Genomic DNA, 72,089 nt, shown 5'->3' on the forward strand with positions numbered 1-72,089 from the left:
AGGAGGCGATTAACCCATAGCGAGGGCCTTTTTTTTTTTTTTTTTTTTTTTTGGGTAACAAGTTAGCGAGGCCTTTGCCATGGGGGTCTACGGCTTTTTCTCCATTGATGCCATGGCAACATCAAACAAAGACCGCCACGACCGATTGGCCTGGCTAGCAGACCGGTCGAACTCGTCGACTCAAGAACTAGATAGCTTGCCAATTTGCCGTCCGATCCAATTCTAAAAATCTTGGAGGGGCAGGGTGACGCGTCATGCGCCATTCATGATGTCATGATGCTTCAAGAAGAATAGATCTACATAGCGTTTCTTTTTCAAATATTTACGTTGAGACCTATCCTTTCACCAGTATCTGGAGTGAATTGATTGATTGAAAAAACAAATCACAGCCATCCAGTGTAATTGTAATATGAATGGCTTAAATAAAAACTTATAAGATACTAAGGCACGTATAATGACCTTGAACTTCCAAGTATATATATTGTTCGACCTAGCCTACACTATTCAGCACACAAACAAAATAAGGGGAAAACAACAGTAACAACAAAAGCAACAGGGAGTGACTAATGCAAGTGCTCAATTTTCAAACGTAAAAGTAGCAGAGTTTGAAAATCCTAAAATCCCTTAGAGTCTATTTAGATGATTGGGCCCATAGTCTCATAGACTTCATAGGCTAAGCCAATGCCACCATCCAAATCAGATTAGGCTTGGGTATATTCAACAAAATCCAGAATGCCTCTAGCATAGGCTAGCTCGAAATACATAATATCTCAAATCTTTTTGTCACATCTCAAACCTGTCACTTAGGTCAATCACCTGACACAACCGCATAAATCCTAGGGCAAGCCCTAGAGATCATGCAAGGCTTATAAGATGATTTTATCGTTCAAACTCTATGATCAAACCCATCTAATATTATACATCTTGCAACTCTGAAAGAAAAGAAAAACTTGGGGTTGTGAGCTTTGCAATCCGATAAAAATCCAATCACACTTACATTAATATAATAACACAATTCAAAATAATGAACGAGCAATTTCAAAGAAAAATCATAAGTCATAAATCTCATATCAGACATCTAATATAACTCAATAGTTATACAAACATATATTACAAATCATATACTACTACAAATCTATCGTAATTGTCATCAGTAGGTTCATGTAACTTACAATTCACATTTCATTAACACGATCCAAGTTAATAGTTTTTTTTCAATTTTGGACTAAATATCTTCACACTTTGGCCTATGATGGGCAAACTATAAACCACACTTCGGCCCATGATGATAAATCAAAATATCCATACTTCAACTCACAATGGCAAACCAAGATTTCTGTACTTCAATCCACGATGGCTAATCAAAATATCTATGCTTCATCTCATGGTGGCAAATCAGAATGTCCATGCTTCGATCCAAAATATCTTGATTTGGTTATGAATAGTAATTTAAGTTGTCACGTTCAACTCATTACCAACAATCCACATCATAACTAGTCCAAATCCTCTTATACGGTCAATATACTATTCAATAATTTTGTATTATATTTTTTGTTCAGTTTTAAACATTTGATATTTTATTCTCAGCAATCAAAATGATCACCATATAATATAAATATAATAAGAAATCATATATTCAACATGAAACCAAAAATCATCATATATAAGACAAAAAAATCATATATATGAGCGATCATATAAAGAATCCTCACTTCTACTAGTTTTTGACTCATGTATAATGATCAATCAACTCCTTGACCCCTTCTTATGCAAATAGTTGTACCTCTATATACTGAGAATCAAATATAAAAATTATAGATGATTATAGATATATAGTAAAAAAATGACTATAACATTATAGGTCCAGTACCCCTCTCAAGGTCAATTGGTTGATCTAAATTTACCTAAACATCTAGACCCTTTATTGGTCTATATAGATTTCTAGAAAGAAAAATTCATAAAGAGAGAGAAATAATTTAGAGAAAGAAAGTTATAGAGAGAGAAATTAAAGAGAGAAAATGGAGAGAGAAACTAATTAGAAAAGCAAGTGAAGAGAGGGAGGGAGAGAAAAAATCTCTCCTTTTCTTTTTCTTTTTCTTTTTCTTTTTTTTTTTCTTTCTTAATTTTCTTTCTTATTTATGTTTCTTTCTTTCTTCTTTTTCTTCTCCTTTTCTTTCTCTTGTTTTTTGTTTCTTCTTCATGGAAAACAAGAGAAGGGGGACTCTATGCCAGTCACCTCCCATGATGGTGACCCATGGTGGTAGTGGCCCGACGGCTCCGATAATGACCCTTTGGTGAAGACCATGGCGGCAGCGACGACCACAATGACCAGTGGTGGATAAAGAAAAAAATAAGTAAAATGGAGCCCAAAGTAAGAGACTCTCTTATGCTAGAACTAGCAACCAATTGGTGGTAATCAGGCCATCAACGATGGCCAAGAGACCCAAAGATATGGATGGAAGAGAGGTAAGGGTTGATTACCTTGTTCTAGTGAGGGAATCAACGGCGACCCATCGAGAGATCTTGCCAGAAAATCAACGAAAATCCCATGTGTGTTTTGACGGTGGATTGATCAAGGATGTGGGGCAATGCTTAAAGAGAATAGGTCACATTCTTTTTATAGGGAGCATCTTAGGGTATCATCGAAATCCGACAAGCCCTAGGATTTCCTTTCCATCAAACTCGAAAGAGAAGGTGGACTTTTCCATCGAGAGTCATTCTCTTCCACCTCATATACCTATCATGTGAGGTTCTAAAAATTATTTTTCTATCTACTTTAAAAATTGTGGGAACAAAAACTAAGTCTTGACATTCTCGTCCCTTAAAATAATTTCATCCTCGAAATTAGCATACTATAGAGTAGAAATATTAAGTATACAAAATTCTTATCTTATCATCGAGCTCTTAAATATTCAAGTCTCCTATAAGAATATCCTCTAAATTAGAACTAATATTTTCAATCAAATTTAGATGACTTAACCATCATACTTTCGTCGTGCACTTTTATTTAAACTAACCAAAGTTATCTAAGTTCACTAAATAACTTCCGACTAAGAGACCATTCTATACTAAAAATTAAAAAGATCCAAAATGACTCAAGACTAGGTCGGGCCAACTAATCTTATCTTGAGACACAAAAGATTCAACCTTCTATTACTCCACCCTAACTATACTCATTTCTTATCATGTTCCTTCGCAACCTTAAACTTATGCTCTAATAACACTTTTGTCACACCCCAAAACTATCACCTAGGTTGACCATGTACTTGACATGGCTGCATGAATCCTAGGGCAAGCCCTAGAGATCATGTAAAGCCTATAAGATGACTTTAGTGCTCGAACTCCATGCTCAAATCCATTTAATGCTGTGTCCGACTTTGAATGGGAAGAAAGAATTTGGGTTGACTTTTACAATCTAGTAAGAATCCTATCACACTTACATCAATATAATAATATAATTTAAAATAATAAGTAAGCAATATCAAAGAGAAATTATATGTGACAAAATCTTATATTAGGTACACAATATAACTCAACAATTATATAAGCATACGTCAGAAATTATATACTATTGCAAATCTATCGTAATTATAATCAATAGGTTCATGTGACTTACAATTCACATTTCATTAATATGATCCAAATTAATAGTTATCTATCAGTTTTAGAAGCTAATCATGGTCATGCTTTGGCTCATTATTGACAAACCATAAATTATACTTCAGTCCATAGTAGTGACAAATCAAAATATTTATGCTTCAATCAATATTGATAAACCAAGATATCTATACTTCAATCTGTGGTGGTAAACCAGAATATTCATGCTCTGGCCCACGATGGCAAACCAAGGCATCATGATTTGGCCCATGACTAGCAACCTAAGGTGTCATAATTCAGCCCCTATTCAGCAATATTCTATATATTCTACACATAGCTAGTCCAAATCTTCTTATACAATCAAAACACTATTTCTTGCTCAATTCAAAGCACTCAATATTTTATTCTCAGCAACCAAAATAGTCAACATACGATACAAATATAATAAGGAATCATATATTTGATGTGAAACTAGAAATCGTCATGCATAACACAAAAAAATCATATATATAAATGATCATGTAAAAGAATTCTTATCGCTATTAGTTTTCAACTCAAATACAATGACCAATCAACTCCTTGACTCCTTATACAGACAGCTGCATCTCCATATAATCATGATCAAACAAAAAAATCATGGATGATAATAGAGAGTAAAAAAAATAATCATAACATTATAGATCCAGGACCCTTCTAGGATCAATTAATTAATCTACATCTATCTAGATATCTAGACTCTCTACTAGTCCATAGGATTTGTAGAGAGAAATTCATAAAGAGAGAGAAAAATAATCTATAGAGAGAAAGATATAGAAAGAGAAAGTAGAGAGAGAAACTAAAGAAAGTAAGTGAAGAAAGGAAAGAGAAAGAGATGGAAGAGAGAGAAACTCTCTCTCTCTTTTACTTTTCTTTTTCTTTCTTGCACTTCTTTTTTATTTTTCTTTCTTTCTGCTTCTTTTTCTTCTCATTCTCTTTCTCTTGTTTCCTGTTTTTTCTTTGTGGAGAATAAGGGAAGGGGGACTTTATGCTGGCCACCTCCCATGGTGGCGAACCATAGTGGAAGTGGCCCAGCAGCTCTAGCAGTGAGCCCTGAGTGAAGATCATGGCAGCAATAACGACCACGGTGACTAACGGTGGATGAAGGAAAGAATAAGCAAAATGGAGCCTGAAATATGGGACACTTTCATGGCTAGAATCAGTGACCAACTTGTGACAATCAAACCATCAACAATGGCTAAGAGATCTGGAGATATAGATGGAAGAGAGGTAGGGGCTGATTATCTTGTTCTGGTGAGGGAATCAATGGTAGCCCATCAAAAGATCTCAATGAAAATTTAAGGGAAATCCCATGTGTTTTGACGGCGGATTGATCAAGGATGAGGGGCAATACCTAAAGGAAAGAGGTGGCATTCTTTTTATTGGGAACATCTTAGGGTATCACCGAAATCCGATGAGCCCTAGGATTTTCTTTTCTAATTTGAACAAAACTCAGGTTCTTACACTTTTTTTCTCCTAATGGAATTCGGGCAGCTCACTTCAGTGGCATTCTTGGCTTTTGTAAATATAACCTAGCTAGTCTAATTTGGATAGTTGTTTGGTTTATTCGATTTTGGATCCATCCAGCTAGAGGGATCCTTATTTGAATTGTCCTATCTTAAATAAATTATAATTCTGAATTCCAATTACATAACCCAGTACGTTGTCGAGTCATGTTCTGACTAGTGATCCGGCACCTATTCACTTGCATTCAGAATTGGACGAATTTTTTTTGTTGTTGTTTTTTTTTTTTTTTTTTGATGTAAAGGGTTTGTTGTTTTTTGTTTTTTTGTTTTTTGTTGCAAATGTCAAATAGGATTAGATGCCCGCTGACTTTGGCGTGCCACCTTTGAGTTTGCAACCCATCATTTTGCTGGCCTTACAGTCTGTACCCTTTATTCGGTGTCTAGCTGATCTGAATCTGCTAGTTTTAGTGGACGTTACTGTCCCACAACTGCTCCCAATTCAACCACCGAAGATGGAAAAGGAGTACATAAGGCAAAAGAGGATTTAGACCTTCTAAATTTCAGATTAGTGAACTCAATATTAATTTTTAAATTATTCTGTCCATTTCTATAATTTCCTTTTTCACTGCCGGTCTTTGTGTTATCTGAAGTAGATACGTGGCCGGTCTGATGCTAGAACTTCAACAATATGATTAAATATTAATCACATCTACCCAAAACTAACTACATTTTGGAGAATGCCACCATGTATGACATGTTGAGGGAACCAGCATATACGCAAGTAATGGGTCCTATGGTTCTTTCCCAATGTCCTGTAACTGATGTCTCTTCCTGGGAGACATGGGCGGTTCAATTTTAGATTGTTTTAGTATTAGAAATTTTTGGTGGGCCGTATTGAGAACATCAAAAAGAATCTAACCAAAAAACCTATGCATAATTAAGTTTGGTGAACCCAAAAAAAAATTACATATATTCAGGAGAAGCACTTGTCCATAACTCTTTACTTTTGTTGGCTATTAATCCACTTTAACTATTCCAATCTCTCCTCATTGACTTTTTTCACATAAAGTATCTGTCTCTCTCTCTCTGTGGATGGTTGTAATTGACACGTAACAGTGAACTGGCAAAATATACTAAAACTGAAAATAATTTAAACTTAATCATGCTGATAAGTACTCAAAAGTCCTCTTATATAGTTGCAAACCAACTTAACAGGCAACAGACTCTCCCTCCCTCTCTCTCTCTCTCTCTCTCTCTCTCTCCCCCTACCTCTTCATGACCTTCTTCAAGATGATATCCGAGTCCCAACAAACTTCTCTGCAACTCCCTACCTTCGACGTCTCTCAACCCTTGCTACCATCCATTCTCTCCTCTCTCTCCCAAGCATGCAGGGAATGGGGCTTCTTCCACATCACCAACCATGGCATCTCCAGAGACCTCTATAACAGAATCCACACTCTCTCCAACCATGTCTTCAACCTCCCTTTAGATACCAAACTTAGAATAGGACCCTCATCCGTCATCAAGACTTATACTCCTCATTTCATAGCTTCCCCCTTCTTTGAAAGCCTCCGAATTTCTGGTCCCAACTACTTCACCTCAGCGAAGGGGTCAGGTGATGCCATCTTTGAACCACCTAATGTTGAATTCTGGTAAATATATTAACTTGTTTATTCTACCATCATAATGATATGTTCCATGACTTGTTATACGTGCATATTCTTCATGTGAGGTTGCTCTGTCTTGCAGTAACGTATTGCAGGAATATGGGGACAAGATGGTAGATTTATCGAAGAGAATAATGATGATGGTCTTGAAGTGTTTAGGTGAAGGCTTTGAAACCAAGTACAACGGATCCGAGTTCAGTGCATGTCATGGATATTTAAGGATAAACAACTACACTCCTCCTCTTGAGAGCAGCTTAGAAGAGGTCGAAGGGCTCGGAATGCACACAGACATGAGCTGCATAACAATTTTGTATCAAGATGAGATTGGTGGGCTTCAAGTAAGATCGAAGGAAGGGGAATGGATGGACATAATGCCGAGGGAGGGGACGCTGGTGGTGAACATTGGAGACCTTTTGCAAGCTTGGAGCAATGGGCGTCTAAGATCATCAGAGCATCGAGTCATTCTGAAGCAGCCTGTCAACCGCTTCTCTCTGGCCTTCTTTTGGTGCTTCGAGGATGAGAAGATGGTATCAGCTCCCAAAGATGTGGTGGGGGAAGGGAAGCAAAGGGTCTACAAACCATTCATTTGCCGAGATTATGTTAAATTTCGGGAGAACAGCGAGAAAGGCAGGTTTGATAAGGTTCAGTACACAGTGGACAACTTTGCTGCGGCTGGAACTGCAGATTCTGAAAAGGCTGCGTTCATGTGATCCATAAACATATATATCATCTGAGGAAATGTTCTGTAATCTGATTGTGTACTTCTTGTTATCAGTATAGTTGCTGGGGATGTATCGCTGAAATTTTCTGAAATAATATATAGAATTTGACAAGATTTATATTAGCCTTTTGCTTGAAATGTTTACCTGGCTGAACAACCAAGTTAAACTAGTCTTCAAAAAAAAAAAATAAGGTTAAATTGAATAACATTGAAGCTACAATGTAACCCTCTTGTTAATATTTACTTGTTAATAAAATGGGTGGCCCTTACCTCCCTGTTTCTCCAGAAAAAAAAAAAGGAAAAAAGGTTAAACTAGTCTTCCAGAGAAATAGCAGGTGTCCAAGGTTCTTGGTTCCAAATAGTTTGTTTACTTATTTAATATTTGATGCAACAATACAATTTTTTATTGCAAATTGAGTACAAGTACAATGTAAGAGCTTTATCTTAAAAATTTGATCTGGTCCATGAATCACAGACGTGGCAGCTACGGTTTCAATCATACTATTGGTTTCGTCAGTTGCTCTTACTCTTCCATATATAATTATCAACATGGAAGTAGATCAAGGAAATTCGGAAAAATTGCTGTATTTAATATTTTTTTAATTTTCATGGACTGTGGTGGTTATTTTCAAATTAGGCCTACTTTGTCCATTAGCTCTTAGACAAAACCAACCTGTGGAGGTACTTGGTTTAGATTCAACCACTCTGATTCTCCAAAACACTGCTTGTGAGTAATATTATTGAGCTTGTCTGGGCTGGTTCGAGATTTGTCGTTAGTGGCCCGATCATCTTGGTGGGACCGGCAAACAGCTGATTTGGCCAATGGGATCCTGACATGTGCCGATTGGCTGACTGGCATCTCAGGCTGGCTTGGGAGACAAACATGTATATAGTCTATGCCTATTTGATGGGGTGCCTAAAATTGCTTCACTTGAGAATGAAGATGGTAGAAGCCAATATCATATAAAGCAAGAAAGCCACGGGTTCTACATTGATGGCAATGAAGACTTCCACTGCTCCAAAACATAGAATTAAATATATGCTTAGAGGAAGTTAAGCCCCAGATAAATGTCCGAAGGCCAATGCAACTTGTCTCATCTACTTGTTTCAGATTAATGTTCAATATATGCAAGGAGCCAAACCAAGGAAAATTCTATGGTCAGGGCCTCACTTCCCGGAAGCGAGTTGGTGATATGATTCTCTCACTACAACTAGAAGTGTTTCACGAGGCATTAAGAATGGTTAACAAATGAGTGGTTGGTTAGTTGATAACTAATAGGTGTCCTGTTGGTCAAAGTTTTTGGCATCCTTTCATATTGAAGGCATGCAAGTTGAGGCATCCTTTCACAATTGAAGGCGTGCAAGTTGAATTCTTTTGGGAGGCCATGTGTGGAGCAGGCATGCATGGATGAGGCCCCTGGCTTAGCATATTGGCAAGGTTGTTGGCTACTTTCAGTTCATAGGACCAAGAAACCAGGAAGTTTGTCAACTGGGTACTAGAGCTTTGAAGTTGAAGAGCTGTTTGTTTGCCAACTTTTATTAAAAATAGGTTTACACAACCTAAACTAGGTGAGTTTTATTTAGATGCTTGTGTGCTTAATGGTTGGTTTTTTTTTTCTTTTTCTTTTCCTTTTTTATCTGAATATGCATGGGGGAAGTAAGAACTTCCCCTGGATTTATTTCAGGAGAAGATATTTACAGAATAGTTTTGCAGAGAACAGACAAATAGGACTCCATCTGAAAATATGCAAAAGATTTAACGGCCCAGTTACTTGGGCCTGTAGCCCAGACGGCCCAACAAAAAAAAATAAAAATAAAAATAAAAATACAGTGGAGGAGGAAGACTCCTAGCTGGAGTCTTCTTCCTTCACGATTCCGGCAAAATCGGACTCAAAGAGTCCAGCTAGGGTAGGAAACCTCCACTATAAGATCCCCATCCTTCCTTTAGGAATTTACAACAAAAATTTTAAAGAAAATCAAGGGATTTGAGAGATTTTCTCAAGGATTACCGTGAGTGGTTGATCGGAAGAGAGGGAGGTCGTCGGAGCTAACTTTGGACGTCGGAGCAAGGTATTCTTCGTTCCCTATTGATCCTCCGATCATCGATGAACTTGGAAGCCGGCGAGGTGCCGGTTCGGATTCAAACAGGGATACCCTGTTTATGTTAATTTTTTTTTTCTTTTCCGCCGCCGGCAACAAGGATGGTGGCACTGCCACCGAGATGGTAGCTCGCCGCTGTCGAGTCTTTGCCGGAAAGGGTGGCCGGAGGTGGCTCACCTGGCCGAATGTGGGGGAGGCGCTTGGAAAGAGCGCGGGTTCCCTGTTTTTGACCATGTGGAAGAGAAGAAGAAGAAGCCTCTTCTCTCTTCTCTAAATAAAAAAAATAATATATAAATAAATATATATATATATATAATATAATTATATATATATATATATACATACATATACATATAAAATAAATAAAAATAATAAATAAAAATCAAATATATATATATATAATATAAGTATATATATACATACATATATATATATATAATAAAATAAAAAAAAAAAGAGGGGGACATGGGTAAGAGTCAGATAAACCTCAATATATATATATATTTTTAGGAAATTTATTGGTTAAATTAATTTGTCTTGTTTGATAGGAGAACAGTCCAACGACCTGGGGGACAACGAGTAGGGTTTGATTTTCAGACTATAAGGCTGTGAAATTGATTTCTCATTGATCGAGGTAAGAATCATTATACATGATCATCATCATATGTATATATTATTTTACTGTTAGTTTTGCATCGTTGGATTTGAGATCAATGAATTTATCATATGTAAAATGTTGATATTTACTTGTGTGGTTGAGAGCATGAATATGTTTTCATCAAAGCATATGATGGCATGATTATATAGTTATGACATGTTTATTTTGAGTACACTGCAAAATTTGAATTGATTAATGAAGTCAAATATTATAATTTCATGAAAAATAAAGAGAAAGAGAAATGTGGTTTGGACTGACCTTGTCATGTGGAATAGCTTGCCAGGAGCTTATGCCTGGGACAGCCCTCACAGGCTTATGTGTGGAAGAATATGATCTGAGAAAGATCATGAAGAATCTGATCCGAGAAAGATCATGAATGATTTGATCCGAGAAAGATCATGGCCACTTTGATCCGAGAAAGATCATAAATAGTTCGATCCGAGGAAGATCACAGAAATTGATCCGAATAAAAAGATCGTCGCATGATCCTGGTTAGTCCAAAGCCAAAAAAAAAAAGGAATAAAAGGCTGTCATTCCGAAGATATGAAAAATGAAACATATAATATGAAATTCAACAATGAATGAAGATTTCACCTGATGATGTATGATGATACACATGCATATTTGTGACGATATTCCAGTTATTATATACCTATGAGTTTTCTAAATTGTATTGGTTTTAGAAATATTAATTTTATCTACTGGTTTGATGTACATGTGCAGTGATTCTTACTGAGCTGGAGAAGCTCATATTTTCTTCTTATTTTTTTTCAGACTCACAGGATGCTTAGTTTGGGCGGTTTGGGCGAGAGCAAATAAGAGCAGAAGCCTTTAGTAGTTTAGTTAGTTTAAGTTTTCTGATACCAATGAATATTTGAATAAATTGTATTGAACAAAATTTACATTTGATTTAAAGTTTTGACTCGGTGGATTGATTTGGTATTTACTTGGTTATTTAATTTTTTTTTAAGTGTTAAATTAATAGGCCTTACATGATCCTAGGGTGCTGCTCTAGGGTTTGTGTGGCCATGTCACGTGCTTAACTCAGGTGCTGGATTTGGGGCATGACAGAGTGGTATCAGAGCCTAGGTTTAGGAATCCTAAGATTTATTTCAGAGAGAGTATATGGGTAGACTTTTAGATGGAAATTTACTAATATGAAATATTATTCTTAAATTCTTGACTAAAGTGAAACTGTGTAGGTTGACATGGCAAGAGGGACTGAGCGTGGGCGAAATCGGAAACCTACTCATTTTACGGATGGCTCTAATGCTTGGGAGCCAGCTACACCACAAGAAAATGCTCCACCCTCATCGGATGATGAAGCACCACAACAAGAACATCCTACAGAGCCTACAGAGGTCACTCCCGGGGAAGAAACTCCAGAAGAACCTGAAATTCAACTTGGGGAACAAATTACTGCAGCTCAGTTAATGCAAGTATTGGTTCAACAACAAGTGACTGCGAGGGAAGATATGAGGAGGATACTGGAGGTGCAACAGAGACAACAACAGCAGATCATACAACAAATATTTCAGGAGCGACAGTCCCAGCAGCAACAAGGAGTTGGAAATCAGTATGAACGTCAAATCAATTTATTAGACTTCAAAAAATATGCACCACCGGCATTCTCAGAGACTTCAGATCCTATGGAAGCTGAAAGCTGGCTAAAAATAATAGAGAAAGTTTTCCATGCTTTGAGATGTCCGCTGAAGATAAGGTCACTTTTGCCACGTTTATGTTACAAGGTGAGGCAGCCAATTGGTGGAAGATAGAAATTGAAAAGTTAGGACCAAATGATGTACCTTTTACATGGAAAGAATTTAGAAAGGTCTTCTACGAGAAGTATTTTCCCCAGAGCATCCGACTCCAGAAATTTTGAGAGTTTGATCGATTGGTTCAGGGCCACATGACAGTTGCTCAATATGCAGCCAAATTTGAAGAATTGTCAAGATATGCCCCTGCATTGATAGCTGAGGAAAATGTTCGAGCCAGAAAATTTGAGAATGGGTTAAGGGAGAGAATCCAACAACTGGTGACTGTTTTTGAGCTGCCCACTTATAAGGAAGTTGTCAACAAATGCTTAATAATAGAAAAAGGACTCAATGATGCTCAGGTAGCAAGAGAGAAAAGTATGAAGAAAAGGGGTCGAGTAATTGATTCTCAAAGTCAAAGTAGCAGAGCCTTCAAACCAAAGACCCCAAAATCAAGCCAGACTACCACTGAAGGTAAAGTACAATCTCAAGGGAGCCTTATATGTTATAGGTGTGGAGGACCTCATTTTAGACGAGATTGTACGTGGCCCGGGGGACAATGTTACAAATGTGGACGAGATGGTCATAAAGCAATTGTTTGCCGCAGTGGAGGAAGAGTACAGAGTCAGCAGATGCCTCAAAATTATCAGAATACCCCCGCAAATCGGGCACCTCAAGATGTACAAGGACAAGATGCGGGACAACAAAAATCAAAGACCCATGGACGAGTCTATGCACTTACACAACAGGATGCAAATGCTTCTAACTCAGTGGTGACAGGTATAATCAAAATTGCATCCAACAATGTCTATGCCCTATTTGATCCTGGAGCTACCCACTCTTTTATAGCAACTAATTTTATTAAGAAGACTAAAGAGATGTCTCCTACACCTTTAGAAAATAATCTCTGTGTCTGTACACCAAGTGGAGAGGTGATCTTGGTTAATTCAATTTGCAAAGATTGTGTACTAAGTATTGAGGATAGGGAGATGAAAGCAGACTTATTAGTCTTAGAGATGAAGGACTCTGATCTAATCTTGGGGATGGATTGGTTAGCAGCATATCATGCTACAGTTGACTGCTTCCAAAAGACATTAATGTTTTAATTTCCAGATCAGTCAGAGTTTAGTTTTAAGAGTACTAAACTCTTCTTTCACCAGAAGTTCATCTCAGCTATTCATGCTCAGAAATTTCTTAGAAAAGGATGTGAAGGATTTCTAGCCACTGTATTAGATACTCAGAATGAGAAACTCAAGTTAGAGGATATCCCTATTGTGAAAGAATTTTCTGATATTTTTCCAGATGACCTGCCTGGACTACCTCCTGATCAAGAGATTGAATTTTCTATTGACTTGATCTCTGGTACGAGTTCAGTTTCTAAAGTCCCTTATCGAATGGCTCCAGCAGAATTGAAGGAATTACAAAAGCAATTACAAGAGTTGTTGGATAAAGGATTCATTAGACCTAGTGTGTCACCTTGGAGAGCTCCAGTACTTTTTGTGAAGAAGAAAGATGGTAGCCTTCGGCTTTGCATAGACTATCGAGAATTAAACAAGGTAACAGTGCAAAACAAATATCCTTTACCACGAATCGATGATTTGTTTGATCAGTTGCAAGGGGCTCAGGTCTTCTCAAAAATTGATCTTCGTTCTGGCTACCATCAGTTGAAGATACAGCCTGGAGACATATCAAAAACAGCCTTTCGAACTAGATATGGGCATTATGAGTTTTTGGTCATGCCATTTGGTCTGACCAATGCACCGGCAGCCTTTATGGATCTTATGAATCGAGTGTTTGCATCATACTTGGATCGATTTGTAGTTGTATTTATTGATGACATTTTGATTTACTCGAAAAGCTCACTCGAGCATGAAGAACATTTGAGGATTGTATTACAAACTCTGAGGGAAAAGAAGCTGTATGCAAAGCTACAAAAATGTGAATTTTGGATGAACAGTGTTACTTTTCTCGGGCATGTCATCTCCAAGGAGGGTATCTCAGTTGACCCAAAGAAAGTGGAGGCAGTAGTTGACTGGAGCCGACCTACTAACGTATCAGAGATATGCAGCTTTTTGGGATTAGCTGGCTATTATCGAAGGTTTGTGGAAGGTTTCTCTAGTATTGCCATGCCTTTTCTCGTCTAATACAGAAACAAGTAAAGTTTGAATGGACAGACGAATGTGAGCAAAGCTTTCAAGAGTTAAAAAGATGATTGGTGACTGCTCCAATCTTAACCATTCCATCCGGGACAGAGGGTTTCACTATCTATAGCGATGCTTCTCGTAAAGGTCTCGATTGTGTTTTGATGCAAAAAGAAAAGGTGATAGCTTATGCCTCTCGACAATTGAAATCTTATGAGCGGAATTATCCTACTCATGACTTAGAATTAGCAGCTGTGGTCTTTGCTTTAAAAATATGGAGGCATTACTTATATGGAGAGCATTGCGAGATTTTCACGGATCATAAAAGCTTAAAATATATCTTTACTCAGAAGGAGTTAAATTTGAGACAAAGAAGGTGGCTGAAACTATTGAAGGACTATGACGTGACAATAAATTATCATCCCAGGAAGGTGAATGTTGTAGCCGATGCTCTAAGTAGAAAATTTTCTGGTGAAATGGCTGCTCTAATTACCTCACAAAAGCCTATATTGCTGGATTTGGAGAAATCAGGAATTGAAATACGACCACATAATTCTCAAGTTCAGCTTGCAAATCTTATACTACAGCCTACTTTGATTGAAAAGATTAAAGCAGCTCAAAAGGAGGATTCAGAGTTACAAAAGGTCATAGAGGCAGTGAAATCCGGTATACAGACAAAATTTTGGATGCATGAGGATGGGTCATTGAGATTTGATAACAGGCTATGTGTTCTCAAGATTTCAGGATTAAGGAACGAGATCCTAGAGGAGGCTCACTGTTCGACTTACACTATGCATCCTGGAAGCACAAAAATGTATCAAGATTTGAAAAGAAATTTTTGGTGGTCTGGTATGAAAAGGGATATTGCACAATTCGTAGCCCAATGTTTGGTATGTCAACAAGTAAAAGCTGAACATCAAAGACCAGCAGGACCATTGCAGTCTCTTCTTATTCCTCAGTGGAAATGGGAGCATATTACTATGGATTTTGTGACTGGATTACCTAAAATGCTTCGAAATAATAATGCTGTATGGGTAATTGTTGACCGATTGACGAAATCAACACATTTCTTACCCTTTCGGATTGATCTTTCCTTAGAAAGATTGGCAGGCTTGTATATAGAGCAAATAGTACGACTGCATGGAGTACTAGTTACTATTGTGTCAGATCGAGATAGTAGATTTATTTCTCAGTTTTGGAAGAGTCTTCATAAAGCTCTTGGAACCAAGTTAAATTTTAGTACAGCTTTTCATTCTCAAACTGACGGACAATCAGAACGAACTATACAGATCCTAGAGGATATGTTAAGGGCTTGTGTCATGGACTTAGACGGAGCATGGGATAATCACTTATCATTGGTTGAGTTTGCTTATAATAATAGTTATCAAGCAAGTATTCAGATGGCTCCTTTCGAGGTATTATATGAAAGAAAATATAGATCGCCCATTTGTTGGGATGAGGTGGGAGAAAGAAAACTGTTGGGACCAGAAATAGTGCAACAGACAGTGGAAAAAGTACACATGATCCAGGAATGACTTCGTACGGCTCAGAGCAGGCAAAAGAGTTATGCTGATAATAGAAGAAGGGAACTGAAATTTTAAGTTGGCGATCATGTTTTTCTGAAAGTTTCTCCTACTAAAGGTATCATGAGATTTGGAGTGCATGGTAAGTTGAGTCCAAAGTATATTGGTCCTTTTGAAATTTTAGACAGGATTGGAGAGGCTGCATATCGGTTAGCATTACCACCGGCTTTATTTGGTGTACATAATGTGTTTCATGTATCAATGTTGAGAAAGTATATTCCAGATCCAAGTCATGTGGTGAGTTATGAACCTTTGCATCTTCAGAAGGATCTAACTTATGAAGAATATCCAGTACGAATTATTGACAAGAAAGATCAGGTGTTACGACATCGAATTATTCCTTATGTGAAGGTCCAATGGAGCAATCATAGCGAGAGAGAGGCTACATAGGAACTCGAGACAGAAATGAAGATCAAGTATCCACAACTCTTTGCAAACTCAGGTATGTAAATTTTGAGGACGAAATTTTTTTAAGGGGAGGAGATTGTAACGGCCCAGTTACTTGGGCCTGTAGCCCAGACGGCCCAACAAAAAAAAAATAAAAATAAAAATACAGTGGAGGAGGAAGACTCCTAGCCGGAGTCTTCTTCCTTCACGATTCCGACAAAATCGGACTCAAAGAGTCTGGCTAGGGTAGGAAACCTCCACTATAAGATCCCCCATCCTTCCTTTAGGAATTTACAACAAAAATTTCAAAGAAAATCAAGGGATTTGAGAGATTTTCTCAAGGATTACCGTGGGTGGTTGATCGGAAGAGAGGGAGGTCGTCGGAGCTAACTTTGGACGTCGGAGCAAGGTATTCTTCATTCCCTATTGATCCTCCGATCGTCGGTGAACTTGGAAGCCGGCGAGGTGCCGGTTCGGGTTCAAACAGGGATACCCTGTTTATGTTAATTTTTTTTTCTTCTTTTCCGCTGCCGGCAACAAGGATGGTGGCACTGCCACCGAGATGGTAGCTCACCGCCGTCGAGTCTTTGCCGGAAAGGGTGGCCGGAGGTGGCTCACCTGGCCGGATGTGGGGGAGGCACTCGGAAAGAGCGCGGGTTTCCTGTTTTTGACCGTGTGGAAGAGAAGAAGAAGAAGCCTCTTCTCTCTTCTCTAAATAAAAAATAATAATAATATATAAATAAATATATATATATAATATAATTATATATATATACATACATATACATATAAAATAAATAAAAATAATAAATAAAAATCAAATATATATATATATAATATAAGTATATATATACATACATATATATATATAAAATAAAATAAAAAAAAAAGAGGGGGACATGGGTAAGAGTCAGATAAATCTCAATATATATATATATTTTTAGGAAATTTATTGGTTAAATTAATTTGTCTTGTTTGATAGGAGAACAGTCCAACGACCTGGGGGACAACGAGTAGGGTTTGATTTTCAGACTATAAGGCTGTGAAATTGATTTCTCATTGATCGAGGTAAGAATCATTATACATGATCATCATCACATATATATATTATTTTACTGTTAGTTTTGCATCGTTGGATTTGAGATCAATGAATTTATCATATGTAAAATGTTGATATTTACTTGTGTGGTTGCGAGCATGAATATGTTTTCATCAAAGCATATGATGGCATGATTATATAGTTATGACATGTTTATTTTGAGTACACTGCAAAATTTGAATTGATTAATGAAGTCAAATATTATAATTTCATGAAAAATAAAGAGAAAGAGAAATGTGGTTTGGACTGACCTTGTCATGTGGAATAGCTTGCCAGGAGCTTATGCCTGGGACAGCCCCCACAGGCTTATGTGTGGAAGAATATGATCCGAGAAAGATCATGAAGAATCTGATCCGAGAAAGATCATGAATGATTTGATCCGAAAAAGATCATGGTCACTTTGATCCGAGAAAGATCATAAATAGTTCGATCCGAGGAAGATCACAGAAATCGATCCGAATAAAAGATCGTCGCATGATCCTGGTTAGTCCAAAGCCAAAAAAAAAAAAAAAAGGAATAAAAGGCTGTCATTCCGAAGATATGAAAAATGAAACATATAATATGAAATTCAACAATGAATGAAGATTTCACCTGATGATGTATGATGATACATATGCATATTTGTGACGATATTCCAGTTATTATATACCTATGAGTTTTCTAAATTATATTGGTTTTAGAAATATTAATTTTATCTACTGGTTTGATGTACATGTGCAATGATTCTTACTGAGCTGGAGAAGCTCATATTTCCTTCTTATTTTTTTTCAGACTCACAGGATGCTTAGTTTGGGCGAGAGCAAATAAAAGCAGAAGCCTTTAGTAGTTTAGTTAGTTTAAGTTTTCTAATACCAATGAACATTTGAATAAATTGAATTGAACAAAGTTTACATTTGATTTAAAGTTTTGACTCGGTGGATTGATTTGGTATTTACTTGGTTATTTAAATTTTTTTTAAGTGTTAAATTAATAGGCCTTACATGATCCTAGGGTGCTGCTCTAGGGTTTGTGTGGCCATGTCACGTGCCCAACTCAGGTGCTGGATTTGGGGCGTAACAAAAGACCTTCGGTGCAAGAGAAGAAGAGAAAGGAAAGAGTTACAGGCAATAAAAAAAAAGAAAAAAAAGGCAAGGTCAGAAAATCCAGCTGCTGAGATTGAGCTTAAAGACTAAATTAAAAAACCATGAAAGAAACAGAATATTTAGGATCCCTGCTTAGGATAGAGTGATTGAAGATGCTAAGGATCCTTGCTTGGGAAAGAGTTACAAAGTTGCCTGCATGTTTGAGTGGATGAGGAGCCTTTTAGGAGGAATTGACTTTCACTTATTTTTTTTCCTTCAAGATACGATGTAACTATACTTCTAGATCCTTTGTAATCTCCATTATATATGTATATTATTCTTTTTTTTTTGGTAATATATATATTATTCTTTTCAATAAAGAACAAGTGGCTGCTTTCCCAACCTCCTTCAACCATCAAAAAAAAGATGATGCTAAACAATTTTAAGATGGTCTGGTTTCAACTTCTCGCTGCATAAGACTTCCCAAAGGGTAAAGGTAAGAAGAGCTTTATGTAACGTCGAGTTGATGGAACTTTTCTAATGTTGGAAAATACAAGAGTTGCGTCCCAACCAGATGTGCCTACACACTACCAATACTAATTGTTCCCATCCCTTTCTCAACTCCCTCTTAATTTTTCTTGCTCTCCATGATGTCCACAGGTCAGTGATATTCTTCGGCCAAGCAGCAATATTGAGGTAAAATTTAAAAAAGAATTAGGTGCCCTTAGCAAAATGACAACAAACAAGTAGATAGGAAATGGTTTCGGGTTTAGAACCACAGAATCGACAATTAAAGTTTGAGACCTAGCCTTTTTTAACCAAAACCTCACCAATGTTGAATCTATTCTTCAAAGCCGGCCACATGAATACTCTAATTTTTTCCGGCACCTCAGCTTTCCAAATTTTTTTGTAGTATGGCCAGAAGAGACCTCCTTGATTGATGAACTTATAGGAGTTAACTACAAAGCTCACATGGATTGTGAGCTTCCAGATAGGTCCATCTATTGATCTCGAATCAATAGTATGAAGAAAAGCATCCACTTGTACCGATTTTGAGTAGGTCAAAAGGACCAAAAAATTTAAGGGACCAGCTCCTTTTCTTCCAACTCCGTAGTGAAGCAATAGAGATATTTGTTCTAACTGATCTTGCATATATCTCTTGGAAAAGTAAAGCCAAAGGAATCGAGCCAATCTAAGTATCCTCCCAAAAGCGCACATTATCTCCATTGCCCAACTTATAAGCAATGCAATTCCAAAGGGCATTTAAATCCTTGCTATAATTGTCTTTCCAAATGGAGGAGAGGGAGGAGAAGGATTTCCTTACTTTAAACCCAAATTTTCTTCTAGAATAATAAGTACTTCTAATCTGACCAGCCCAACGTGCAGCATGACCTCCAATAAATTTCCAAGCCCATTTTGACAAAAGGGAGTAATTTTTTTTTTTTGATGGAAATGGAGGAAACCAAAAGGGAGTAATTTAAGTTGGTGAGATTTTTAATGCCAAGGCCATCCTCCTTTTTGAGTAAATTTTGGTTGCAATGGTGATACCATATCACCGTTGTAACAAACCAACTAACAATCGAAAATGGGTGAAATACAGAGGGTTAGTACAAGGTATTATCCACGAGAATCGATGAAATACACAGAAACCGATAAAATATAAAGATTTTTATTGATTTGTTATAGATTTAATATGGTATCACCATTGCAACGAATATTTTTTCCTTCTTTTTCTCCCTACAAACATTTTTCCAATTTACAAGGCTGATGAACCCGTTGATTGTCTCTTTGCTTTTCCATAAGAAGGATCTTCTCAATTGTTCAATTTTTTTAATAATCCACTGGAGAAGTTTAAATACGGCCACGAAATAGAAAGGTAAAGTTACAAGAACAGAATTAATCGAGGTAATTCTACCACACATTCTTAAAAGTTTAACCCATCCAAGAAGCCAGTCTGGAGTTTGATGGTTGGTTTTAAAACCAAAAATATGAGTACAATGAAGAAAAAGTCCCTCCCTCTTTAGGTAAAACATGTTTTGCATAGATTCGTGTCTTACGAGTATGATCAAAAATTCACATCCTTTTTTGGGATAATTATTACAATTCACATTACATCCTTGGCAAGAGTGAAAATACAAATAGTGATCAAAACCAAGTCATGTTATCAAGGATGCAGGGTATTGAAGGAAATATGGTTAACAGAAGAAGAAAACCACTGGAATTTTGTAGAGTCAATTGCCTCAATGGCTCTTCTAGTTAGGATGTCAAGTGGCTTATAGTCAATGCCACTTAATTCTGGAAGAGTGTTCTGTTGGTGATACCTTTCATAAGTAAATTCATGACATTAGTCACCAGGATGATGGAAGTCTTCCATTGTGGCCAACGTCGTTTAGCATACAGAGAGGTCCAGGCAAACAAGTTAATTATTTATCTTGAGCTGGATTTATAAGGGTAGTTTACACATGAGCAATGCTACAATAACTCAGAAAAATCACTCAAAAAAGTCAGTCCGGTGCCTTGGACCCATCACTTTGCTTCATTTAATGGCATATTCCGGGATGCCCATTCAAAAGGAGCAATAGCAATACATCAAGGATTTAAGTTCCAACAGAACGTCTTGCAGGACATCGGGACAGGTATCATCGCATGTATTGGGATAGTACTGCTAGTATCCCAATGGTTGGATCAGGACGTCTTAGAATATTTTCTATTCCAAATATCGAGATGAGGTGGGATAGCAGTGCCCCCTCCCGTCCGCCACCCCGCCCCAAAACGAAAACTGAGAGTTTTCCATCCCACGAGATTTAAAATCTTGCAATACACTGCACTAGCTGAGTGCAGTGATATTGAGTTAAACTTTTTCCTTTATATATATATAGGACACAGATCCTTCTACTCACCTGTAAGCTAGCCTTAGGGCTCGTTCCATCAAGCGAAACAAAGAGAAAGGAAGATTTAATCAGTAGATTGCCTTGCATGTCCATGAGCATCTAGAGACTTTAGCATCATACTGTAACTTACCGTAAGGATGTTACAGGTTGTGCTTGTATGTAAAAGGAATTTGAGTTCATTGATGGTCTGTGAGACCTTGCAATGAGCTTATTGATCATATGAGGAATACGAGTTACCCTAACATCATTTCCAGTAGCCTAACTGCTCAAATGCTAGTCGCCACAATTATAATTGATTTTCTGAGATTTTTTTCTTTCGAGAAACATGGTGGCTCTGATACAACTAGGCTTTGGATTACCTCATTCATATAAAAAAGGATGCCAACTTGCCGTCAATTGGAAAACTAAAGGTTGTTGCCATATTATCCCTCTCTTCTTTATTTTTTTCTGATTGAAATGGGAGAAGTAGTTCCACCTGATTTTATTGCTGCAGATATTTACAAGAGTGAATTACAACATTGGTTGTAATGGGAGATGGGGTTACAGAACTATCATTTGGTCAACCCAGAGCCTGGTTTATCCTTAGAGTTGGTCGAAGTCAAATAGAAGGTTACAGTGAGCAATTTAATTTTGCTAGTGTTAGTGAAAAGATTATTGCCATGTTATCCCTTTCTTTAAATCATGCTAGTGAAGACCGTAAACATCTATTTAATTATATAGAATTAGCAAAATTTAATAGTTTATATTACAAACAAAATCAGATGCACGTAAACATAGCTGCCTCAAAATTGATGTATAGATACAATGATGTCCTAATGACCATTAATGCACAAAAAATAAACTTAGCTTTTTATCATATGAGGGTATGAAGTGCTTTGTGTATATATTGGTGCGGATGAAACTTAGTTACACATGTTGTGAATCCGTTCCTCTTTACTGACCATGCACCGTCTACGTCTGATGTGAAACCTTAGACGGAGGAAAAATTGTTTCTGTTCATGGCCCATGGAGGCCACTTTTGTTTTGAGAAACCTGGATGATAATTTTAGTAAAGTTGTTGATTCTAAAATCAAAACTTCCATAATTTTATGAAACTAGCTATTAGGGAAAGACTTCCTATTGATTTTCATAAATCTAAGTGTCGCGGCTTCAAGTTCAAGGCTCGACAAATAAGGTATTGCCCATTCTGGCCCATGGGCCTCACAGTTTTATCCTTCAAAAGATGTTTCATATAGAAAATATGGTCCTTCCCTATATAAGTTAGAGCCTTCTTGACTTACAATACAACATAGTCCTTCAGTCAAGAAAAAATTTATGTATGAACAGGAGATGTCCTCTTTTTTATTTTTACCACAGCTTGTTTATGGGCGGAAGGAGCCCCATAGTTGCAAGGGTGATCCCTTTTTTAGACAATAGCCAAGAGTTCATGACGCAGACGTGAGGTATTGTTCACTCTGGCCCATAAGCCTTATGATTTTGCCCTTCAAAATGCATCTCATGGTTTTGTCCTTAACTCACAACTAATGTGGGACAAAAAATACCCTCTCTTCTACACTATCATATTGGGTATCTTAGAAAACGAGAAAAAAAAAAAGGATTGGAGAGACATGGGATTCCACTTTTTTCTCAAATGGGCCTTCAGGTCTTATTAACTGGGCTTTCAATGGACCCTCCCAAGTCTTACCTTACATCAGTTTCTCTCACCAAATAACAGATCTTCTAAAATGCATATTAGTAAAAACTTTTTCTATAAGATTATGATTTTCCATATATAGATTCTATGAAACAAATAACTGAATAGCACCTGATGGAAAAAAAAAAGGAGCTTGCTAATTTACAAGGAATGATTATGGCAAGCTACTTCCTCCATCTACATAAAAATGAGAACAAGATACTAGAAAGAACTTAAGCAGCTTAAGATATTGCTTGAAAGGGACCCAAAGAAACAAGTCTCAACAAGCTAGGCTGGCCTAACCCACCCAAAGAGCTCGACTGAAAAAATCTCTAAGCTTGGACTAGTCCTCTTTTATTCAGTTCAGGCCAATCTTTTGGTCCAAGATGGTTTCATTTCCAAGCAGGGCCGGTGTACACCTTTCTCAAATTGTCAAAAAGCCATAGCCAGCAATCCAATTCTTAAGATACGTAGGCTGATTATAGAGAAGGAATTCAGATAGCAGACTAGATCATGTGATAATATTAGATGAGATCTTTTTGTTGGAGAGGTTTTTTTTCATGCAGTCAATCTTTGACATCTCTTGTTGTTTCTTTGGATCATGTAAGAATTTGCAGTGCCCTGTTTTATGCCCTTGTTGATGTGGCAACACTTGGTTGCATAGAAGATGAGATTATTCAATACGGCTTTTAGAATTTTGAGAAGTGCTTATAATCGCATGCTATCATGTTAGTGCTTAGACTCATCCAAAGCGTTAGTACAACCAACAACAAATTCTTGAGTCATGTGCATGTTTGACATGGCAGAGGACAATCATAGGTCGCAAAATCTATGCAAGTTCGAGTGGAGGAAACCTTGGATTTTCACTATGCACACGGTTCCAATCTTCCATGCTTAATAATTAAGTTGCATTTTTTTTTTTTGTTTCAATGCCAAAGGAGGTGATGCTGGTGATGTGGATAATTTGAAGCATGCAGTCTTATTCTTGGACAATTTGGACGTACTCCGCAAGATTACCTCCAACTTTACAATCTTTTTGCTCAAATTCGCCGTGCATTTGTTTGAAAACTCATGTTTGCTGATCAAATACCGACCTCATGTCAAGGACACGAACACGGAGAATTGTTGGTGACATGGGAATTAATGGGGAAAGAAGATGATTAATGTCAATATATATCTGGGATCTTAAACAAGGAAATGCAAACCATACGATGACTGGCCTAACATTAACATTCTCTACACTCTCAGAAGGAGAACCCTTTCAAGTTTGATTCACCTTCTCTAGATAACAATTATGGAAGAAACTTCTGGAAACAGAATGGTAATATTACCCCTCGTGATCCACAAATTTGATATAGAGTCAGTTTCACCTGGTGATTCTATGATGAAGTTGATAAGAACTAAATATGCCAGTGGACCATACCAGAAAATTTGTGCTGTTAGAACGATATTTCCCATTGAACACAAGTTCCGCAAGTTCGTTTCATTTAATACAAATTGCAAGACAAATGTACATAAAGACCTGAATGGAATTTGTCAGTGACAAGGCACTGTGAAGTTTGAAGTGTGGACTACTTTGCAAGTCTTTTAGGTTGCACATGGAGTAGTTATTCCAGCCCATTCAAAGCCAGAGACAAGTTTGGAACCATACCACATGCAGATGACTATATGGCTAACCGTGAGCAATGAAGTAACAAATGGTAAACATGATCACGTCCAAATCATTGAGGAGAAGAGCAGAGAGTTGTTACCGATAAAATAGCAGGAAGAGATTGCATAAAGTCACTTACATGTTCACTAGAATATGGTCTCATGGCTCATCAGAATTTTAAATGAATTCTACAAGCTCAAGATTTCCAGGCAGTGATCATTGGTTGCTGGCCGGAGCAAACTATTCTCAACATTTACCTACTACTCTCTGAAGTACCCGCTTGATCATTCCTGGCGATGCTACAACTGAACCCCTAAACTGCAGTCAAGTTCCAAAGCAACAAAGCTAGTTAGTAGATGATAGAGAGAGAGAGGGAGAGAGAGAGAGAGGGAGAGAGAGAGAGAGCAATCCACAAGAATTATGATCAAGTGATCCAAACCTTTGCTTTTATTGTCACTGCAAGATTGTCATCAACAGTGGATGACTGCACAGAGAAAGGATCTAAATGGAGGTTGCTTGTCGCATCAACTATCTCAAGAAGCAAACACTCCCTCCATGGACAGTGCATCTCTATGAGAACCTCTTTCTCGATCACAGTAACCTTAACGTCAGCTGGACCATCCTTTGGCAGGACCCAATGATGTTCGACCTCTGCTTCATCCATATCACAAGCCTTCCTCTTGTTTACACTAGGCTTTCTGCCATTTGCAATCTCCTTGTTGCCATAATTGTCAGATGTCCTCTCTGATACATCAGGATGCTTCCTTGTTCCTCTAGCTTCAAACTCACCTAACTCTCTGCGAGATTCCAATTCCTCAACTTTTCTCTGAAGCTCTTTCAGATACTCTATCGTGTCACCAAGGATGGATGCTTTGTCAACCTGAGAGAAACAGTAGTCCTATGAAGAATTACAGTGATTCAACACTGCTTTCTTTAAGAAAAAAGATTTAACATTAAGATAGAAGTCTAATAGACACAAAAAAGAATGACCATCAGACAAATGGTTCCAAATTTCTCAAATAAATAAAAAAAGTTAAAAGAGAGAAAATAGATGACCAATAGTTCCAGTAAATAAAACATAACAGAACTCAGGGGTTCTTAACAATCTTTCTGAAATTCTGATACATATTAAAGTAAGAGGCTGTCACATTTCCTAAACTCAGGCCTAGAAATATGGCGAGCTATGCTAACAACTACCAAAAATTTTTCAAGTTACCGTCAATAATTAATTTTTCAAACAAGATTCTCCTTAATCTTCATACAAATGATGTGACAATGATTTTCATTTTGAAATCACACATAGTGACACACAATTGTTAGACTAACATAACATGTAATATATATTCTATGGAAGTACGTAATTCTCATTGCCATTTCCAATGGAAAACTTAAAACAACCCTTCCCAGATTCTCCAACGAAATGATTTTATGAGGCTGTGATTTTACATCAGCCAGCCATGAAAAAGATTGCAATGGCGCTGAGAGCTTAAAAGTACTGCAATTCCAGTTACCTTGCTAAGAGAAGGAACAAGTGATCTGAGAACAAGGAACTTCTCATTTAGCTTTTCTCTTCTCCTTCGCTCTGACAACACATGACTTGCATTGGCATCATCTCCTTCTACTTTCCAAACTTTGTTCCGAAGCCCATTTTCTTCTTGGGTTTTTAGTGGCTGGCCACCATGCATCCATGCAGTATCAACCAAAATCTTCTTCACCAGCTTCTGTGAAATGGTGGAGTGTGGTTTTGGAACGTTCATACTTCGCTTCCAAACCACAAAACTGGATTCATGAGAACCACAAGGAAAGCATTGTATTGATGCCAGCTGATTGGAGTTCCTTAGAATGGCAGCAATTGTCTTTGTATAGTGTGACTTCTCACCCTGAAGATCCAGTGAGATCAGCTTTGTAAAATCTCCATCTTGAAGGCTATCAAGGACATGATTCTTTATTCGCTCACCCATTGGAAAAGAAAGGACCCTTTGAGGATTCGCAAAGGACTGTGATATACAGTCGCTTGAATTTAAAGAACCATGTAAACCATTGCTGAACTCATCATCCATCAACTGCCCATTGTGTACTTGAGATGCACCATTCAGCCCCTCAATTCTAAAAGAATCATTAGCTTGCTGATTGGGACAACACTCATTTGAACTGTCATGAGGAGAATCTATGTCCGGTTCTTCACAGATATTTGCCTGCAATTCCTCGACCTGATCCTGGATTAGCTCATTTTCTCTGTCAGAGGCATAAGAATGACTACCAAAAGGGAAAGCCGTGGGGCCACCCTCCAAAGGGGCCTGACCATCAGCCACTAAGTTGTGTTCATCCAAAATCATCGTATCAACGATTTCACGTTCAAGATCAGGGCACAAGATATCTTCATCCTTTTCAGCCAATGGAGGACTGGATACAGACTGCTCAGAGCAAACAGGGATGGGCAACTCCCAGAATGAAGTAGTGACTTGCTGTATGAGAGTCGAATCCTCCAAAACCTTAAATGATTCAAAGAAGATTCACAACTCTTTAACATAATAAATGGTTTGATTTATATCCATGCATATGAATCATAATGAACTTACCGATTCAGTTGTACCCAGCTCTAGCACACCATCCATGAAGGGAATGCACACCACAGTCTGCAATTTAAGATGCAGAGTGGTAATAAACATGAATTCTATAGAATTTTAAAGTACCATTTTCCCTCATCATACAAAGAAGATTTTGAGATTCAAGATAAATTTGGCAATGGCAAAAGTTCGTAATTATCAAAAGAAATAATAAATATTAGATTAGTTTAATGTTGAATTTAAAGTATTTCATCAAAGGGGCAGCTCCTGGGCTATTCCATGATATTTTGTTTTCTGATATCTTTGGCTGTGTTCGTTCTAGATTTGTATGAATGCTTCGCTTTATCAAGAAAAAAAGGAAACTATAATATGCACTCATCCAACTAGTCATGATCAAACTGAGAAAAAAGAATCTTTGACTGACTCAATAAATTCTGTATGTGTCCAATGAAGGCATGTACATGTTATCTTGATTTGGAAGAGGGGGGTGAAGAAAAATATAGTCCATCATCCAAAAAAATTGAATGGCTAGTCTTGATTCAGTCCACATAGGAAACAAAAGGATTGGTTGTGTCCATTTTGGGAAATCTTGTTGTCCCCTTCTTTTGGCGATTATCTATTTTCATTTTGTTACTTATATCCATAATGTATACTTGAACAATTAAATCTGCTATATATAACAGTGCATAAAAAAATTCTCATTATAGAAACGTAGTGCACAATGAATTTAGGATATCAATATTTTGTTGTCTTCAAGTTTATCCATCCTTTCTTTCCTCAGAAACATGATGGCACAAACCTTCTACTTAGCTTCTATAAAAATTTAGAAATCACTTAGATGTGATATGATGCTCCTTGTGTAAACCAGAAGAAAGCCAGTGAGAAGAATTTTAAAATATGTTGTCCTGATTACTCTCGGTGGAGAGCTTGATTAGGAGTACTGCTACCCCTCCTCACTCCACTCCCCGTTCAGCCACCTGATTCTCTGTTGAAGCCGGATTGTTATGGTACACAGGGACATGGAAACATTTGGTGGTGGCACCATGTACCATAAAGCCAATCACCTACATCCACATAGGACTCGTGCACTGAGCAGGGACTGGAGCATGGAAGTATAGCATTTTTCCTTGAGCATTGTACTTATAACAATTCTGTTACAAAAAAGATACAAATTGAATACATGATAATGATGAAAATTCTGAACCAAAACTCAGAATAAATGAACTGCAGCTATCTATAAATTGATGAGATCAGATCTGGGTTTGAAAGTTAGAAGCTTGTTATTGTTTGATACTTTGATTTGACCAAACATGCCATCTCCAAGTAAAAAAATGATGTTTTACAGTGAGCTTGTGAGGGAGAGATTCAAATTGATTCAATTCCTGTCAGCACAATATCAGCAATATGAGCTTGAGTGGATATACAATGAATAATGAGAAGTTGTTCTTTATATACAATGAATAATGAGCAGCTTGTTCTTTGTCCCTTACCTAACAAATAAGTAGGTAATAAAGAAAATAATTATGACATAAATGGAACATTGATGCGGCAAAAATATATTTATAGGGATGGTAAGGTATCAAGGCTTGCTATTTCAAAGTAAAATTAGTAGCAGAATGAGTTACATTAAGAGCTGTCCTTAGAATATTATAGACATATCATGGTTTCTAGAACAACAGAAAATGACCATACCTGGATAGATGCACTCTGAGATGATGTGTGATGCAAACCCATCCAACGAACAGAAATTCACGTGTTGGTTGGGAGAGTAAGAGAATCAGCTCATATGTTAGTATTGACATAATAACAGCACTAAGACATCTGTAGAAGAAAAATAATCAAAGAATCCAACCTTCGCTAAAAGAGAGCGTGAGAAAATTTTACTATCTGCAAATTGAGCATTGCTCAACCAGATATCCTGATTGCTTGCAAAGGCTTTACCTGGCAAACTGGTCAGCAAATGAAAGAGAATAAATACTAACTTGAAAGGAAAACTTTGCTCAGATCAACAAGGAAGCATGGCAACAAGCAAGTGAAAACAGTTTCAGAGGATTCAAAAAATGGAGGCAAATATCATGTTGAAATTTTCATAGGTAGAACATTTCAGAGGATAAAAATAGCAACAACAGCAGCAGCATATTGTGCATCAAGTTATAAATGACTCAGAAGATAGTTTGACAAAATGGTGTAAGGAAAAAAAATATAAGCCTTCTAAAGTGAGAGGGGAGGGAGAGAGAGAGAGTGCATGAAAGATAGAGCTCAAATACTATTGATGCAAAATAGTACATGATAAGAAATCTATTTTTGAATCAATATCATTAATATGATAAACAATATGAAAATTGTCGCGAAATCAAAAATAAGATGTTTCATAGGTTAATGAACTTTGGATGCTTTAAATGGAAAAAAAGGTGATTTAATTTTGATCCATCTATGTTATAGGATGTGTAGATAATGAATAATCTATATGCTCCATCACATATTTTGCTCTTGGTTCTACAGCTATGCTTCATTTTGTACCTGCCCAATGCATAAGTAACATCCAAAACAATTGATTGTTGGTCCAAAGGGTATCGAGATCACTATGGATCTACAAAAGATAGACAATCATGTATTTTGCACCAATAGAAAGAGGAAATGAGGACTGTTTATGTTCAACCACATGGCAACTTGCAAAAATACTACATACAAGGGCTTCAAAATTTGAGCCATTTGAGTTTATATTCTTATAAATATGTGCTGCCAATTCGGTTATACCATTGGCTTCTTCTCTCTGTACATGCTTCAACAAAACATGTTCCAAGAGTTTCTCACATTCATGACAGTGTTCGACAATTATCATGATCCTTGAAGGATTGGATCTCTTATGCTAAAGTTTTCTGATTAAGCACCTTCAATTAGCTTGGTAGCACTGACTTTGAAGTTTGGGGAATGGCTTGACGCATAGCCCAGGTTGGTGAACCAGCCCTTAGGAGAGTATAGCCAAGATGACGCCACTAGGAGGAGCAACTTATACGGGGTCATGTAATACTACGTGAAATGATTAGCATCTTAATCAGCCATCGCAAATGAGAATGGATGTGGTCTCAACAATGAATCTATTATGATCTTTTTCTATTTTGAACAGCAAATGTTTCAGATGAATATATGATCAAACCACAGCCCAAAATGATCATGCTGTCAAAGGAAGAATTATGGGCCAAACTCAGATATAACTGGCAAAACTATGTATTATTCAATATTTCTTCAACGAACTGGAAAACCTCTACCAGTTAGATTGAAATCAGTGAAAAATGAAGGAAAAAATGACTTCAAGCATGATGATGAGAAAAGTTAGATTGAGGCTTTCAGAGGAAAAGTACCCTTGGCCTGGACTGAATGTGAAAGACATGCAAACCAGGTAATACCACTCTGTGTCTGTCAGATCTTCAGGTGATAGTGAGGCAAAAGGCCTTTTGGACTGCTGATTGCTGTCTCCTGCAGAAAGAGACTCGTACAGCTCTCTCAGTTGCTCACTTCTCTGTAGACCCATTTGATCAGCTTTAAACTCCGTTGGTTGAGTAGTCTTCCTTGTCTTTATATCACCATTATAGTACCCATCACTCCATGCTAAGACCCTACAAACCAACAAGATAAAGGAGATATAAAAATTAAAGACAACTTGAATCCATGTTTCAAAAAAAAAAAAAAGAAATGGTAATCCTATGAAAATGGCACCTTCATGGCACAGAGCATATGTCAAAAACATAAATAAAATACATGATCAAGATATAGAGATAACTCTACATGAAACAAAACCACAAGACAGAGATCTATCATGCTAATGCTAATAATCAAAAGCAGTATCATAGAAGGAGAACTATGGCATAGGCTTACTTATTTCTTGCATGTCAACTTGACTTACATGATCAAGATACAGAGACATCTCCATGTGAAACAAAGCCACAAGAAAGAGACCTATCAACTAATGCTGATAATCAAAAGAAGTATGCTACAAGGAGAAATATAGCATAGACTTATTCCTAGCATGTCAGCAGGACTACATTGTAAAAACTTCGTTTGATGCTCATTTAGAGACATCTGATGAATTCAGTCTATCTTAAGTGATAAGCATTAATATGGAGATGAGGCAGTGTACTTGGAAGTAAATAGGTAGAGAAATACACCATCTAGCTAATGCTTGTTATCAAAAAGCAGTATCCTACAAGGAGAAATGTAGCATACAATTCCTTGTTCCTTGAATGTCAGCAGGAATATATCAAAAAGTTATGTCTCGTGCCCATTTAAAGTCAGCCGATGAATTGGTTCTATCTAAAGTGATGAGTATTTCTTGGAAGATAAAGCAGTCTATTTGGAAATAAGCACATAAAGAATTTTACTACGTACAAACTCCTCAATCTTGATACTGGGTACACATCGTTATCTTACCAGCTTGGCACTATATGGTATGCACCCTATATCGACATAGCTCTCTAAACATTTTTTTCAATTTTTATCTTGGTACTCCTGGGTACAGATCGATATGCTTCAGCATGGATTGGCATGCACCTCAGTATGTCTCCGTATAGGTCAGTACACATCAATACAAGGTGGTACACCTTGATACAAGGTGGTATGAGGCTTGTACTAACTCTAAGTTGAGTTTCATATCGGTTTCCTCCCGATATGATATGTCTTGCATGGGATGATACAGGGTGGTAGACAGACCATGATTGTATACAAAGCGCTGCTTTTGCATGTTTCCATGGAAAGTCTTTAACATGATGGAATTTCAGCTTGATTCATGTAACAAAATGTCAGATATAACAAGAAAGAAACATTATATGCTCATCCATATTCAGAGTCCAATGGCTCCTTAGATGACAAGCTAAGAATTGTATAATTCTACAAGGAAGAAAAGTCATTATTTGATATGTGGGCTGTGAAAGAATTCACATTCCACTAGCAGTCAAACATGATCATCATATATGAAAATCAGTGTCCCTGTAACATGCATATCTTTAAAAAATAGTAGGCATTTTTTGTGTCAATGGAATCAAATTTATCTACATGTTGAGGTCAGCAATGGAACTGTGGATGGGCACTCTAGGGAGGTTAACTCGCACATCTACACCATTGCTTCAAGGATGTGGTAAAAATCAACTTTGTATTCTGTCATATATATAATAACACCTGGCATTACATATAAAGAAAGATAGTTGGTTTAGATTGTTCTAGCTACAAAATGTAAAATATTGATCCTGTTAGAAACTATGCAGTTCCCAGTCAAATACATATAACAAAAACAGAAAGCTAGAAAACAGTCTAAGAGCCAATGTAGACACAATGGAACTTTCACATTCTTTGGTATATGCAACCTGATCATGAGTTAAGTATACATATTGGTCTTCCATCATAAGAAGTTATGTATCTTGGCATATTCAGCAAAGATATTTTCAAAGACTTGACATGAAAACTTCCAGAACAAGGTTAGAATAAATATAGCATAGTTGAAACATTATCTAAATTTAGAATGCGATGAAAATATTTTATAATTACAACCAGATAGCTAGTATAATAGCATTGGATATATTTGCTGTTAGGGGTTGCACTCTAAAGTTTGAACAACAAAAGTAGGGAAAGATACACGAGGATAGGATTCCAACAATCCAGGCACAGTGTCAGAAAGTAGAATGCCTTTAAAGCAAACATCTAAGACATGCCTTGCTTGAAGAATTTTCCAGGTTGACACAAAATATGAAGCAGGAAGGATCATGTGTTCGCTTGTTCAGGGACAGTTTTACATCATTTATGATATTTTTTTCTTAAAAGGGACATTCTAACAGACAGTTAATAGCCTATTTCATCCTTGCTTCACGATCGCACCTTGCACATCCTACAAAGCTTTTCTAAAATTCATGTTTGGCAAATCAAAACTAATTTAAACAATAATATCTTCATCAGATTCTATTATAATGCTCATGGACAGCACATTTAATATAGATCTATCATAACAATCATAACCATGGCAGAAACAAAATGGTAGCCAGGCAGTCCAAGCATCATCCACTGACACACTCCAGCATCATAAAGGCAATGAGCTAAACAAATGCAGAGTAAATGAGATGGGACCACTTCTATGGAGACATCTCTTTTCAGCAATATCTCCTCAAAACCAACTTATCTTCGTACCACAAAAAGAAAAATATGAATATGTGTATGAAAAATAATGGGACCATCTTTGGTCCATAAACTGCTGCATAAATGCCTGAGAGATGAGAATTTTAATCTTAATGTATCTTAACTTGGATAGATACAACCATACAGTAAAAGAAAGTGATGAGCTTAAAAACTAGAAAAACAACATACTTAGCCACAAAAAAAAAAAAAAAAAAAAAAAAAGAAAAGGAAACTTTGAGCTTGAATCTTTCCCATACCCTTGTTGCCTTGCTGAGATGGACCAAAAGATTGCATAACTCCACTGGATGTTCCTAACAGCAGCAGCAAGTTGCTTCCGCAGGTGTTTCTCCGGCAGCTCTTCCGGGTTTTGGGCGCCTGCTGCCATTGCTAGACACATAGCCTAGATCCCTACTCAGAACTCACAACTATCACCCTCTCTAACCTTATTGCACCAGTACTAAAAGCATTCCAAATTTCTAATGAGAGGACCTGAGAATTTTCATTCTTATGACTACTATTCTGGTAGAAGAAGGGAAGCTAAGCCCTCCATAGATGACTTATGGGCACCGTTCTTTTCAGCAGAGAAGGGGAAGAAGATCTCTTGTATGGGCTTTTTGATTCTATTTCTTTGTCCAGGTAGAAGCTAAGAAACCTTTTGGGCTGAGGAAGTACTGACAAGTCTCAGACTACAGAGTCCAGTGAAAAAGGTAGATGCCGGGTGAGGTTATTGCAGAGATACAATTGTTGTGAAAAATCTAGATCATAGAGAACGCTGGGTGCTTTTTGTTTCTGGCAAAAGAGAGAGAAAAAGGGGAGAACTTACATGAGTCTTTCCTTCCAGGAATATTAAGAACACACTCTTCTCTATCTCATTAAATAGCCTAGCTCAGAGATTTGAATACAAAAAAGAAAAAAACTATAGACAAGAAAATTAGAGTGTGAACATAAAATAGTCTAGTACGAAGACTAAAGGGAAAAAAGAAACAATAGAGGAAGAAGTTCCTGAACTTGGGTTGGAGGTTGGAACACCACCACTGGCAGAAGGATAAACTAGTTGGTTTTAAAGAGCAATCAGAGGACTCAATGTTGGACTGACTTGGCACTCTTGCTTGTAAAACTGGAAAACTTCACCAACCAATCCCTCCCTTTTTCTCTCCCTCTCTTTCTCTCTCCACCCCCCCCCCAAGACCAAAAGGAGGAATCAAGTTTCATGTCATGACTTTCATCACATGCAAGCATTTAGGAAGTAAAGAACAACAATTCAGTAAAATCCGAGCAAACAGACAAGATGTTCAAGTCATACCATTCAAAGATCTTGTCTGAGACAGGACAAGGTAATTCATTAGTGACGTCATGGACATGTGACCAAAAGCAGCAAATAAAACAGGAATGTTGCCATAAATAAAAAAGACGAAAAAAAGAAAATTGGGAATTCTCTTCCTCTGCCTCTCTCTTTTCACAGGAAGAGGGTAGGTGAGAACAGCCCAACAATAATAGCGTCTGCACTCCGCCTTTCTAGGCTTCCAGAGGGAGAGGGAGAGATTCCAAAACTTGATTACAGAGCACGGGCTTTAATCTTGTACTAGGATACTGTTCAAAGCTGGTTGCAGGCTGGGCATATTATTGCCGTATTTCTTGGAAAACTATTTCAGTTTACAAGTCAGAGAAAATTTATCATTGGAGGAGCCATTTTCTTTTCTTTCTGTGCATGCGTGAGGCCATAAAAAAAGCTGCTATATCCGCGTTTGGCTTCAGAATCTCTGTCACAGTCACCAATGGGTTTATAAAAATAGAAACAGTGAGGGGTTGCAATACGGCTTGGCTTGGCTCAAGCGCTTCGGCTTGGCTTGGCTTGGTAAATGTAAATTCTCATGGGGCTTTCCGCTACCATTTGTTCTGAGCCGTGACGTTGGATGGAACGACCTCGTTTAAAAAGACTCTATTAAAAATATTATTTAAATTTTTTATCCTATATAAATAACCGAGACCTATCTAATGCACAATCTTTACTTTCAAATTAAAAATTTAAAATTATTTAAATTAAATCATAAATATCATAATAGATTCGTAATCAGTCTAAATAAATTCATGCTATCAGATCTCCTGTTGAATCAAATTCACTATGATATATTTATAATAATTCAGGGACCTACAAAAAAAATAATAAAAAATATTTTTTAATTTTTTTAATTTAATATAATTATTTATTATTTATTTAATTTGTAATCAATGTAGAATTAAATATGTATGTATATAAAATTTTATGATAATTAAGATAATGTGGAGATCTATCTTATCATGGGATCCAGTATCTTGGTCCAAAGAAAAAATTTTATCCACTTGTTAATAATTCTCCGTGGAAGAGGTGGCCCACCACAAAATTGTACCAGTTCTACAAGGCCACCCGAGGATGTATTTGACTAGAATAGAGAAGTACGCCGGTCACTCAATAGGTAGACACAAAATTGTAAGATTATATAACCAAAAGGTGTGTGATGTGCAAAAAGGCTACTTGATTGCATGTAACCAAAAATTAATATAAATAAATTATATATTTTGAAAATTATTATACATTTGATCAAATGTAAATTGTTTAGTTGTTTGCTGAGCACGCTCGTTGAACACGCGCGTTAGAGACTCATTTGGTTGATAAAAAATAGAGGAGAGAAGAGATACTTCTTAAGAAGTGAAGAAAGTGCCTTTTATTTGATTAAATTTTTATAAAAAGAGAGAATGAAAAAAATATTTTCTATGAGAAGTCACTTCTTACATTTCATAGGAAGTAAAAATTTATGAAAAAGGTGGATTTTGATACTTCCCGTGACATGAGAAGTAGTGATATTTTTTTTTCTAAAATATTCTTTTAAGATCTATAACGAAAATTTAGTAAAATATCAATGGATGATTAGAATGAAATACCGAATAGTAATATAATATTATTTTAATATTTATATTAATATAATATTTTATTAATATTAATATAATATTTATATTAATATTATATTATATTTATATCTATATTAATAAATTTATTATATTAAAATATTCATATTATATTAATATAATATTAATATATTAGTATTATATTAGCACAATAAATTATTATGGTCTAATGTTATATTATAATATATTAATATTATATTTATATTAATATAAATATAATATTTATATTTATATAAAGTTTATGAGTAAAAATGTATGGTTTTATATTTACTAAGGGTATAATAGGTATTTTACATAATTTTTTTAGAAAAATAGGTATTCATCTAAATATAAGCTACTTTATAATAAGTCATTTTTTCATAGTTAACCAAATATACCAAGATCTTATTCTCAGAAAAAAATTTTTGGAAAGTAACGTCCTGGGAAGAAAAATTCTTCCCCCAAACCAAATGAGTCCTAGAAATTAATACTATCTAGCTAGTTTCGTTGAGAGACGCAACTTTCATTCGAGAACATAATAGTATTTAACACTGTTGGGGCAAATAAACCCCCGACTCCGACTCTACATCGATCGAATGAATATATTACTCTAACTCATAATCGGTTGACCAACTAACAGTCGACTATTATCGATCAATAACAAATGACTTGATCAATCTCCGACCGAAGACCATCGGCGTATCCGAATTATCGACTGATGCTCATTCAAATCTCTGAGATTATTGAATTATCAGTATCACCGACATATAGTCGGCTTATCTGCTCAACATATCTAAATCGTTATGAACGGTTATCGACTACGTGTCGTGGTCATTAGTGAGAATAAATGATCCACTAATTTCATAATTATGATCTGATAATTTAGCACCATAAAAAATGAGACCACATGCTCAACGGTTATATCAGAATCATCTATAAAAAGAGAGGTAAATGAGCAGCACAGATAAAGCAATTTTGGGTCAAGACTCTGCTACATTTCATATTTTTATCTGCTGTTCACCAACCTCCTCTCTAACTTAAGCATCGGAGGGTCTCCGTCGAGCACAACTCCAGTCTGTGAAGACTGTCTTGCAAGTGCTCTTCACTGATGATAAGCGACAGGAAGTTGACCGCAATAAATACTATATTATGATAATATTATATATCATGAGAACTAATCAATGGATATCTAAGTATATGTGAAACTGAATTATAGATTTAAGATAGAGACATTAAATAAAAATGAAACAAATTCAATAACTTGCCCCCAAAGATATTTAAAGAAGAGAAGACTAACGAAGAAATCCTTAGGTATGCACAAATGTAATTTATTAATTTTATATTCTTTAAGTGCAATGGTAAAGTTCTGATCTGAATGTTATAATGTTCCAAAGATATAAACAATTTTCAGTTTGGATCTAAAGTTGCAAGTAGGATCACCTTGGAATGATCAGGCTTCTTGGCTACGCTTGGTGAAAGTGAAAAGATACACTATTCAAGATCTTGTATTACAAGATAACTATATAATTTAGATAAGTAATTTTGATAAGCCTTTCTTCTTCTCAATAAGATATTGTATCCATATTTTAATCTAAAAGCTACAGCCTAAATTGAAGGAATAGTTATCTTTGTATTTATATAATCAAGGAAGAACATTTATTGCCTTTATGGAGATAAAACCTTCTACGAAGAAAGCTTTCTTTCGAAATAAGTACTTGATGATATATAATTGCATTTAAGTAACTAAAATTAACCAAATATTTAGAAAATAATAATAGTATTTAAGTAACCAAAATTAATTAAACTTAAAAAATATTACTCTAATATCTATCGGTCTATATATAATCTTTTTGTCACTGAGATTGATGCCATGGTTTGGCTACTGATGGAAACACAGATAGTTTCATATATACATTTTAAAAATTTTCAATAAAAATAAACTAGATTAAATAATTTAATTTACTATGCATACATTAGATCAGATCTAATAAACTATCTACTAAAAATCGTATGACATAAACAACATACATAATCTGATATCTAACAAGTATTGGTCACATCAATACACGGTAGATCATATCTAAAGGAGTAGATTGTATCTATAAGAAGTCAGAGATCTAATCTCATCATCTGAGCACAGGTCGAAGATCACCGTAGTTGATTTTCATGGACTTGTGATTCTTCTAGTTGCACAGCAGCCGCACAGGTCGTCCGATCTCCACAGGTATCCACACAAAACTCTAATCTGATTAGCCTCTTCGAAGTGCTAGCTCCTTGCAGAAACCTCTTAATGGCTGATGTAGGAGGAAGTGAGATAGAAAGTAGAAGATAGAGGGAGAACAACTTTCTCTCTTTGGTTTTCCTCTCTCCCAAAATCCTAATGCAAAGATCTAAACCCACAGCTAAGACCTCACGCCCACTATTCTTTCCTCCTCTCCGATGTTCGGTGAAAAACTATTTCTCAGATACCTCATGCCCCCTATTTTTCTTTGGTGAAAAACCTTCTTAAAAATCTAATGCACACCCAAAGAAAGCACCATTTAAATTATGCATCCAAGGGAGGGATAAGGATAAGGGTTTGTTAGAGTTTAAAATTGAATTCAAGATTAAAACAAACTTGAAACTTGAATTCAAAATTCAAGTTGAATTCAAACTTAAACTCAAGCAAACTTAATCCTATCAAGAAGGGGGGCGTTGAGATTGGTTTCGGCATAGGAATTCCTCATGCAAATTCTGAATTTGCATGGAGAGGAGAAGGGCATGGAGATAAGGTGGTGTAAGGGGTTTAGTCCAATCTAATTGGACTCTTTAGGTTTATCCACTTAAGTCCATTCCAAACCCATTTGGTTAGAACCTAAGAGAAGATCAAACGTAATTCTATTAAACACCTAATTTACTCAATTAAATCATAATCAAATCAAAATTTAAACGAGATCAAGACCTGATCAAATCAAGATCCTTATATTGAATGTTCTAAAGTCAATCATCTAGATTGTAGATAACTGTGCTCCATACATGTATATGAATTATAAAATGATAAATGTTATTTGGCAGATTCATCATAAGAAAAATATCTTCCAAAATAGAACTCATATATTATGATGAAGTCTTCAGAACTACTATCAAAATGATAAAGGATGATTTATCATGTGATTCTTAAATCCTGCTCGTGATCAAATGATACAATTGTTACAAGGACGATAATTATATCAAGTGTAGGTTGTTGTATGTCATCTTAGTTGGTTGTCCTCTTAACCAAGATATGTGATGATACGGATATAGCATACGAGTGATATGTAGAAGTATATTTCATTGAGTGTGACCACTTTCGGAGTACTCTACTGTCAAGGATTGCTCTGATGGGATATGGGTATAAGTGTCCCTCAGACTTGAGGCTGCCTTCGTGACTTACAAGCAACTTACTGTGCATTGATGCTGGACTATCTGAATTTTTAATTTAATGACGGAAGGTTTTTTGATACAGTCAAGTACTTGTAAAGTCTGAATGCGAGTCAAGATGGGATTTACCGCTCCAAGTAAAATTGAAGATGATGCATCACTATGTTTCAATTTAACAAAACTTTGACCAAAGTAGTCCTAATGAAGAGTCACAGAATTTTTAAGGTTGAGACACAATGTGGACCACTTTTTCTGGGTTGACAGTTTACTCTTAGTCGTCCTTGAGCATCAAGTGTCAAAGGAATGAATTATACGATAACTATATCCACATGAGTTCTAGAGTATTGCTGGGCATACATTCGACCTATCCGAATGTCGGGTCTCATTGCTAGATGGTAACATCGATTAGTACAGAACTTATTCTTGTACTACCGATTTAAGTTCGAATCTATGAGGTCACACATATAGAAGTACCTGTCTGATCAAATGACTGATCGACGATTATGAATTGTTGAAGAATTTAATTATCAATTTGATTGATGATTAATCCTTTGCAAAGGTTGCAATAAAATATTTACTAATGGTTAGTAAATTAGAAGAATAATTAATTAACAATATGATGGCTAATAAGCTCAATTTGATTAAGCAATAAGGATTGGATTAGATCTAATTGAATTGGATTCAATTAGATTGGCTTTGGATTGATTGGATGCAGTCCTATTGAATGACAGGACTTATTTCAATTGATCTCAAAAATATAAAATTAAATTAATGAGATTAGTTTGATATAAGCTTTGCTTGGATCAAACTCTATTGGATAATAGGCTTGATTGGATCAAGCCCTATTATCAAATAGCTTCCCTGCATTCATCAAGAATCAATCTCTGGATCAATAGGATTTTAATCTAACTAATTACAAATTCGATTGAAGCCTAATATATTTCATAATTGAGCTAGGACCCAATTAGTTAGTTTGTTATAACTAATTCCTAAGTTAGCTAGGATTGAGTCCAAGAATTAGTTAGAATTTGATCAAGATCTTAAATCCTATTTGGAATAGGACTAAACCCAAACCAACCCATGTGATATTTAATCTCTATGCCACAACCTTTTCATCGTGAGAAATCTCTCCATGCCCAAGAAATCTCACGCTCCATGAAGAAGTGCTGTGCCTCTCTCCTCTCTTCCTTCCATGAAAAAGGAGGCATCCCTCCCTTCTTCTTATCACCCAAAAATAAAGAGGGGGGCGTCCAAGAGTTGGATGCCACAACATCCCTCACGTCAACATCCTCCTTCTCCTCTTCTTCTTAGAGATTTTTGTGAGGCTTTGCTTACGGGTTTTTAGACATCAAAGAGAGGTTTCTCTACTAATTTTATAGTAAAAAATTAGAGAAGAAAAGTTCTTCCTAAAGAGAGCTAGATCAAGGAAGAAGAAAGTTTCTTCTTTCTTGTGCGCAGCCTTAAAGAAGAAGAAATTCTTCTTTCAGATTTTTTTATTTTTTTTAATAAAAATTAGATTAAATCTAATTTTTAATATAAAAATTTAGAGAAAAAATATCAAAAAAATTTGGTTGGGCATTTGGAGCTCCCTAGAGTTCTAGATCAAGGAAGAAGAAGGGTCTTCTTTCTTGTGCGCAGCCTTGAAGAAGAAGGAGTTCTTCTTTCAGATTTTTTTTTATTTTTTTTCAAGGTAAAAATTAAATTAGATCTGATTTTTAACATATAAATTTAGAGGAGAAATATCAAAAAAATCTGGTTGGGCATAAGGGGCTTCCTAGAGTTCTAGATCAAGGAGAAAAAGGGAGAAGAAGAGAGAAGAATAGTTCTTCTCTTGAGTCTCTCCTTTAGATTCTTCTAGGTCTCAAGATTTTCTATGATTTTTAACATAAAAAATTAGATTAGATCTAATTTTCATCATAAAAAATTAGAGAAGAAAAGTTCTTCTGAAAGGTATGAAAGGAAGAGAGAAAGGTTCTCTCTTGTGCGTGAGAAAATTAAGAAGAAAGATTTCTTCTCTTGATCTCTATCGTAAAGATCAGATGTATCGATCCAGAAAGAAAAGAAGAGGATCTCCTTATTCTTCATCTTTATGTTTTCTCTTAGATCAGTCAAAGGATGGTGTCTTCACAAGCTAGCACTCCCAGAAAGATCGATCAGCACAAGGACTTCATGTAGATATCTGTAGAGGCTGGACGCATGTGCGGCTGTCAAGCATCATGAAGAACCATCTACCATAAATTTCAGATGCAATGATCTGCTACCTACGTTCAAGTATGAAATTTTGAATTCAATTAATATTTAGATATGATTTAAATATAAATTAGATATATTCTATACTTGCTGAATTTTTGATTTTAGATGTACATACATGTATATTAGTTTATGTCATAGATCCTGTATGGTAATTTAGATTGGATCTATGCATGCATTATAGATTAAATTGTTTAATCTATATATGTTTCACTATAAATTTTTTAAAAATGCATGCATAAAACCACCACACTTCTCTTCAATTGGTATCAGAGCAAAGGTTCATTATGACATGAACATATATGCATGTAGAGTTGAAATCTAGATTTAGCAATGCATGAGATATATTATGATCTAATTTTAGATATGATCTAATGTAAAATTAGATCTAATATAATTTAGATTAGATCTAAATTTTTGTATATATGATATGTAAATTAGATTCGATATTCTGAGTAGCAAAGTACTTATATTGGATAATCATCAAATCATCCGGTCATAGGAGTAAGTAGGGTTACATGATTCTCTCTTTGCATTCAACGGAGTGCTCTTCATGGCATGTAGGGGTACCACTGTGAGGTCCTATGAAGAAGAAAATGAAAAGAGAAAACTTACTTTTTTGCAAAATTCTAGATCTTGAAACCCTAGGTGTTGTTGTATGTGATATAAGTTGCGAAGAAACTAGTTACATCTAATCTTGATGAATCAAAATTATTTTGATTGAAAATCATGAAAATTTAGATTTGATCTAAAAGATTTTATAATTTAATGTAAAAGGTTTATATAAGAAATTATTTCATAACCTTAACCCATGTTGATGCTATACTTAATTGAGAATTAAGAGATGTATTTTAGATTTAGAATTATAATTAAAGATCTAATGACATTGTATAAAATATGGAGCATAGGTTAGCTCAAATTAGGTCTTTTTAATTGAATTAGACCTAAGGTTAGAATCAAAAACTTAATGGACTAGAAAGAGTAGTTGATCCAATCTAACTAATAGTTGATTTAGATTAAATCAAGGATACTTCAGATCAAAAAAAATAATAATAGTTGTAATTGATCAAGTCCATATCTTTGATCAAACCAAATGGATCTTGATTGAGGCTCAAAAGTTGAGTCCGAGTCATTAGGCTAATTAGATCGTTAGGTGACTCAAGTTGACCCATGTTGTTAAAGTTAATCAGTATGACTAATTTAGATGCCCTGGACCGACTTGTCTCTAATCCTTCTTATGATTTGGTAAAGTCAGTGGGAGGAACTACGATATATCGGTTGGACCCACTAGTCACTAATCCTTTTCATGACTTGGTGAAATCAATGGAAGGATTTATGACTTGTAAATCGACTGATGTTTTATAAAATAAATTAACTAAATCTTTTTAAATTATTAAGTCCATAAAATAAGCTAATTATGGAGATAACTAGATCCTAGCCTCCCATTAAGGTACATGATAATGAGTTCAATATTCCAAATAGGTATTGGAGGCACCACACGCCTAGTGTCTATTTCATATGGAAATTATCATCCATTATATGATCATCTTATTGTACCTGCAAATCAATACTCAGGTTGGTCGAGCCACACATGGGTCTAGACATTCATTTTGTTGGATGCACTTGATATTGTCATGTTAATGGTTGGACCTAATCAGAATTTTCAGTGGAGGCACCACACGCTTGCTGAAGGGATGTCTGGGACAAAATCTGATTGTTAAAAATTGTTTGGAGAAATAATTGGTTATGAACCTATCCATGGATGCACTAGGGTTGGTCGAGTCACACTCGGGCCTGAATGCAGTCTGTGTGAATTCTAGTACCTACTAAGAAATTAAAATAATTTCTCAGATTGGAGGTAGAGACTACCAATTTGTATAAAATAGTGGGAGAACCTTTAGACTAAAGTTCAAGATTTTAGGCTTAAAATAGTTCATATACTAATAAGTCAATTATTCTCTTTTCAAAAATGGCTAGAAAATAGTCGCTCTCTTCACTGTTAGACGGTAAAAATATTATCAGGCGTAACTTCAATAGCCAGTATCAAAAGTTGAATATAGTTTTTGAGCAAATTGATCAAGAAGTCTCAAGCTAACCTAAACAGGCTTAAAAGAGAAATCAGCAAATAGTTGCTGATTAAGATGTTATGTGATAACTCCTTGAAGTTTCTCTATTGGTAAACCTACTATCAAGATATAGGATACCGATAGTATAACTCATGTTTGTAAATAGTTGCAAAGACTTCAGGATAGTAGAAGGTTTAAAAATGGCAAGGGACTCCTAAATGTAAGAAATGAAAGTCTGTTCCAGTCGCAACATTAAGAATCATCGAACTTGTTTTCAACCTTAAAGATGTCATTTTAAGTGATTGTCACTCTTGTCCAATCTTATTGATGGTGTCAAGAAGTATGATTATTGTGATATCATGGTGAATGATACTGCAATAATATGTGAACCATTGAAAATGATATAAACTCAGTACCATAACCTGTTAGTGTACTGTACAAATCTAATTAGCACCTTAGATTAGATAATGTCATTGAAGCCTGCTTTTGGTATAGTTGACTTATTCATCTTTTATTGGAAAGGATGAACGAGCTAATGATGTTCTGAGTTTGATGCATATTGATGTATTTGCACTCATGAATTTAAGTGTCAGAAGAGAGCTTTACTATTTCATTAAAATCTCTGATGACCTATCTTAGCATGGGTGCATTTTGCTTATGAAGCATAAATCTAAGTCGATTGAAATGTTTAAACGATTCTATAATGAGGTAGAAAAATAAACTGTAAAGAGTATTAGAATTCATCGATTTGACTGATGAAGTAAATACCTTTACAGTAAGTTTTGACATGTCTTGGAGAAAATTAGATTCTCTCTTAATGGACTTCTCTTGGGACATCACTATTTTAAAAGGATGTCTGAAAGGATGAATTAAACTTTGTTAGACATGGTTCGATCTACTGTGGAGTTTGTTGGTCTATCTGAAGTTATATTTTAGAGACCACTTGATATGTGCTCGAGAACATTCTGAGCAAATCGATCACCAAAACTCTATATGGGATATGGACTTGGGTAATTCGATATTCTCTTACCTTAGGGTTTGGGGTATCAAACTTATATGAAATATTTACAAATCGACTAACTTGGATCTTGATCTGATAAATATTATATTAAGGATATTTCTTCTACCTTTCTGATGGACATGAGATGTTCATGTATCTTAAGACATTCTTTTTAGAAAAGAAGTTCCTTGATGAAAGAACTGGTGCCATTAAGAGCAAATTTAGTGAAGCTTGATAGGTAGAGGAATCAACTCTGACACAAACCAACAGAACCAGAGTTGATTAGATCAAATTCGGAGCCCGATGTAAAGGCATCTTTGAATAGATACAGTAGAGTATCGTATCAGCCGAACAGATACTTCAGTTTCTAAGTTCGAGATGAAGATTTGATCTTCCATACGGATATAATACAGGGATCTAACTTTGAAAAGTGGCTTAGAGCCATTAAATCTGAAATGAAGTCCATCAAGATCAATAATGTATGGACATTCGTTGATTCACCTAAAGGAGTAAAACCCATAGGGTGTGAGTGAATTCTAGATGAATTAGAGGTGCAAACGAAAAAGTGGAGACTTATTAGTTCTATTTGACTGTCAAAAGATTTCATTAAAGTTATAGTGTTGACTATGACGAGATGATTTTCTTGTGGCAATCCTCTAGTCCATTCAGATTGAATCAAGCTTCTCAGAGTTAGAACATATGTTTTGAACATATAGCTTTATTAAGAATGAAGTAGAATCTTGTATGTACAAATAGACTAATAGTTCTATAAAAGTATTCTTTGTGTTGTTTGGATGAAATTTTCTTAATCAGAAATGACATCCTTACATTATAGAAAATAAAAGTTTGATTGTCATCTCCGTTCTCCATAAAAATTTGGAAGATTATTAGAATCATCCTTAAGTATTTATGAAATACTAAGGATCAATGACTCACTTATGGAGAGTTTGACTTAAAACCTATGGAATATTGATTCTAATTTCTAGTTCGATTGAAATAACAATGTTGTATCAAATTGTGTTTTTATCCTAAAGGGAGGAGCAACATGCTGGAAAGGTTCCATGCAATAGTCAGTAGCTAGTTTTATTTATGATATGGAGTTCTTTGCACATTTGATGCTGGTAAAAAAGTCATTTGGTTATGGATGTTCATCAATGAGCATGGAGTGACATCCTCCATTGATGGTCTAGTTTTACTGTATTGACAGCAGTACTGGAGCCATAGCTCAAGCTGAAGAATTGATGTTCCATCTAAAAATCAAATATTTTCTGTATTGTAATCAACTTGTTCGATAAGATCGAAACAAAGTCGACCTTGGAAAGATCAACTGAAAGGAGAACTTGACTGACTCATTGACTAGAGCAATCGGATCTAATGAGTTTGAAGATTTAAAATGGAAGATGGATATTTGATACCGATCTGATTGACTTTAGTCCAAGTGGGAGTTGTTGGAAAATATGGCCTAAAGCCAATCATTTAGGTTGTAGATGATTGTGCTCCATACATATATATGAATTATAAAATGATAAATGTTATCTGATAGATTCAGCATAAGAAATATATCTTTCAAAATATATCTTTCAAAATATATCCTGCTCACGATCAAATGATACAATTGTTACAAAGACGATAATTGTATTAAGTGTAGGTTATTGTACGCCATCTTAGTTGGTTGTCCTCTTAACCAAGACGTGTGGTGACACGGATATGACATACGGATGATATGTAGGAGTATATTTCACTGAGCATGATCACTTTCGGAGCACTCTGCTGTTAAGGGTTGCTCTGATGGGATATGGGTATAAGTGTCCCTCGGACCTGAGGCTGTCTCGATGACTTGTAAGCAACTCACTGTACTTTGATGTCGGACTATTCGAATTTCTAATTTAGTGATAGAAAATTTTTGGGTATAGTCAAGTACTTGTGAAGTCTGAGTGCGAGTCAAGATGGGATTGACCGTTTCAAGTAAAATTGAAAATGATGCATCACTGTGTTTCAATTTAGCAAAACTTTGGCCAAAATAGTCTAGTGAGGAGTCACAAGATTTTTAAGATTGAGACACAATGTGGATCATTTTTTCTGGATTGACAGTTTATCCTTAGTCATCTTTGAGCATCAAGTATCAAAGAGATGAATTATACAGTAACTATATCCACATGGGTTCTAGAGTACTGCTGGGCATACATTCAGCCTATCCGGACGTCGGATCCCATTACTAGATGGTTACATTGATTAGTACAGAAATTATTCTTGTACTACCAGCTTAGATTCGAACCTATGGGGTCACAATATAGAATTACCTGTCTGATCAAATGGCTGATCGACGATTATGAATCATTGAAAGGTTTAATTATCATTTTGATTGATGATTAATCCTTTGCAGAGGTTGCAATAAAATATTTACTAATGGTTAGTAAATTAGAAGAATAATTAATTAATAATATGATTATTAATTGGTTCACTTTGATTGAGCAATAGAGATTGGATTAGATCTAATTGAATTGGATTCAATTAGATTGGCTTTGGATTGATTGGATGCAGTCCTATTGAATGACATGGCTTGTTCCAATTGATCTCAGAGATATAAAATTAAATTAATGAGATTAGTTTGATATAGATTTTTATTGGATCAAATCCTATTAGATAACAGGCTTGATTGGATCAAGCTCTATTATCAAATAGCTTCTCTGAATCCATCAAGAATCAATTCCTAGATCAATGGGGTTTTAATCTAACTAATTATAAATTCGATTGGAGCCTAATATATTTCATAATTGAGCTGGGAATCAATTAGTTAGTTTGTTATAACTAATTCCTAAGTTAGATAGGATTGGGTCCAAGAATTAGTTAGAATTTAATCAAGATTTTGAATCCTATTTGGAATAGGACTAAATCCAAACCAACCCATGTGATATTTAATCTTCACGCCACAACCCTTTCACCGTGAGAAATCTCTCCATGCCCAAGAAACCTCACACCCCATGAAAAAGTACTGTGCCCCTCTTCTCTCTTCCTTCTGTGAAAAAGGAGGCATCCCACCCTTCTTCTTGTCACCCAAAAATAAGGAGGGGGCGTCCAAGAGTTGGACGCCCCAACATCCCTCATGCCAACATCCTCCTTCTCTTCTTCTTCTTAGAGAATTTTGTGAGGCTTTGCTTGCTGATTTTTAGGCATCAAAGAGAGGCTTCTCTGCTAGTTTTACAATAGAAAATTGGAGAAGAAAAGTTCTTCTCAAAGAGAGCTAGATCAAGGAAGAAGAAAGGTTCTTCTTTCTTGTGCGCAGCCTTAAAGAAAGAATTTTTCTTGTAGATTTTTTTTTTTTTTTAAAGATAAAAATTAGATTAGATCTAATTTTTAACATAAGTATTTAGAGAAGAAATATCAAAAAAAATTGGTTGGATGTTTGGGGCTCCCTAGAGTTCTAGATCAAGAAAGAAGAAGGGTCTTCTTTGTTGTACGCAACTTTGAAGAAGGAGTTCTTCTTTCAATTTTTTTTTTATTTTTTTTTTGAGATAAAAATTAGATTAAATTTAATTTTTAACATAAAAATTTAGAGAAAAAATTTCAAAAAAATTTGGTTGGGCATAAGGGGCTTCTTGAAGTTTTAGATCAAAGAGAAAAGGGAGAAGAAGAGAGAAGAACGGTTCTTCTCTTGAGTCTCTCCTTTGGATTCTTTTAGGCCTCAAGATCTCCTATAATTTTTAGCATAAAAAATTAGATTAGATCTGATTTTTATTATGAAAAATTAGAGAAGAAAAGTTCTTCTTAAAGGCGTGAAAGGAAGAGAGAAAAGTTCTCTCTTATGTGTGGAAAAATTGAGAAGAAAGATTTTTTCTCTTGATCTCTATTGTAGAGATCAGATGCATGGATCCAGAAAGAAAAGAAGAGGATCTCCTTATTCTTCATCTTTATGTTTTCTTTTAGATCAATCAAAGGATGGTGTCTTCGCGAGCTAGCACTTTCGGAGAGATCGATCAGCATAAGGACTTCGTGTGGATATCCTAGAGGTCGGATGCATGTGCCACTGCCAAGCATCATGAAAAACTATCTATCATAGATTTTGGATGTGGTGATCTGCTACCCATGCTCAGGTATGAATTTTGAATTCAATTAATATTTAGATATGATCTAAATATAAATTAGATATGTTCTATACTTGCTGAATTTTAGATTTCAGATGTGCATATATGCATACTAATTTATATCATAGATCCTATATGGTAATTTAAATTTGATTTATACATGCATTGTAGATTAAATTGATTAATCTATATATGTTTCACTATAAATTTTTTAAAAATACATGCTTAAAACCGTCATGCTTTCCTTCACCTTAGAGATTAAGTCATCTTGTAACCTAATTAGGTCAAACCTCATTAAATCCAATTCAATTAGACTCGATCCAAACCTCATTACTAAATCAAATTGAGCCAATCAGTAATCTAATTATTAATTAATCCTTCTATAGTTCACTAACTGTTAGTAAATTATTTTATCACAACTTTTGCATAAGATTAATCGTCGATTATATTGATGGTTATATCCTTAAATGATTCATAATCGTTAATCAGTCATCTGATCGGACAGAAACTTCTATTGTGTGTAATCCCGTAGGTTTGAATACTAAGCCGATAGCATAGGAATAAATTTCTTTACTAATCAAAGTGATCATCTAGCAATGATACCTGATGTTTGGATAGGTCGAATAATTGCAAAGCAATATTCAAAAATTTTTGGCATATGGTTGTAGCATAATTCATCTTTTTGACCCTCAATGCTCATGATGACTCCAGAGTTAAACTGTCAACACTTAATCAGTACACTCGCATTATGTTTCAACCTTATAAATCCTGTGACTTCTCACATGGATTATCCTAGCCAAGATTTTACTAAATTGAAATACATTATAGCATTAACTCCTAAAATCAGAAGTGATCAATCCCATCTTGACTCACACACAGACTTCACAAGTACTTAACTGTGTCTAAAAATCTTCCATCACTGTATTAAAAATACAGATGTCCGGCATCAAAGCACAGTGAGATATTTGCAAGTCATTGTGGTAATCTTAGATCTGAAGGATATTTATACCTATATCCTTCGCGAGCAGCTCTTGACAGTAGAGCGCTCTGTAGATTGATCACGTTCAGTGAAATAGATTTCAATATTTCACCTGCATGCCAAATCAGTGTCTCCAAACTTCTTGGTTACGAAGACAACCAGCTTATATGACATATAATGACCTATACTTGATAAACGTTATCATCCTATTAATAACGTATCATTTGATCGTGAACAAGATTTAAAAACTATATGATAAATCCTTCTTTATCGATTAGAAGTAGTTTTAAGGACTTCATCATAATATAGGAGTTCAATAAAAAAGATGCAAAATTTATGATGAAATTATCAAATAATTTTTATTAATTTATAATTTATATACAATTACAACGTGCACAATCATCTACAAATAGACAATTAGCTTTAGGATACATTTTCCAACAGCTACACCCTTGCTCAATATTCAATCAAAATTTCATTCATCCTAATTTTCAAACAACTTAGAAAGAAAAGGCAATTTTAAGCATTCTATTAAGGTAATTTATTGGACATGTGTGCATAAATGCACAAAACATGAATTCTATTCTAATTTTTGTATTTGTTTGGTCTCTAAGTTATTTTCTTATCATTTCTTTTTGCTTTTTTTTTTTATAAATGTGTATTTCTTACCATCCCTTTATCTTTTTGTTTCCCCTCAATTAAGAAACTTATTCTTTGAGCCCTTCTCTTGCATCAAGAATCACGACACTTTAACATCAATCCTTTGTTGTCAATCCAAGGGTTTGCACATGTGGTATTTTAATCATTTTTGAAGTTTTATAATTTTATGTAAATTCATGCGGGGGACGGGGTGGTTGGAAAGGGATCCATGAGGAGCGAAATCCAATTAGCTAGCAAGGGCACCATCTTTAAAGAGAAATTATTAATTAGTAAGAACTGTTCTATCATATGGATTTTAGATTATCCAAAAAAAATATCATCACATCATTCAATGATTCAAAATTTTTAAATTTTTTGGTTGGTTGAAAAGTATGAATAGAAATATAGTTCACATTTAACAAAAGTTACTTATTTCAAATCCAACTTTTGTTGAATTTTTTTCTCACCAAATAATGTGGCAGTATTTTATTGGATGGTCCAAAGTCTATATGATAGAATAGTTCTAACCAATAATTTCTCATCTCCAAGGCCAAAGAAGAAGGGGATCTTGAAGTCAATCTACATGACCTCAAGTGGGTGTAATTAGATAAATGACTTTTCTTCATTTAAATGAATAGTGGTAGGCCATGGATGAGGTTGATTCATGGTGTACATTATTATCAATCTGAGCCTTGGCACTTTTAGCTTAAAGGAACTATACTTTCTATGCTTTTAAGAGTCTCAATGTGTTTCAAACAAATTACTTTGTCAAATAAAAGCCAAACTATCCATCTTCATCTTATATGCATAGCACATGCTAAACTCTAATTATAGATGAATGTCAATCCAAATCAATATGTAACAATCCAAGACCTCATCTACAAAGATTAGTCAGAAAGGTAATATTTGAGTCCCATAGTCCTGTATAAATATTTATCCGTAGTCAATATAAGACTAATCATATGTCTTCATAGGTCCTCACATACTTCCACAATTTAAGTCCTAGCATCCTTATCCAGATAAGGGTCTAAATTGATTCAAATCTATTTATCAGTATCATAAATCTAATTAAAAAAATCATGATCAATCCATGATCAACTTAATTGAATCTGTACTACAATATTCCTTAATCCACATGAAATGAGTTGGGTTCACTTTGATACTATTTATAATAACCAAGATAAAAGAGAGGAGCATGGTAAAAGCATTGGAAATAGGTTCTTGTGTGATATACAACAAACCCTTGTCAGAAAAATAATGGTTAATACCCATATATCTTGTACATATTCCTCCTTTAATAGAAAACATGCTATACTAATCTATCTTTTCTTTTCTTTTTCTTTTTTGTGGGCAATTTTAGGTGCAAAATCAGGGTCACCATCCTCAAATACACTTAGATGTCTCCCATCCCTGATGAAGGGGAGGTTTTATCCTAGGTTTTTAATAAATTTATCAGTAAATTTTCATTGCAAGTTAAATAGTACTTTTGAATCAATCTACCTCGTCTCTATAGGTTTCACTTTTCCTATATTTCAATGACAAGAAATCTTACACTTACCAGAGATTATTTTTTTACTTTGCAAGCTTCAAATTTTGTTGCATGATTTAAGTCATCCTAATATTTTGGCTTTTCCCAAGAAACCATATATCCAATACTGATAAGTTGATAATCAGAAAGTGGGAGCAAGCCCATGGATGTAACTTAAAATATCAAGCATTGGCATAAGATTTTATCTCTAATCTTGAACTCACTCTTAAATAAATAAAATTCTTCAGCTAAAGTTAAACACATTGCGTGACAAATGCTCTTAACCAAAAGAATTTTGGACACGTAAATATTTAAAACTACAACTATTTAATTAATATTCCTTGAACTTTGTAAAGATATTATGCTTGTAGAGTTTCATTTGCAAATTTCATCTTTTAAACACCAACGAGTGGAAAAATAGTCTATAAAATCCAATGCCAAGCATTCTTCCATTCTAAAGTAGTAGCTAGATTTGCTGCTGGAGTTAATAGCCAAAACACCCTCCCATTAGGACGTTAATCTTGAGTTCTGGTGTAAAATTTTGCAACCCGCTTAAATGCACTGCTAGGAAAGCTTTCTCTTCCTACATGTGAATGAACCTGCCATCATTAGCAAACAACATTGACAGTGCCGGCTAGTTCAATTACCAAAGTAGCTAAGTATTTATACCAAGGACTTAGGTTCAGATCCTGTCCTCCTATCTTACTTCTAAAAAAAGAGTATGTTAGAGAAAATTCTCTGATTTATCCTTTTATAATCTTTTTTTCCTTCTCTTATTTGAGACAAACATCCTTTGATGGAACCTTTCATACACACTATAAAGAAAGCCCTTTGCACATAGCACACTCTCATTTTGAAGATCAATAAAGAATAACAGAAACAAACTATGTATTTAAAAGGATAGTCTAAGTATTTTCTCTTCCTATTTTTTAAATTTTAAAGGCAAGCTATTGAAGTATGCTCTCTTAAAATCTTGTTTTAGTTCCCATTTTTCTGAGTTTCTCTAAAAAACCTACACCCTGCATTTTCTGAGAAATTATTGGTTAAAATAATTTTACCACTTATATCTGGGACCATCCAATAACAAATCAATACACCATCCAAGAAAGTGAACTTTTTTCTATTCAAAATAGTAAAAATTATCGACTTGCTAATCATAGTTAACAATAAATTTTTTTTTTATTTAAAATTTTCAATCAAGCTTGCATAATAGTATAGCTTTTTCCACTGATAGATGATGTGCTGACTTATTATTGGGTGGTCCAACATAAATATGGTAGAATTATTCTAACCACACTACAAAAAAACTAACTATTAGCGATGGCTAATTGCCATCGCTAATAGTCAGTTTACCATCGCTAATGCTAGCCGTCGCTAAAAATCCGACTGAAATATTCTAGTCGCTAATCGTCATTATTAACGATGACAAAATTATCGTCACTAATACTGATAATTATTAGTGCCGTTACTAATAATTTTTTAACTTTCTAATTAAAATTTTATGTTAATAATTTTTTATTTTTTTAATTAAAATTTTAAAAAAATTATTAGCAATGGCAGTGCTGTCGCTAATAGTTTTTATTTTTTTAAAAAAATTATAATTAAATATTTTAAAACCTATTTTATAATTATTTTTTAAAATTTATTATAAATAAAATAATAATTATTTAACATAATTATAAATAAAAAATTAATTATATTACATTAAAAATATAAATTATGTAATTTTACAAATCTACTTTATAAATTTAAAAATTACATACATATAAAAAAATAAGTAGCATATAGATATAGCATCTCCATGAGTGAGCATCTTAACAAATTAAAATCTAAAAAATAGGTACAAGAAGAAAGTATACTAGAAAAATTATGTATAGGCATGCAATCAAGATAATAAAATGATACTGAGTGATATAAACTAATTAGAGTGATTATAAAAGCTATAACATAGTTTCAATATGTAAAAGAGAAATAAGCAAATCATTAGATGCTAGCATTAATAGAAATGAAGATTTTAATGACTTGCTAGCTTATGTATGCTTTTGATGTAATAAATAAAAATAAAAAATAACATATATACAAATTGATATTCAACACATTATAACTAATTGTTTCACATCATCCAATGTTAATGCCTAAAATTAATAAAATATGAAGTTAATATGAATATCTGAGGAGTAAAATTTATTCTTTTCGAGGTCATCAGGATCGGCATAGACAATAACAGCCCTTTCAATAATGGAATCTGGTCCACTGAGAGGAATCTGCAAAAGAGAATAAACAAGAAAGAGTTTAAAAGGTAGAAAAAATAATATCTCATTAAAAATATATTAAACATAAGGAAAAAGTAAATAACCTGCTTGTCAACAATGCTAAAAATTAACAGTCCCTGAAACATCAAACCAAAATCACATAAACATCTAGTATTCCAATAACTAGCTATGTATAATGCTTCAGTAAACCTGCTCAAGCATAAATAAAACATCACTTCTAATACCAAATTGTCATTTTTAAATGTTATGGAAACAACAATGCAGCATCATAAAGTGGCCATGACAAATAGATCATATCATCTTCACCAGCAATCACATTTCCAAGGTCACTAACATGGCAGTTCTCATCTTCAGGTACCCCATATTCCTTCCAATAGGATTAAAATGCAGCCCTGCATTGAAAAAAAATATTAGAATAATCCAGAAATCAAGCACTTCAATCACAAACAATGTTAAATATCAAAATAAGAGCTCGCTATCAGTAGACATGCAACCATTAGTGGTGTCACTAAGAGCGTGAATATGGAATCCATGAAGCCCTTGAGCCCAGAGATATTTGCAATTACCTTAGTAGGATTACGATCGGGGCTCAAGGAGGTGGGAGGCGGCTGGGGGCTCAAGGAGGCAGGAGGTGGCCAGGGTCTCACAACCAAGGGCTTTGGGAGGTGGGAGGCAGCCGGAGGCTCGAGGAAGCAGAAGGCGGTCGAGGGCTCGAGGAGGTGGCCGGGTGCTCGGGGAGGTGAGAGGCGGCCAGGGGCTCGCTATCGGGGGTTCGGGGAGGTAGGAGGCAGCTGGGGGCTTGGGGCTTGGGGAGGCGGGAGGCGACCGGGGGCTCGGGGAGGTGGGAGGTAGTCGGGGGGCCGATCTGACAAGGAGAGATAGCAGGAGGCCCGATCTGGTAAGGGGGAGGCGGCAGGGGCCTGGTCTAGCAAGGGGAGACAGTAGGGGGCCGATCCGATAAGGGGAGTGACAGGGGGGTGGCAGGGGGCCCAATCCGACAAGGGGGAGGCGGCGAGGGCCCGATCTGGCAGGGGAAGGAGGGTCGATCCGGTAAGAGGAGGCAATGGGGGGCCGATCCGACAAGAAAAGTGGTAGGGGGAGAAGGGGGAGGCAGTCGACAGCTCGATCCAACAAAGAGAGGTGGTGGGGTGCCGATTCGACAAGGAGAGTGGCGGGGGGAGAAGGAGGAGGTGATGGACGGCCCGATCCGATGAGGGGAGGCGGTGGGGGGCCGATCCGGCAAGGAGAGCAGTGGAGGGAGAAGAAGGAGGCGGTCAACGGCAAGGAGATAGCTCGAGGAAGACGATACGTGCATGAGGAAGGGGTGTGGGGGAAAACCAGGGCATGCAGGGAAGTGGGTGGGTGAAAATTAGGGCCCGTGAAAAAAATAATAGGTGGGAAGGAAAAAGTTACTAGCAACATATAAACACCATCGCTAATAATAAAAAAAATCTATCGCTAATAATCATAGGCCAAATTAATAAAAAAATTCATCATTATTTTTTTCTAAATATGGTATAATTTTAAAATTTAAAGTTCATCTTCATCATTTATTATGTAAATAATTATCGTTAGAGTATCATCATAAAAAATCATCTCGACCCAGTAGTCTTAGCTACGTTGATCAATAAAATTTAATTTCGACGGTCACGAACGACCGCATGATGATCTAACAGATAGAGACCACCGATAGATCCAAAAATTTACAACGATAATTTTGATAATATTTATAGTAGACTATCAAAATTTTACTTCAATCGAGCATCATTATCATGGTCAATTTAGCATGAAATGATTTCGACCGTTAAATAAAAAATGAGTGATCAAAATATCAAACGATGTTCGATTAAGATGATTGTTTAGATAAATGATCTTTGCTATTACTTTAATCATTTGTACAGTGATGATCATAAAATCCAAACCTATATATATGGACCATATACATTAAGCAGATCTTATAAAAACATAAGGATAATTACTTAAGAATTTTAAGAATGAGTATCAAGAGAGATATAGTTTTAGATTGTTCATATATATGCGGTTTGAATTTTACGATCACCACTGTACAAATGATCAAAGTAGTAGCAAAGATTATTTATCTAAAAAATTATCTGACAATTGGATACTATTTGGACTTTTGATCACTCATTTTTCATTTAACGGTCCAAATCATCCTGTACTAACTTGACCATGATAATGATGTCTGATTGAAGTAAAATTTTGATAGTGTACTATAAATATCATCAAGATCATCGTTGCAAGTTTTAGGATCCATTAGTGGTCTCTGTCTATCAGATCATCATGCAGTCGTTCGTAGCCATCGAAATCAAATTTTATTGATCGACATAGCTAGGATTATCGGATCGAGGTAGTTTTTTATAACAATACTCTAACGATAATTATTTAGATAATGAATGGTGAAGATAGACTTTAAATTTTAAAATTATATCATATTTAAAAAAAATAAAAAAATTTATATATTATTAGCGACGGCAAATACCGTCGCTAATACGCTTCCTGCCATCGCTAATAAGTTTAATAAATAAAAAAAAATTATTAAAAACAGTGATAACCATCGCTAATAAGTTTAATAAATAATTTTTTTTTGCGACATCTAAATCCATTGCTAATAGTACCATCACTACTGATTATTAGCAATGATAATTGCCGTCACTAATAATCTTTCCACTGTCACTAATAAATTTAATAAATTATTTAATAAATTATTATCGATAGAAATATTGTCATCTGTAATACCGTCGCTATACCCGCTATTAGCGATAATAAAAATATTATCACTAAACCTTAATTCCTTATAGTATCAGTAATTTCTCATACTTTCCTCCAAAAGAACTCCATTGCCCATGGGTCCTTTGTCATGTCAGCCGATAAGGGCATTTTGGGGGCAATGATTTGCTTACCAAATCTTCATTCCACGCAACAAAAATTATGGCACATATATAGGCTTAATTAGGACAATTTGCCTAGCTGTTGGTTCCAACGCATATTTGAAGTTTTCTTTTAGAAAAAAATTATAATAATATCCTTCAATTTTTGGTAATTTATATTTATATCCCAATATTTTCAACTTTTTTAATTAAAAATCAAAACTTAAGATTTAGTTGTAATATGGTCCGACCATCAATCCGAACTCTGATAACGTTAATTGCATGAGTGGAATAACTAATTTGCCTAGAGGAGTTACTAATGAAATTAAATCAAAATTAGAGATCTATTCCCACCAAAATATAATCCCTATTCTAATCTAGATGGCAAGAATATTTGTGAAATTTTATATCTCAATTTATCTCAAATTCTAATGAAGATGGATGGCTGAGATATGTTATAATCAAATTTTAAATTTTGAGATTTAATTAAAAATAAAAAATCTAAAATGTAAATACAAATAGCGAAAAGTTTGTTGTAATTCTTTTTAATTTCTGGATAATTAATCTGGAGAAGGTCGCTAGGCAAGAAGCCCAACCAGTTCAAGGCTCAGAAAAAGTAGAACATGAGCGCGTGACATCGATGCGCCAAAGGCTGTGGGGGCACAAATATCTATGCTACCATATTGCTAAAAAAACTTAAAAAACAATAGAAAACTTAGTCTAAGATGGCATGAGACCATAGGCAACCTCGTTTTCTGGTATAACGTATCGTGACTTGCTGGCCTTGTACCCCAGCATAACCATATACATTCAGCCAAGTAGAGCACAATAATTGTCTCATCTTAGAGAAGCAGAATTGGTGATTAGGGGCATCTCTTTCACTTGGTCATGTATGCAATTTTATGAGGGCCAACATGTTGGTCTTCCCTATGCAAGCCTCTTAGTTTAAGACATCACTCTTCTACGCCATCATTTTCTTCTTTATGACCCTCGGCATATAAATTTTGAATCCTTTATGATGTGGTCCCATCAAATCAAAAGCTCTACAAGCCAGTAAGGTAAGAAATTTTTCCAAGAGTTATAAAAGTCTGCCAGCCCACTAAGAGTGTTTTCAATTGTTACGCCATACTTGGAACAAAAATGATACATAAAGCTCCTTTTACATCAAATAAACTTGGATATGGTCTGTGAAGAGCTATTTTGATAGTGAGAAAGAGAGCTATTATCAACAACCATGACAGGATCAGCCTCTGGATGGTTCTTTTCATTTTGTTGGACGTAGGTTGATGCCAAGCTGTAAAGGAAACCAGCGGGTCCAACACATCGAGATCTGATGCTAAAATGCTTTCAAGGACAAGGGTTGGTTTCCAGCTTCTATAAACAACAAGAGTTTGAACTAGTGGAGACTAGTAACATTTAAAATGAAAAATAAAGCAAGCATGTATAAGAAATAGTTACACCAGCCAAATTTTCTTACACTGCAAATATTTCTAGTTTTTTTTTCTTTCTTTTGGTGAACTTATTTTTGCTTTTTAGAATAACAAAAAAAAAAAAAAAAAAATTATGCATCCAAAATTTATACATTTGGAAAATCAATATCTGAACTAAGCTGTCTATAAAGAAAGGAGGCATAGATGCCCCTATACCATGTAATGTGGCTAAGGGTGAAAGCCGGTCGCATCCGAATTTATCGGGATGGAGAGAAATTTGGGCCTCCGACTATCTGATCTAAGATTTCACAATCTGTATTTCTGTACAAACAAGAAACCAGAACGTCAACAAGGGAGAATTAAGAACTAGAGGTGAGGGAAGATAACGAGCTGGCGAATCCTGGAAATGCCTTGAGTGAAAAGTTGGTGGAGGGTCAAGCTGGCCGCCGCCAGATAGGAACAAACAAAGGGTTGGCCACAAGGCCAAAAGCAACAACAAACGTTCATCATCACATGTCCCCGTCTTGTGGTGTTTAGTGCAGTAAGAAAAGCCAACCATGGCCAAAACGTAGATTATGCATTAGAACACTGTATTCCTTTTATTATTTGGGAGGTGTGAGGGTCTTGAAAAGGATCCCTTTTTTTTTTTTAATTTAATATGTAACCATGCTTTGCCTTCATTTCATCCATCAAATTCTTAAATCCTCTTGTTCCTCAGCATCTGAAAGAACGGTACCATGATAAATTGGTTGATATCAAAGTTTAGTTTTCTTTTTTCTTTTTTTTCTGTGACAACGTATAATTAAATTGTGAATATGGATTTTAGCATGCGTTGCATACAAGTTATAATTATTATCACCTAATCTAGCTACAGAAATGAGGGGCTGATCTATGTATCCAAAGTACAGACATGCATGTCATGATTCTGGGACAAACCAGGTTCGGGTCCCGCGAGGAAAGTAGTTTGTCATGATATATGTGGACATCAAATCGGGTAGAGCGTACGTTTGTGGTTCGCTAATCGACGTTTGCCAGTAGAAAGTTGTTGGGCGTGGAGTGCGGGTGCAGTTGTACGTGCATGTTTATACTTTTTTAAAGCTATAGGTCCTTAAAAGAAAAAAAAGTTATAGGTCTACACGCATCAAATATGGTTTGGGTTTCGTGGTTTAATTTACTTGTGCCAGATCAAATTATTTAGTTGGATGGATCCGGTCCAACTAGATTTCTGTGGAGAATTCTAGAATTGGGGCCTTGTCTTCGTCCTTTTTTTTTACTCCTTTACTTACTTTTCAAATTTATTATTACATAATATACACTGCTTGCAAATTTTTTTTTAGGAAAAAGGTATATTTTACAAACATACCATTTTAAATATTAGAATATATGCAAATACCTTTCTAAAATTAATATTTATATATATATATTTATAAAATATTTATGTTACATATATATTCTTCTAGTTCTTATCATTTTGCATATGTACCATGCTATATAATGTCATTAAGAAATTAGTAATTTAAAATTGAAATGATTGAAATATCTCAATAGATACATATGCAAAAAGAAATATTATAAAGACATATATGTAAATAGTAATTTTGTGGATGTTCATATAATTTTATATAACTAAAAGAGGATGCATGCAAAAAAATTCATAAATTTTTTATGTGCATACTGTCTTAAATATTGGATTTGTGGGAATATCCTTCCCAAATTAATATTTATATGCATATTCTCATAAAATATTATTTTTATATAAATCATATTTATTTAATTTAAAAATTAATTTATAGTGTAAAATCATCTTTTTACTTCAAAAGCAGGTAATAGATTAACGAGTCTCGTTGAAAACTTATCCAACCAGTTGAACTTCCCATCTTTTCGATCATAATTTTTTTTTTGTTATCTAATCACCGAATCTATCTTTTGCTTGAACAATATTTTCATAGAAACTATTGATTAGCAAGAATTATATTAGTCTAAGTGTTAAAACAAGTTGAAATAGATATAAATAGAATTAAGATCTTTTGTATGTATATCCTCCTAAATATTAAATTATATGAATATCTTTGCAAAGTTGCTATTTGTATATATATCATTATAAATATTTCTCTTCGCATGTCTACTCATTAAAAATATTCATTTCAATTTTAAACCGCTAATTTCTTAACAGTAGTAAGTGGCATGAGTGCATTTGCAATAAAAAAGGAGTATATATGCAAAACAAATATTTTATAAGAATGTATATATTATCTTGTATATATTATTATACTTTTTGAAAATTATATATTATTATCTTATATATTATTGTTATATGGTTATCTTTTTGAAAATTAGTTATACTTGATCTCTCAGAAATATTAGTAACTTACTGAGCCCGTAAAGCTCACATTTTTTTTATTTTTTTTAGATCCAAAAGAATTCTATGGGATTTGGGATCGAACAGTGAGGTGCATGGCAAGTCTTGCATATTCTTTAGGACCTCGTCCTAAGGAGTGTGCAGCCATCACATATCCGATCCGGATGTTGGATTCAGATCGTGACAGAGTGGTATTAGAGCCAGGTTAAAGATCATGAGAATTTAGGTTAGTGAGAGTGAGGTAGAATTAGGATCTTGATTGATTATCTCAAAATAATTATAAATATTTAAAGTCAATTAAATTGTTACATAATATCTAAGTTTTTCTTATAGATATAAATTATGATCTAATGACAACAAAATCTTTGCTCAAATTTTATCTATGATCATTAAGAAATTTTAAAAAATATTAATTAGAGTTGTGCAGTGGTAGTATGGTGGTTGAATCATTTAAAATTGATCAAAAATATTGATTGTGCTAAAAAAAATTTTAACCACTTTATATCTAAGATTAGTTGATTATTAATTAAATTTGATCTATTTACTATGATTGTTAATTGAATCTGATCCATTAATCAAGTATCTGAATAAATCTATTAATCAAGTATCTGTTAAATGAATTTATTTCCTCCTTATGGTCTTAACTCTAACATAGGAATCATAATATCAATGCTTTATCTTCTAGATTTAATTTTTATAATTTAATTCTAAGATAATTATGAAGGATCATTTTTGCCTTATCATGATCACCTTTATAGTCATCTGATTATTTGATCAAGATGGGCTATTATCCCACCATCTTTTATGAAATCAAAATTTCAACATAGTGTTTCTGCTGAATTCATCTCATGCCCAATAGTAAATCAATTGATTTTAATAATCAATCTTACTATAAGATTTTTGCATCAAATTGATTCCAACTTAATCTTAAGTGAACAAGTATCTATCTTAATCTTAGAGTCTTAATCACTTAATTAGTGCTAATCTTATTGGTCTATATCTTAATCCTGAATGCAATTGAAAGCTTCTGATTTGATAATCATACTGATTTTGATCAAGAAGAGATTAGATCTTTGATTATATATATCATCGAGGCAAATTTTAGAATTGATTCAGAGGTACCAAATTGTGAAGAATTCTTGGAAAGAATTCATGCTTGGGTATAGATATGTGCTTGAGTATTGTGGTTGATTCGAGAGATCGGATTGCTTGCGAGCAATTTAGTAATACGATCATATGATCTATTTGATAGAAATACCAAAGCAGGACAAATTGATATAAATAATTTTTTTTGGGTTGAGCATCTTTAACTTTGGAAGATTTAGATTTCTTAAATTTCGAGGATAAATTTTTTTTTTAAGAAAGGAGAATGTGAGAACCGGTGAGAATGTGAGAACGGTCCCTTGGACCCGATTCAACCCAAAGCCGGCATTCTTTGCCGACTTTACTAGAAAAAAAAAAGATAGAGACGAGGGAGGGGAGGAGAGATGAAGCCGTGTTCGACTGGAATAGGAGAACCCTATTCCGAGTCGATCCATGGCCGGAGGAGGAAGACTTGGGATGGGATACGCCGGCGAGATCTGATCTTATCTGAGGGAAATTGGGTCTATCTCACTCCGTCTCTCCTCTATTTAAACCCTACACCTCTCGATAGAACCCTCATCGAGATCCCCACCATCCTTCTCCTTCTCCATCTCCGGCAGCCACCATGTTGCCGTGTCGAGCACTACCGCTATAAAACCCTAACACTTCTTCCCAAAACCCTATCTTACTTGTGCCAAGGGATGTTGGGTAAGAGAACCGTCAAAATTCACTTCGCGTGCTACTGCCGTTACCACCGCCGCCATCTTCGATAAGTTTTCTTCTCTTCTTCTTCTTCCCTTTCCCTTTTGGCCCTAGGTGACATTGACTCGGCATGAAGGGTAGAGTCCTTTTCCTCTCTTACCTTCGGACCTCTTGCAGTTGTTTGGCCAGACCATCACCCCAATGTCGCTGTGCCAGCTGTCGATCATTTTGGCCACATCGTAGCCAATCTCACACTACGGTTATCCCTTAGGAACCCCAACCACCCATGGGTTCAATTGGAAAAGAGAAACAGAGAAAGAGAGAGAGAGAGAGAGAGAGAGAGAGAAGGAGGGGAGAGAAAAAGAAATAGGGACCTAGTCTTATTTGGTGAACCTAGCCTAGTTACTTGACCCAATCATGTTATTTTGAATCCAACCCATTGATTAGACCCAATTTGATTGAGTCTATATCAACCTAGATCATGTAGATCTGACTTGGCAATTGACCCAATTATCGATCTAGACTCGGGCCAGATTGAAAGTCTCTTCCTATTCGTCTTAATTTTTTTAAATTAAATGTTAATTAAACTTACAATCTATTTATACTAGAGCCTTCTTCGCCGGAAGAACACCAAATTTAGAGATCAAATTAAGAAAATTATAAAATTTTGGATCTGATTAACTGTAAGTTTTTTTTTATCTCTGAGTTATTTTTGTGCATATTCATGTATTTAAAATTAGATTCTGTAAATAAAAATTATTTAAATATTTAAAAATTTAAAAATATTTGAAAGTATATATTTATGCATGAAAAGTAATTTAAAATGTTGGATCAAGTATGGCATCATCTCTACGTGATTTTAAACTTGAAAGGAGATGATTTCTTGACTTTAATAATTGCATGGTCTTTAAATTATATATATTTATTGTTGTATAATTTTTGAATAAAATTATCCTCCTATTTCTGAAAGTGAGATGTGGAAAGCCTGGTTTGATATTATTATGAAAACTGATTTGATGATGTATGAGAGATTGATTACTATAAAATTATGAGAAAAACTCTCTAGTCAACTATGATTTGAGTTTAGCCAACGAGACTGATCGTTGGCCACACGTCATAAATACATTTCTTTCCGACCTAGCCAGTCGGGTCTGATCGCTGGCAGAACTAGTTCTTTCAGACCTAGCCAATTGAGGCTGATCACTAGCATATGCTGATGCATCATGTGTATATTTTAGAACTAGTCTTTTTATCTTATCGCGGAATTAATCGTGACCATGTGAATTAGAACTAGTTTCTTTCGGACCTAGCCAGTCGGGACTAATTGCTGGCATACGGTGATGCATCACGTGTTTATTATTCAAGAGCTAGTCTCTCTCGAGCCTTATCACAGAGTTGATCATAACCGTAGTCACTAAAAACTGAAAAAAAAATTTTGGATATTTATTAAATTACATGGCATGTTTCAAAAAAATATCTTATTACATATTATTATAATATAGTTATCTTTCTGAAAATTAGTTATACTTGATCCTCTAGAGATATTGATAACTTACTAAACCCATAAAGCTTACATCTTTTTCTATTTTTTTCAGATCCAGAAGAATTCTATAGGACTGGGGATCAAATAATGAGGTGCATAGCAGACCTTGCATATTCTTTAGAATCTCATCTTAAGAAGCGTGCGGCCATCATATATCCAATCTGAATATTAGATTCAGATCACGACATCTTATTTGGTTGGAATTTTAAGAGAAAGAATGGAAAAGACTCTTCCTATGAAAAGTCACTTCCCATATTTCATGGGAAGTGAACACCATAAGGGAGGTGGGATTTTGGACTTCTCATGGGATGAAAAGTGGTGACCATTTTTTCTTTCCAAAAATATTCTTTTAAAATTATAAATAAAAATGATGATGATGATATTTTGTAAATATATAATTATGGAGCATATAAATTCTTGAAAATACCATTTAAATTTTATCCTTACAAATATTAAAATAAGATTATATTAATATTATCATAATATTTATATTAATATAATATAATATTTATATTAATATAATATTTTTATTAATTAATATAAAATTTATATAAATATATTAATATTTATATTAATATATTTTTTATTTAATATTATATTTATATAAATTTTATATTAATTAAATATAATTTTATTATTTATATAAAGTTTGAAAGTAAAAATATATGATCTTATATCTATTCAGGATATAATAGATATTTTACATAATTTTTCAAGAAGTGAATGCTCAACCAAATATAAACTTCTCTGCAATAAGTCATATTTTTATGATCAATCAAATATGTTAAAATCATATTTTTAGAAAATAATTTTTTAAAAAATTATTTATTTTTTAAAAAATTATTTTTTTAAAAAAAATTCATGAACCAAATGAGTCCTAGTTGGGGTGTGAAAGTTTTGAATCCAACTTTCATACCCCAACTTCTTTCCAAAGTTCTTACCACCAAACTTAGCTTGGATTATACCGTCCGTGGTTCTTGACAAATTTTGAATATTATTTTAATATTTATTATATTTAAATATTATTTTAATATTTATACTAATATAATATTTTTATTAATATTAATATAATATTATATTTAGTATTATATTTATATTTATATTAATAAATTTATTATGTTAAAATATTAATATTATATTAATAGATATTAGTATTATATTAACATAATAAATTATTATAGTCTAATATTATTTTTATATTAATATAAATATAATATTAATATTTATATAAAATTTATGAGTAAAAAAAAAGAAAGGGTCATATATTTACTAAAAATATAATAGATATTTTACATAATTTTTTTTGAAAAATGGATGCTCAATCAAATATAAGCTATTTTATAATAAATTATTTTTTTATGATCAACCAAATATATCAAAATTTTATTCTTAGAAAATAAATTTTTAAAAATTTTGTTTGAAAAAAAATCTTTCTGTAGATCAAATGGGTGATTAATTTACTCGAATCCAGACTGTGTATGCTACAGGGGATTTTTTTTTATTTCTTATTTTCAAAAATATCTTCTTCTCCGTCTTATTTCTCAAATTATCATTCATGTTGAAATCGCGGATTGAACCGACAATTTTACAGACACCTTGGCATTAACGTGTTTTTCCTTTCTTTTTTTTGGGAGGACGGAGGGGGCAGCAGAGAACCCATCGGAGGCATGCGGGATGGGAGGGGGGGGAGTGTGAGGGGTGGGGGGGGGTTTTGTATTTGCACGGATGACCGTCGGTGCTCGGGGGGGGGAGGGGAGGGGGTGGTGGTCATGCAGAGTCGGAGATGGACGGTAGATATGGCATGGACAGTAATGAGGCGAGACCGTAATTGGTGCCTCGCGAGGGGAGAGGGAGATGGCTATGGCAATCGGGTAGAACAGGCGTGGAGCTCGTGGAAGACTGTGCCTGCGCAGGGCCACGAGTGGCGCGCCGGAGGGGGTTGAGTGCGAGTCGGCCATCGGTAGAGGAAGATCGGTCGGGGGGGTGAGAGAAAGGGAAGAGAGAAGTGAGAAAAAAAAAAGATAAATAATAAAATATTTTTATTATTATTTTATGAATAATAAAATATTTTTATTATTATTTTATGAATAATAAAATATTATTATTTGATTAATAATAGATTATTATTTGATTAATAATAAATTATTATTATTATTTGATTAATAATATTATTTTAAAATATATTTATCATTAAAAAATTTTAAATATAAATTAAAAAAATATTGTAAGAGAAAAATAAATTTAAATCACATTGGACAATCAGAGACGCGGGTGGGGGCTTCGCCAGGACCGAAGAGGGAGGGGAAGGAAGGTAAAAAACAATATTTTATGACTAAAATACTATTATTTGATTAATAATAAAGATTATTATTTGCTTAATAGTAAAGCATTATTATTTGATTAATAATAAAATATTATTATTTGATTAATAATAAAATATTATTATTTGATAAATAATAAAATATTATTATTTTATTAATAAAAATATTATTATTTGACTAATAAAAATATTATTTTTACTTAGTAAAAAATGTTATTATTTTATTAATAATTAATTATTATTATTTGATTATTAATAAAATATTATTATTTGAGGGATGCCTCTCTTGCACCATCGTCCCCCTATCTCTCTAGCCCTGGCGAAGCCTGCACCTGCACCCCCACTGCTCCGCCTGAACACAAAACCACCTAAAAAGGTGGTCCTCCGCACAACCGTCGCTCCGTGTCCATCCATGCATTTTTCAAAATTAATTTTTAAAAATAATATTATTTTATTATATAAATTTTTGCATCCATTTGTATTTTTATTTTTTTTTAAGTTTAAGATATATATTTTAAAAATAATTTAGAAAAAAATGAGCAAGTGGGTGCGGAGGAGCGGCAGTCGAGCGGAGGAGCGGCAGGTGGCACCAGAGGAGGGGTGGGTGTTTGGCACGAAGCCGCGAGAGGAGAAGAAAGAAATAAAAAAATAGATTTCTAAAATAATAATAAAATATTATTTTTAAAAAATAATTTTCAAAAATACATGGTTGTTTGCTCTTTTTAAAAATTATTTTTTATAATTATCTTTTAAAATTATTTTAAAATTATTTTTAAAAATAATATTTTATAATTATATAAATTAATATTTCAAATTATCTTTTAAAATTAATATTTTATAATTATTTTTAAAAAAAATTAAAAATAATATTTTATCATTATTTTAAAAATCTATTTTTTATTACAAAAAATCTTCTTTTTAATTTTTTTAATAATTTATTATTATTATTATTTTTAATACTTATTATTATTTATATTTTTATTTTTTTTGCCTTCCTTCTCCTTCCCCCATCTCGCACACCCACCCTACCCTTGGCTGCTTCGCGCACCCCACCCCTGCGGCACCCCGTCGCATCTCCGACACCACCTCTTGGCCTCTCGACCGTTTGTGCCACCCTCTACACCGCCCCTTGGCCCCCCGATGAATCCGCATCTCGTGTTCTCCACGGTCACCTCCATCGCCATCCTCACCCATCTCTGGCCACCTGTAACGTTCCTCGACCGTTGCTCCATACCTCCGACATTGCATCCCAACCCCTCAGCTGTCCGCGCTGCCCCCAACCATGTGCAGCTTCATCACCCTCACACAGCGTGGCCTTTTTATGCGCACAGAGAAAAAAATCATCATTTGAGCCCGCAATTTCATTGAAATCATCAGCTAAAGAAGCAATTTCACTAAAATCATTGATCCAAATGATAATTTCAGTGAAATCATACGCTCAAGTAGTGATTTTTTTTGTCTATCTCGTTTGGCCAACTAGGCTGTAGGTGGGTTTAAGTGGCCGTGAAATCGTAGCTTCAAGCGGTGATTTCACCATGGATGATAAATTCGAAAATAAATTTCAGATGGCTGTTTTTTAAAAATATTTAATTAAAAATAATGAAAAAAAATCGCACGCTACACATTCCACTTTCGCCGGAGCGCATGGAACGAGATCAGCTTCCGTGGTACCCAGCACGTTCCCGGGGAAAGTCTTGCAGAACTTTTGGATGGGATAGGACAGATAAATAATATTTGATGAATTGATAGGACACTCAGGACTCATTTATTTATTTATTTATTTTTTTGTGGCTCTGATACAATGTCTCGTTTGATTTACAGGAAGTGGAGGAGCGACGAGGCAATTGTTGAAAAATAGAGAGAAAATCTTTTAATTAAAATTAAAAAAAATTATATAAAAAATTATTTTTTATAAAAAATATAAATTTATAAAAGAATAGATTTTAAAATTTTTTACAAGATAAAAATTAATATTATTTTTTTTTATCTTAAAATATTTTTTTAAAATTCAGGGTTAAAATTTCACAAGCTATCAATTGATGATTTGGATGATTGTGAAGCATACAAATATTCAAAATAATTATTTAAATATTATTTTTATAAATATTAATATAATATTATATTAATATTTATATAAATATAATATAATATTAATATTAATATTAATATTAATATAGTATTCATATTAATATAATATTATATTTATATTAATAAATTTATTATATTAAAATATTAATATTATATTAATATTATATTAATATAATATTTAATTAATATTATTATTTATATAAACTTTAAGGATAAAAAGATATGCTCTTATATTTATTAAGAGTATAATATATATTTTACATAATTTTTTAAAAAAATAGATGCTTAATAAGATATAAATCATCCTGCAATAATTTATTTTTTTATGATTAATAAAATATATCAAAATTTTATTTTCAAAATATAATTCTTTATATTAAAATTTTATTTTCAAAAAATAATTTTTAAAAATTTATTTTTTGAAAAAAAAAATTCTGTGAATCAAATGATTCCTCAATTAATTAAGAAGGAATAGGAGGACTTGGGATCAAGAAGTTTGATATATATACCCAATGTCTTCAACTTCATTTTTTTTCCCTAACCATCCCTCCCCCCCCCCCCCCAACTCCTTTTTTTTTTTTTTTGTCTAGCCCAGACAAAAAAATATGTTTCTGTTTTCAAATGAACAGCAACCACCCTGAATTCAAAGGCTAACCATCACTGCAGAATCATCAGAAAACACGAGAAATTGATCAATATGTCAGCTGTAATTTGGCAGCCAACGATCATATGGTACCTAAATCCATATGATACCTAAATTAGTTTAATTAGTATTTCTGAACGCAGGTTTTTTTTTTAAAAATTTTTAACGATGGAACATTTAGAAATCTTATCTCTGCTTTTAATAAAAAGTTCTTGTGGGTCCCGTTAGTTTAATTAACATTTCTCAACGCGGGCTTTGTCGAGACACCCCTTTTTTTTACAAAATATAAATCATTTTACAATAAATTATTTTTTTATGATTAATAAAATATATCAAAATTTTATTTTTAAAATATAACTTCTCATATCAAAATTTTATTTTCAGAAAATAATTTTTAAAAAACTTATTTTTTGAAAAAAAAATTTGGGAATCAAATGATTCCTCAATTAATTAAGAAGGAATAGAAGGATTTGGGATCAAGAAGTTTGATATATATACCCAATGTCTTCAACTCCATTTTTTTTCCCTAATCCCCCCTCCAGCCCAGACTGTTCCTTTTCTTCATTACTAGCTATAATATATATTGTACGTCCATTGGTACTAGCCTAATCGACTGTAGCCCACTTTATGTCGGACTATGGTTTTAGTGGTGTAACCAAGCAGTAGAATCTAGCTAATAACAACTATTTTCAGATGATTTTTTTAGTTAGATGGCAACAATCATAAAGGAACTACGATGTAATATCGCTGGCCACGAACAAGTACCCATTGCAATAAAAGAACTACGGACGACTTCATCAACCGGAAAACCGAGCTTTCAGACAAATGCTTAACCATGCTCGGCCTCTCAGAAATGTACTGATGTTCTAAACTACCACTACTGCTTTGTTTTCAGCTATTTTCTGTACCTGCAACTACTCTTACATCGTCTCAGTGAAATCTAAGTAGGTTCGTTGTCCTCCCACCAAAAATCAACAATAATTATATTTAAATATATAAAAATTATAACTCAAGTATATTTATCCATCCGAGTCCAAATTTTTCAGATTTTACATATTCAAATAAACAAACGACGACTTGAAGCTCCTTACTTTCTCTTTCTTCTCATCATCTTCCTTCTAAAGGTTAATTTTAATTATTTATTTTTTTTAAATTTATAATATTAATTTTACCCCCAAATCGTAGTTTAGATTATATTATCTCTCTTCTTTCGAGCAAGAGATCGGGAATCCGATTCTAGATAAACTTCGACCCTCCTCCCCATATTAATTAATTTTTTTATATTATCTCTCTTTCTAAGAGAGATATTATCTCTTAGAAATATATTATCTCTCTTTCTAAGAGGAGCCCAAATTTGACATCCAAAAATCACGCTGCTCTAAAAAGGGATAGAGAGAGAGAGAGACATCCAAAACCACACATATAGACCAAATATCTGGTCTTATAGAGGTTTACTCAGTCATTTAACTATAGAAGGCAGTTGTCGCGACTTTAATCGTAGTACCAATCGGCCATTTGGATCTACCAGCACTCTTTGTTTCTTGGATGAATGACACTAGTCCGCATGCTAGTTTGCAGTACCATCACCTTTCAAATGAGGAGAGCATATGCTAGCACATATAACATATTTATTGGTACTATCGAAGTCCAGTTCGTTTCTTCATTTAGAAGTTATTAGTTGAATCAGATTCATCAGCTCAGCAGTAGGTCAATCTAATCATAAAGCGGCACATTTATATAGTGACGGAAAAAAAATATGAGAGAGAGACGTAACATAGGCACGTCATTTCATAGTTTGATCCGTCATTTATTGAGCTGATGGATTCGATCCGACTAATAATTTTATCTTAATTAGAGCCGGGTACCTGATGATTGAACATTTTTCCTCCATGGCATTGCGATTAATTCCTATGCACGTAGAGCCAGAAAAGCACAAGAGGATGGGGTTGCTGTTCGCTTTCATGGGTCATTGTACTCACCACACGGCTCTGCAATTGTGATTGCGCCAATAATGCTGCCACGATAAGGCTCGCACAAACTAATTAGGACCACATCCATTTCACATACTCTAGCTTCAAATAATAGGTTATGTTAAAGTTAAAAGCAGATGCATGATTATGATAAGTACCTACTGATAACGATAACAACAATAATGATAATGTTTTCATGTACGAAGCACTGGAATGAGCCATTACTTTAAGTAGCATCATGAAATTAAATAATCCTTGGATGGAAAGCAAAAGATAGAGAAAAGGCAAAGAATGATAAAAAATTTATTTTAATGGCCAATGACGGCGAGTTATTGGTAATCAACATAACATTCATTTTAATGACTAACGATAAAAATTTACTACAAACTCAAAATGCGCATCGAGTTGTACAAAAATATATATTTTATATGTGGACATAGATATACTTGAATCGCATACTCTTGATAAGTAATGAATAGTCTTGGTTCTTATGATTTTCTAGTTGTGGTATTATTAAAAGATGATATATATTTTTGATAAAATAATAAGTTTTTTTTTTTATTTTTTAAATTGTTCTTATTTGAGAAATATTAAAGTCTAATCATTTTTATTAAGAGAATCAAAGCAGTTCTCTAGTTTTTTAAATTGTATTACCATTGCTGATGTTAATTTATATATTGCTCTAATTAAAAATTGATAGTTTTATATCTGATCA

The 72,089-nt window shown here is 34.5% G+C and overlaps 2 protein-coding genes across 2 annotated transcripts; one reads left to right on the forward strand and one right to left on the reverse strand.

The window, feature by feature from the left end:
- The first annotated feature begins 6,368 nt into the window (after window positions 1-6,368).
- LOC140856960 (gibberellin 20-oxidase-like protein) lies at window positions 6,369-7,591 on the forward strand. The gene is made up of 2 exons (XM_073255162.1): window positions 6,369-6,751; window positions 6,849-7,591. Exons 1-2 carry the CDS (start codon window positions 6,375-6,377, stop codon window positions 7,474-7,476), a joined length of 1,005 nt encoding a protein of 334 aa, XP_073111263.1. The 5' UTR covers window positions 6,369-6,374; the 3' UTR covers window positions 7,477-7,591.
- A 16,966-nt stretch (window positions 7,592-24,557) lies between these two features.
- LOC105042879 (transcription factor GLABRA 3) lies at window positions 24,558-34,352 on the reverse strand. Its single transcript, XM_073256400.1, has 8 exons — window positions 33,468-34,352; window positions 30,414-30,668; window positions 28,904-29,000; window positions 28,744-28,758; window positions 27,064-27,120; window positions 25,996-26,976; window positions 24,924-25,364; window positions 24,558-24,802 (listed from the first exon to the last, which is right to left on the reverse strand). Exons 1-8 carry the CDS (start codon window positions 33,605-33,607, stop codon window positions 24,731-24,733), a joined length of 2,058 nt encoding a protein of 685 aa, XP_073112501.1. The 5' UTR covers window positions 33,608-34,352; the 3' UTR covers window positions 24,558-24,730.
- Window positions 34,353-72,089: the final 37,737 nt, after the last annotated feature.

Source organism: Elaeis guineensis, chromosome 4 (assembly GCF_000442705.2).
Source record: "Elaeis guineensis isolate ETL-2024a chromosome 4, EG11, whole genome shotgun sequence".
NCBI classification, from domain to species: Eukaryota; Viridiplantae; Streptophyta; class Magnoliopsida; order Arecales; family Arecaceae; genus Elaeis; species Elaeis guineensis.

Excerpts from the sequence above, each read along its gene's own strand:
- LOC140856960 (XM_073255162.1), top strand. The coding sequence starts at position 6,375 with ATGACCTTCTTCAAGATGATATCCGAGTCCCAACAAACTTCTCTGCAA. Across the intron at positions 6,752-6,848 it reads CCACCTAATGTTGAATTCTG|TAACGTATTGCAGGAATATG; the intron begins GTAAATATATTA and ends TCTGTCTTGCAG.
- LOC105042879 (XM_073256400.1), bottom strand. The coding sequence starts at position 33,607 with ATGTGTCTAGCAATGGCAGCAGGCGCCCAAAACCCGGAAGAGCTGCCG. Across the intron at positions 30,669-33,467 it reads ATCTCAGCAAGGCAACAAGG|GGTCTTAGCATGGAGTGATG; the intron begins GTATGGGAAAGA and ends GTTGGTTTGTAG. Across the intron at positions 25,365-25,995 it reads TTGTTCCTTCTCTTAGCAAG|GTTGACAAAGCATCCATCCT; the intron begins GTAACTGGAATT and ends TGTTTCTCTCAG.